Below are 70394 nucleotides of genomic sequence, written 5' to 3'. Positions count from 1 at the left end.
GGATCCTCAAGGCTACTTACTTCAGCTAACTAGTATCTATCCCTCTTCCGGGTGCAGAGATATCTAGTTTCAGGAGTTGGAGAAAGAACAACTGAACTGTCCAGAAAAACAAGTAGAAGGAAAGAAATAAGAAAGACAGAGGGAAAGACGAAATAGAAAACACGTGCACAACAGAAAGAGTGATAGAACGTAAACCCATGACTATTGCAACGTCTAATATCCAGCAGAGCCAGGGATGGCAGTGTATGCCATCCATCCCAGGACCTCTTGGAAGGCTGAAACATGAGATTTGTGAGTTCAAGGACAGCCTGGGCTACACAGGAAGGCCCTTTCTCAAAAAACCAAAAGTTTTTCTCACAACCCAGCCATCTTAGTTAGGGGGCCATTCTTATACCTAAAGCAGAGAGATGGCGGCCTCAAAGAAAGCCAACTCTCTCTGGAGATGATCACCTCTACGCCCCAAGTTATGAAAAGTGGAAAGCAACAAGCAGCTTTGAAGATGATCACAGAGGGCAGGGCACAAGGGTCCGTCCCCACCAACTGCCCAGCTCTGAGAAGGTTGAAACAGAATACCACAAGAGATCGGCCAAAGCTATTGCCCATCAACACAGCATTGAATTGGGCACAGTGTGCCAAGAATACTATAGTGCGTGCGCATGGCTGCCATTGATCTGGAGGCTTCTGATATTAGAAGCGTGCCAGCACAGACTGAAGAAAAGTAAAGCAGGAGAAATTTTTCTTTAGTAAAACTTGCCAGAGTTTGTTTAAATAAATAAATAAGGAAAGAGAGAGGAAAAAGAAAGCTTGAGGTATATGATAATGACGTTTTGTTAAAGCCTGTACACATACTCCCACAAACCTCTATGTGACGCTGGGTCCGGTGACTGACTACGCTCTGTGTACACTCAGGGAACAGAGACTGCTAATCTCACAGGAACTCCTTCGGAAGAGACAAAACTATTCCCAGCCTCCTCATGTGTAAGTCCAGCACAACCTTAAAAGCAAAAAGACCCCTCTCCCCACTGCTGATAAGGACAGTTTGGAAAGGAGAAGGCAGGGGCCAATTTAGCCTTATGAGCCTGCATAGAGGAATTATACACAAAATAAAAACAAACAGAACGTGGCATCAAGTGATAAAAAAAAAAAAAGAACAGCATTCTGTGATCAAGGTGGGTTTGTCCCAGACCTAGAAAGATAGCTTAGCATTAGAAAAATCTATTTGTAAACTTCAGCATGATGTTCAGTAAAAGAACCATCCTGTGATCAGTCCAATAGATGCAGGGGGAAAAAAAGACAAAAGTTAAAAATCGGCTCTTCTTTTTCTGTTTTCTTTTGGCTTTTGATTTTTGAGACAGGCTGTCACCACGCAGTCCCACTGGCCTTGAACCCATGATCCTCCTGCTTCAACATACTAATTGCTGCACCTCCATACCCAGCTCAACCCTTACTACTAATTTCAAATAAAACAAACTCAGAGCCAACGAAACCTCATCACTTAATAAACGCCGTCCATCAAGCATTCGCATTAACAGTCTCAGTTAGTGCAATGTTGAGATTTTTGTCAAAACTGGGAAGGAGGCAGGATTCCGCCTGCCACCAGTTCTAGCCACACGGTGATGGAAGACAAGAGAAAGAAATAAGGAAGAGTGACTGGGGAAAACATCTTGTTCCAGACAGACAAACTGCCTGTGCGAAAAGCCCAGAAGAATCAGGCGGAGGCTACAATAAGGCGAGAGAACTCAGATCTCTTGATGGCTGGCTGCTCCCAGGCTGTCCTGACAGCCCGTGTGTCCCCTGAGACCATTCTCTCAAGGTAGATCAGTCGCCCCCTCCCCTGTAGATGGCTGACCCAACAGGGATAATACGAGGACCCTTTGTTTACTCCCATGGACAAACATCCTGCCAGACCAGGTCTGCCCCAGTGATGAGGGGTGGCTATGGGATCTGGCCTCAGGGCCAGCCCTTGGGTGTCTGTCCTCACTCTGCTGAGACTGAAGTGAACAAAGCAAGCCTCACAATGTGTCTGTCTCAGTCCTGGCAGATTCTTGTCACAGCAGTGGGAAAGGACACTGATCCTACGGATAGACCTGGCCACGGAGGGCTTGGGCTTTGATATCCAGTCTGTCTGTGGCAGTTCTATGCTTAGCTGTGTGGCCTATAGATAGGCTCCTCAGACCAGATGGGAGACCCAAGCCCACTTATCACGTGAGCTGGGATCAGGATGCTGGGCCTGGGGCATCGGCCCACCTCAGCCGGGCTCCCGCCGATTGTGTTTGTTTCCCAAACATGTATGTCCTTCTCGACCTCTCTCCATGGGTGGTTAACAAGCTTTTCATCCCTGTCAGATCCAATCGGCCCTTGTTACTTCACTGAGCAGCTAAATCAACAAGGAAGCCATGTGGATTCGGTCGCCAGGGATCTAGACATGAGAGCAGAGAGAGTGGCAGAGGCAAAGGCAGCCAGCCCCTCAGAGTGAGGAGCAGAAAGGAAGTGAGTCACAGAGCCCTGGAGATACCCAAGAAGGTGAGGACAAAGGAGAGGCCAAGGATACAGACAGGAAGAGCAAAAAAGAGCCACTGTTTTCTTAAGAGGGAGTGTCCACACAGACAGTTCACCTTCCATGGTCCAGGTGGCAGAGCTGAGTGCCAGCTAGGCACTTGACCTGATTTCTAAGAGTGTTCTCTAGGTTATACCAGAAAAAAAGATGGGGGATGGGCAGTGGGAGAGGGGGGCATTGTTCTGCTTTCCTCTGCCACCAGGGGACAGAAAAGAGCTCCATACCGACCCTACAGCAGGAGCCTGAACTCTAAGACTTCTAAGAATTCCTCTCTTGGACTTCCTATTTTTCTCACTAGCTGGTCCAATAAGGATTAGCAAGGCACACACAGTAGCGTAGAAAGAGACAGAAGGGGCTGCCAGGAGCCAGGGCAGCTAAAGTACTTGGAGTCAGAGGTGTTCTTTCTCAAGAGGAGAAGCCTTTCAGACCTGGGTGACAGCAGGGAGGCATGGAGGCTATCTGAATGGAAGCCACATGGGTCAGGCCGTGGACTGTTCTTCTGGCCGCTGGGCATTATCTCTGCGTGACGTTTACCTGTGTATCCTTTCTCAGGGGTGTGCCCAGGACGGTGTCCTCAGTACCCTAGTCCCTCCCCACCCTTCTCTTCTAAAGGCCCACCACAAACTCATCCACAACCTGGAACCCTCAGGAGCCTGAGTCTGCATGTTGTATGATTTGGCAAGTGTGAAGGAATGGTTGGGAAGGGCCCAGAGGGAAAGCAAAAAGGAGAGAGAGAGGACAGCGCTGGGATGAGAAGGCTGAGAGCTGGGGGAGAAGTCTGGTAGACAGAGGCTGGAAGGAAACTTAACAAGGCACATCCCCATCCCTGGGCGCCTGTCGGGAGGTGACCTCCCACCCGTGAACAGCTGGAGTGGAGAGAGACAAGGAAGAGGCACGCGTGCAGGATCGGGTATTCTGTAAAGGCTTGTTATGGAGGCAAGGGAGAGGCTGAAGGCCCAAGAGCCTCAGCAAAGAGCAGCAAAGTCCGAGGAGGCTCTTGGGCTCTGCAGAGCATCACTCTGCCTGTCCAGCTCTTGGTTTCTTAATCCAAGAAGTCGGGGTTTTGAGTACAAAGAACATGGCAAACACAGCTTCCTGGAGCACGGTTGGGAAGGACTGAGAGGTTGGCCAGCCATTCCAGCTGCACAGAAAAGTGGCTCCCGGAAGGGCTTTTCCAGAGACCTCGAAGGCCTCAGCAGGACGGAGCAGAGGTTATCCCTGGGTGGAAGTAGCCTTGACCAGGTTCCTGGCTCTGGAACCACCTGGCCTCTGGCGCTTCCTACAAGTGTGTCTCCTTCTCCCAGGCAGTGAGCTCTTGCTTGGCAGGAGAGGAAGAACAGTTTTGAGCAGGGGAGCCGTCCCGAGGTGGACGCTGCTGTGGCTGGGGCAGACTCGGGTCCGGTGTGATGAGTATTTGAAGGCGCTGTGGAGAAGAGCAGCAGGGGGTAAATAAATGAAGGGGTGAGCGGGTGAGCGGGTGAGCGGGTGAGCAGGTGAGCGGGAGGACGCCCTCTGTGGTTGTGTCCCCAGAAACAAGGCCGGGCGCTCATGGCTGAATGCAGAACGGTTCTGAGATGAAGGTGGGAAATGAGAAGTAATTAAGAGTGCAAACTCAGCCCGGCGTGGTAGCACACACCTGTAATCCCTGCACTAGGGAAGGCAGAGGTAGGCGGATCTCTGTGAGTTCCTGGCCAGCCTGGTCTACTGAGTGAATCCAGGACAGCCAAGGCTACACAGAGAAACACTGTCTCCAAAATTCATACTCTCTTTTTTTTTTTTTTTTTTTTTGAGACAGAGTATGAATTCCCGGTTTTCCGGTTCTAACTAGAACAATCTCAGGTAACTCACCTAACTCTTCTATCCCATCAGTCCCCTCACTTTCCTAATCCATGAAATAGGGGTAACAACACACCTAATGGGACAGTTCCTTGGCCCAGGACAGGTGATAAGTGCCATGACTGTCCTCACTACCCTTCTAATGACCATTGTTATATGCCCCCTTAAGTATTTTCCAGTTATCCCCCATCTCTGACCTTGCTGATATGTATTCGTATAGCAAGAATTCAAAAAGCCCATTCAGTTAAAGCACTGTAGACACTTCTCTATTACTACTGAAGAGTCTGACTTTGACAGACAAAATTAGTATCTTTATGGGCCATTGGCAGTGACTTCCTCCAGGAAGACATACCCCAAACTACACAGGAGCCACCGGCTGGGCCCCAGCTGGGGCTATGATAAGCAAAGAAACTAGGAGCCAGGGTGCGCTTGGCAGTTTTCCCAAGCCAGGATCTATATGTGTTCTTTAGCCCTTCTGCATCTGACCCCATTTGAACCTTGTTTTTCCCTTAACCATTAAGCAGCGTGTGGCTAGCTGGCCTTCGAGGTCAGCCTGAGGTCAGATTCTATGAACTTGGGACTCCGGAGGCCTGATCTTCAAAGGTCTCAAAGACCTCCATGTAGTCTCAGGGCTTTCTTCTATAGGGAGCTGACATGGGCCCCTCGCCTAAGCCTCTGTCAGGGGCCTCCTTCACTGGGTCACCTCCATGGCCACCTACCTTCTTGAAGGAACCCTGGGTCTTCAGGAGGGTGATGATGATGAAGAGTGGGACACAGCCCATGGAGGAGAAAGCCAAGAGCCATCCAATGGAGTATCCCCAAGAAGGGTACGTATAGACATTGTTGTATTGGAGAGGTGTGTACTTGCTCAAGGAGAAGATGAAGGTGGCCTAAAAGGGAGAGGCGTGGGATGATACAAGAGCCACCCAGAGTTCCTCCCTGGCTATACCAACAGCTAAGGGCCGAGGATCACCCACCCACTCTGACAGGCATCTGAGGTAGGACAGTGCTGCTGATCCGTCAGTCACAGCGACTGAGGCAGATGACGAGCATGGGGTTTAAGGAGCTCAAGACAGACAGGAAGAGGTCTGTCAGGGGAAAGTAAGGCTGTGGAGGAGGGAGAGCTGAGGCAGAAGGGAGACTAAATGAAGACAAGTGGATGAGAGGCCCAGGAGAGAAGGGAGAGAGAGGGACCAGCACCTCTGCTCAGGCAGGAAAGAGCCCCCAGGTACCAAGTCCTCCTCAGACAAGGGGGAGAAGGGGTGGTGAGAAGGTGCATACCAGGCAAAGGCCAGGGGTCAGGAAGAGCCAGGAGATCTTCACCAAGGGCCACGGCCGGTAGCCAATCATGTCCTCTACGTTGTCATAGAAACGGTCCGCCCCTGGGCCAGGATAGAAATGGTAACACCTTAAGGAGATGCAGACTGGACGTGACGGTGGCGGTGGAGGTGGCGGCGGCAGAAGCTGCTGCCCACCAGCTGTTGGAGCAACCTCTGCTGTCCTGTCTAAGGATGAATAGAGCCGTGCTCCTGATTCTAGACCCGTGACTTCCTCACACTGGGCACTGTCGGGTCGGTTTGCGCCTAGTGAAGACGCTCACTGGCTTTGCTTATGTCAGCTTTCACCCTGGCCCTCGTTTCAGGCAGGACCAGGATCTCCTTGGATGTGACAGTCTATTCACCGGTGGCCACGTCTAGGGGCCTCCTCTAACCCCAGCTCACTGCCTTCCCACTGATCACTGGCATATGAATGCCAAGCTTTAACGGGCCACAGCTTTGACTTCTGAAGACCAAAGTTCCAAGCCCAACGTTGCCAGGAGGTGTGTCCAGCCCCTGGACTGAGTTTATTGGTGCCTTTGAGAACAAAAGTTGCAGGAGAATCAGGCAGATATCTAACACTTAAGGTGGGAGGAGGAACAGGCTCCAATGACAGGAAAGGACACCATAGGAAGGCCAGGGTTGTGAAGTGAGTACCTTCCTGGCTTCCTCTGAGACCCTAATATGAGGTGTCTACTCATTCTCTCTGTTCCAGGCCTGGTGACATTAGCATGTTGTCCCCAACCTGTTGCCAAGCAGCCCACAGACCAGAATCAGAGATGGCTTTTCCATTTAGTGATTGTGCAAGAGCTTAGGCAAAAAATAAATAAATAAATAAATAAAGGCCGAGATGCAGGTCTTGAAATGGCATGTGACCTGCCCAGGGCAGTGCCTGGAACCTCAGCTATCACCAAGCATTACAATGGCTTAGACACTGAGCACTGGGATTGCTACTGCTGTGGGGCCCAAGCCATCCCTGGAAGTCAGGACAGGACAGAATCCTCCTCCCTGCAAGAAAGCAGTGCCTAATGTGTTCAGTGTTCCACAGTGTTCCAAGCCTATATACCTGGCTTGGCTGTTGGAAAAGCAAGGAGGAAGCTGAGGGTGGGTGTTGGGAGGAGGTGTCAAGCCAAATGGCCCTAAAGGTCCCCTCTGACTGGGATTCCACCGATAAAGAAAGCCTGTTTTGTCCTCCCCTTAACTCTCAGAGAGACACCGGGCCTCCAAGCATGTCTGACACTCCTAGCAAAAGCAATCAGTCCAGACAAACAGACCAAGACTTCCATCCTGGATGGATCCTGCCCTCCTCAGCCCTGGGGCATCTTGTTCCTGCTCTGCAGCCCCCTGCCCCACTTACCATACACCCAGCCGATGCAGACCACCTCGAACAAGGAGAGGAAGAGCAGGCATATGCCGCTAGAGGCATAGTAGTCAAAGAGCTGGAAGATATACATCCCGCCCTGTGGAGAAGGAGGAAGCTAAGGCCTGGGCAAGGCCAGCACCTGCCCCTATAGGGAGGTGTGCTGCCCTGCCCTGCCCTGCCCTGCCCTGCTCAGGAGAAACCTGTTACAGGAGTCGGCTCGGCCTAGTTCTGCCATCAGGAACTACCGTCAGCCTCGGGACAATCATTTCTGATACCCCAAGGCGCTGGGGGTAAGGGACCAGTGGTAGTGTGTTATAGCTCAGTATCCCCTCTTGGTGGAACTAGCACCCCTCACTCCATTTTTTTTGGGGGGGCGCAAGGTTATGGCAGTCCTCTCCCATGTTGTAAGCCTAAGGAAGGGTCTCAGCCTGAGCACCTGTCAGACTCAAGAGAAAGCCTGCTTGGCGGAATGGGGAAAGGTACCAGGAGCAGAAACAGCCTTGCCTGATACCATGTAGGGAGATCTGCCTAGGGGCCAAGCGACCTGAGGAAAGGGAGGTGGGGCTCATGCCCAACGGTGCTACAGGTAGAGTCATGCCAAAACAGCGGCAGACTCTGCTGTCACCCGGCCCCATTCAGACTCCCTTGGTGTTTAGGGCATTTGTGCGTGGCTCCCATCACCCAGCACTTAGATTCCAGTGAGTGGGACCTTCAGCCTCACTCCTGGACAGAAAGAAGGAAGGAAAGGTTCTGAAGGGTCAGCAGCCCCCCCCCCCCCACTGTCCTCTCACCTCAGTGACCAGAAGAAGCCCCATCAAGTAGCAAACAATAGCCACAGCCAGGATCAGCAGCTCCCTGCGGCCTCTCTTCCGGAGCTGCTGAGGGAACATGTCCATAGAGGCGGTCACCAGGCACTCCATACAGACGAACTGTGAGCCAAGAGATAGCTGTGAGGCCAAGGCACAGGCCTTGCCCGGCTCTGCCCCCCGCCCCACAACCCTGCCATGCATCACTCTATTTGTCTACGCTGACGTGGGGGAAGGGGCAATGAGGAGCCAACCCTGTCCTGGGCTACAACTTCATATCCCAGGAATCCCATTCGGGAGGGTTGGGAGGGGGAGGGACTGGACCACGAGTCTGGTGATGAGTACGCGTCTATGGAGCAGACTGGCAGCCCTTTCACAGCTGGGGCTCTGGAGGCCTGGGAGCACCCATCAGAACACCAGGGGAAAGACCCAAACCACAGTGAGGGAGGCCTCTGGGGCGTGGTGGGGAGAAGGCGTGTGAGGAGAAGTGCAGAGGCGGAAAGAGGGACCCCCAGACAAGGGTGCCATACCTGGCTATCCAGCCCTAGAAAGAGGAGCATGATGAAGAAAAGGCAGGACCACAGCTGGGACAGAGGCATCATTGTCACGGCTTTGGGGAAGGCTATGAAGGCCAGCCCGGGACCTGCCAAGCACACAATACAGCTATGTGAACTCCAGACCACTCACTACCTGAAGAGAGGCCCTCTCCCTAGCACAACATGCACCCAGGAGTGTGTGGGGACAACTGTGTGCACCTTGGCTTGCCTGTGAGTGCCCATGAGTGCCCATGAGTGTCTGTGTGCCGTTAGCATCTATGTGTGTCCATGGGCGTCTGTGTCTGTAAACACAAGCGTCTGTGGTCACCTGTGAAAGCCCGTGTGCCGCTCTGAGCGCCTGTCTCCGAGTGTTTGTGTCTGTGAATATCTGTAGGGCCTGCGAGATTCTATGCACGTCTGTTAGCGTCGGCATACACCTGCTAGTGTTTGTATAAGCCTTGAGTTTATGCGAGGATCACTGTATCTGTGAGCATCTATGAGGGTGGATTCCTGTGATTTCTATGTGCTTCTGTGCTCATTTATGAATGTCTGAGTGTGTGAGTGTGTGTGTGTGTGTGTGTGTGTGTGTGTGTGTGTGTGAATTTATACATATGATTTTTTGTGAATGACTAATCACATCTGTGTGCTTGTGCCTGTGAGCACCTGTGTGTGGACTTCTGTGATCTTCTATGTGTGTCTCCGTGTGTCTGTATCTGTGAACGTCTGTGAGTCCTGAGCATTTTTGAGTACCCACATGAGAATATGTTTGTGAGCAGATTTGTGTGCCTGTAAGCATCTGGTGTAACTGTGGGCCTCTATGTAAGCATGTGGGTGGGCAGGGCTGTTTAAAGAAAACAAGTAATTCCATTCTGTGTGTGTTCTTCCTTGGGACTAACCTTCAGGTAAGCTTACACACACACACACACACACACACACACACACACACACGCACACATACAGATTCTAATCTGATTCTCTCTCTCTTTTCCTCTCTTCCTATCTCCCTCCCTCCCTTCCTCTTCTGCTTTCTTCCCTTCTCCTTGCTTATCTTCTCTCACGGTTCTAAAAGCTTTGTTGATGCACAACCCCTCAAGCTAAAAAGGCCTTTTGTCCTGGTTTTGTGATTCCCCCTTCTCATCAGGAGGGCTCTGTCCTCCAACTTTCCCTCCTGGCCTCTCAAGCAGCCCGTGGAGAGTGTCTCCTACCTGACTCAGCCACTTCAGAAATGGGTATCCCCTGTTCTTGAGACATGAAGCCCAGGATGGAGAAGACGACAAACCCAGCCACGAAGCTGGTAGCACTGTTCAGGAAGCAGAGGGCGATGGAGTCCCTGGGGGAATAAATAAAGTCAGACAGAGATGGGGAAGAGAAGATAAAGGAGAAGAGAAAAGGCAGTCCAAGAAGGACAGACCAAAAGATAGAAGGGAAAGGAGAAAAAAGAGGAATGGAAAAACACAGAAGAAAAAAAAAGCAAGAAAAAAAAAAAAAAACAAGAGCGATATGGCACAGGTAAAGCAAACACCAGATGTCAGGGCAAGAGGAGGGGACCAGGAAAGGGGGAAAGAAACTGGGCCTCAGAAAGGTGTCCACACAGGCCCTGCTTAGCTCCCACAGAGGCAGGGTTGCCCTCCCCTGACACACCAGCGGCTCTCACCTATAGCAGTTGTTGTGGTACTTGTTGTAGCTGCCCAGGGCCGTCAGGCAGCCCTGGCAGATGGCAAAGGAGAAGAAGATCTGGGTGCCCGCATCCATCCACACCTACGTGAGGCCCAAGAAAGTGGTAGAGGCAGCCAGGGCCTAGAGCTCTGGCTAACAGAATGCAGCCCCTCACTAGAGCACAGCCCACCTCTTCATGTCCCACACAGACCACGCCTGCAGCCTCCTCTCCACATCCACCTTCTCACAGGCAGGACCCGTTTTCAGTTTGGCTCTGTGCATACTCAGAAAGCAGCAAATGCATGTGGGACTGCCCAGGCGTCCTCTACAGGCCCAGGCTGTCCCTGGACCTGATAAACTGAATTGTCTCTGGCATTCGTTCAGCCAGTGTGTCTGCATGGCACCTTTCGAACTGTGACCTGGGGCACAGGCTACCTCATAAAAATATAAAGAAATCCACCAAGACTTGGTGGAAGCAAAAAAAAAAAAGGGGGGGGAGGGGGCTTGGACAAGTCCTAGAGGAGGAAATGTAAATGGCCAATACATTCATGAGGAAATGCCCAGGGAAAAAAGCCAGGCGTGGTGATAAACATCTGTAAGCCCAGGGCCGATCCCGGGAGCACCCTAGCCAGGCAGCCGCTCCTGCCCAAGTCCCAGGCCAGCGAGAGACACACTGGGAACGGAGGGGTGGGGATGGGGAGTTAACCAACCCTCAGATGAAAAATATTCAGAAGAAAAAACCAATTGTACCTGTCCTAACAAGGACCAACCTTTTTTCTTAGCCCTGTCCCCTGTATGGACACGACAGAACAGCTGTTTAAATGCAGCTGACATGGTGGCATCACGAGCCATCTAGGGATGATTTAATGGATGTGATAGGATGGGCCCGGGTCAGACAAAACACTGAACCGTTCCTAACGAGAGACCCGAGAATCTGCGGGTGTGGTGTCGTGGATAACCGCCCTCAGATACTGACAGATCATGTATATTTGAAAGCAGACATCACCTCAGTGCCCGAGGCTGGGGTTCAGGGTTCAGCAGGGGAGGGACATGGCCCACTTTCTCCACCCTTCTAACCCCAGCGTCAGGCAGTAAGACGCTGTTAAGATGCCCTCCGGATATTTTTGTTGAATAAATTATGTTTGGAGGGGATATTCTACAGACGCTGAGATGGCATTTAAAGATAAACTTAATGGCACAGGGAAAGGCTTATAACACAATTTAAGTCAAAGGATCCATTTCTCTAAATAAAATTAGCTCAACTGTGTTAACACATCCACACCGCCTTGTAGGGGGGGGGGCGGGCGGAGGAAGTAGACGAAAAACGCTAATAGTGGTGGTGGGATTTCAAGCGACGCCCGTCCATTTTCTCCCAAATTCCTTCTATGATATCTAGTTCTTCTCTGGTACACATCTATTTCTCTCAAACCCAAGGAAAAGCAACAGGAGACTTTAAGAGTGCAGCAGAGTCTGGTGAGGACACATATCAGTTAAGGGGGGGGTCCCCTCGTGGTGCCCACCTGGGGGTCCTTGAGGCGGAGCAAGTCTGGCTTCAGGTAGAAGACGATGCCCTGGTAGGCTCCAGGCAGGGTGACACCCCGGATCAAGAGAATAACCAACATGAGGTAGGGGAAAGTGGCTGTGAAGTAAACAACCTGGGGGGAAAGCAGACCAAAGTCACTCCTGGCCTGGGTACACAGAGGCGGGAGGGGGGGCAGGGCACATCACTCCACATCCATCCCGGTTGCTCAGACCTCCCCGATTCATCCACACAGCCGATGGCGAGTGCATGAAACTTTCCACACCTCCCTTTACACATTCCAGCGGATCTTACTCCCCAGCAGAGTGTTGATACACATCGGCAGGGAGGAGAGGAGGGGAGCGCAAGTGGGGAAGACAGGGAAGACTGGGAGAAGCTCTCAGCCTACAACGTGAGAGGACTTTTAAGTACAGAACCTGGACCCCACCCACCACCCTGGGTACCCTCCCTGGAGCCCCTGAGTGTGGGCTCCTCTCCAGGAAGAAGGTGGCCAATTTCGCCTGGCAATCTGTGGGTGATCCAGATTGTACTTTTCCAGGCCCAGGTTGGGGCGGCAGCAGTGGCCAGAGCATCATAGAGACTCAAAAGGGACTCCATGCTGCCCTGTCAAGGTTGTATCTGCCTGGGCCATCATTCTTATCTTTCCTGTTGTTGCCCTTTTTTGACCACAACCCAGGGAAGGAGTATCACCATTTAGTTGTGAAACGTCTCCCGGGCAGGTTCACATGCTAAAAATCTTGGTTCCCAGCTAGTGGTGCTACACTAGGAAGTTGTGGGGCTTTTGGACAAGAACCTTAGCTGTGAGATGGACATTGTTACAACCCCAGCCCTGCTTCCCACCCGCACTCTCTGCCTCCTGTCAAGCACATTTCCTGGCAATGACCAGCAGCCTCAAGTTCCTGTCCTGATCCATCCTCCCTCAAACCCCACTCTGAAATCAATACGTCCTCCCTGAAGGAGCTCATTGCAGGCCCAAGGCCAATCCGAACACTCGTCACCTGCCAGTCTTGTCTTTGAAAAGCAGGAGGCATCATTCCTCCAAGTCAAGGGGACTGGAAATGATGCTCAGGTCTGAAATCTCACCCCATAACAAGCCCACTGCTGCCCATTCTTGGCTTAAACTCCTCCACTGATTGGCACTTACCCCCAAAGGCGGTTCTGTTTGCTAATACGCATGGGAACTCTTCATGTGTCATTTACATGCAACAGGTATGTCATAAGAACAAGAGACAGATACACACACGCAAAGGAGAGTAGGAGACACCACCACCCTATATTGCTGACAGCTTGGAAACCGATGAGCTTCAAAAGGGGGATCCTTACAGGTTTGTTTCGCTCTAAATATTACTTAGATAAACAGGTCTTGTGAAATCTTCTTAGGAAAATGTCTCCCCTTGTATCGAGCTCAATCCCCGTGTTCCTGCAACCTCACCTGTTCTTACAAAAATAGATCTTTCTTTCTGCTCTCCTGAGGGGCCCTTTCAGCTATCCCTGAGGACTCTGAGACTGTAGGTACTCACAAGGAGCTGGGACACCTCACCTTGCCCGTGGACTTGACCCCCTTCCAGATGCAGAAGTAGCAGATAATCCAGGCGAGCAGAAGGCACAAGGCCAGCTCCCAGCGCAGGGACCCCAGGTCATGGATGCCGGACGTAATGCCCAAAACCCGTCTCCTAAGGGATTGGGAAAAATAAGTAACCAGTTGAGAGACCAAAGGGGACAGTCTGCCTCCATCACCAAGTCTCCTGATTCAGACCTGACCCAACAGGTAACACTCTCCAAGGCCATCCCTCCCCTGTCCCTATCACCAGCAACCTCTCCACAGCCATACCAAGTTCCCACCTGTGGTCTGAGTACCCCTGGCTGTTAGAAGGCCAAACCACCGTAATGCCACAGGCATCTGTGTCTTTCTAACTCATCTAGGTTTCTCTGTTGTACGGAGAGATAAAGAGCAAGTGATGGAGAATGGACACACACACACACGCAGAGAGAGGTCAGAGATGGCACAGGATCAAAGGGAGGGAATGGAAGTATGTTATTATCAGAAAATGAGGGTGGACATGCGTTTGCCTAGGAGAGAGGCCAGACCACCCAGAATGGGCAGGTGAGAGGGCAGGGATAGACAGGTGAGTGTGTGCAGGGAGAATCGGTGTGAGGACACAGGCAGACCACGAGGAAGAGCAGGCAGTGCACATGGCCTTCCGGGGTGGAGGCGTACATCATCCATCGTTCAGGAGAGGGAGTGATGAGCACATTTACCAGTCAGTGTCAAGCTACCGACTGGCTACCAGAGAACACACAGATGCCAGAATATAATAAAAGTGGTCTCCCTGACCGTGTGGACAAAGAGGTCTGCGGATGTGTGCGTGCAGCCAGAGTATGCAGACAGCAACAAAGGGCAGCCATGAGAACAAGTGGATAGAGGCGAAAAAGTGCAAGTTTGTACAGACATGTGAAGGCTTGGGGTACGTATGAAAGCATAGGTAGGTAATCAAGGCTGACTGTGAAGGTTCCCTTATTCCTAAAGGATACGGGTCTAGGGGGCAGAGGACCGGTGATGCTAAACAGCATGTGCAGAGCCTGAAGCATGCACCACCAATGTTCAAGTTTGCACAGTGCAGATATCCAGGCTTCCTGTGCTTAGGGCCCCTGGTATATGGCAACCAGGCCCAGGACCTACTCCCAGAATTCCATGACAGGTGAGGTGACATTCTCCGAGTGGCTCACTGCTCTGGCTGCTGAGTGGTTCAGATAGTCCACGCAGTGCTCTGTCGGGGACAAGGATGGGGAAGTATATCGGTCAGGGACCCGATGAGGGAGGATGCTCTTGCACTTACCGCTGGCCCGTTACCCAGAGCTCCCCACTATTTCTAGGCCCAGGAGTTTCCTCAGGAGCCAGGATATGGGCGGGCGGGGGGGGGGGGGGGGGGGGCGGCCCCCCCCCTCCCCCCCCCCCCTCCCCCCCCCCCCCCTCCCTTACAGCCTGTGTCCACTGCACCTGTCTGGCCACTCCTATGAATGTGCCAAAACCCTCCAGAGCAATATGGAGCACAGACAAGCCCAGCCCACAAGGGCAGCTCCCTTCAATAGGCTGCCTGGCCTTCCCGTGTTCCACTCAAAGAGCCTAGACCCTGTGCTGAACTTTCCCCGTTCAGTTATCAAGATGGGCTCTAACCTCCCCCTGTTATTCTATATTTGCTGTACTTTTTTTTTTCTCCCTACCCATCAAGGGCAAGTCTGGCTTTGCTGATTCATCTTCTTCTACCGCGGCCAAGCCAAGCCCTTACTCAGTGTTTGACCCGTGAGAGGCGCCCAGAAACGCTTGCTAAATGGAGGCATGCTGCAGTTGTATGACAGCCTCACTGGTTCCCCCAGTGGCTAGTCCGTCTGGCTGCACAGAAGGGCCAGCCTGTAGCACTGAAAGCACAGCCCACGCGCCTCAGCTATAAGGCAAGGTCTGTGATGCTGTCACCAGCCGCCACGGGCCAACCTCACCGGCAAGGCCCCATGGTAGGACTGACACACAGATACCTGTGTTCCAGGAGTTGGTGCAAGTTGTCCAGGGAAGCTCCCAGGTGAAGGAGCTGAAGAGGTAGAAGAGAGCCCAGGCAAGGATGATGATGTAGTAGATGTTCAAGTAAGACTCAATGACCACAGATGCCATGCCAATGCCTGCAGGAGCAAAGCGAGAGTCAAAAAGGTCAGCATAAGCCAAGACACATTTCACACAGCGCCTGTGCCCCTACACCAAACTTCGTATCACCCTCTTAAGGGAAGTTGGATAGATTCATTGTCTTACATATCCTCCCATGGCAGTGGGAACATTTCCTTCTTTCCCTCTGCCTTCCCTCTGTCTCTGTCACTGTCCCCATCTCTCTCTCTCTCTCTCTCTCTCTCTCTCTCTCTCTCTCTCTCCCTGCCTGCCCTTTCTATTTTTCTATTGCCATCATATATCACCTGTAAAATGAGAAGCGACAAAGCAGGAAGGAGCAAGGCAGGATTGGCAAGAGCGTGGACAGCTGCTGAGGCTGTGTCAAGAACGCGGTCTCCTCAGTGGAAATGAGTTCTCATGGTGACCTTAGCTGCAGTGCTTAGCTGGGCCGTGGCCCCAGTGGGGGTCTCCTAGATACTACCAGAGGCCAGCTACAGCCCCAAGAGGTGTAGCTTGCAACTAGCCTTGCCTTTTCCCAGTCTTTAGTTAGGCAGCTAGCCTTCTCGGGAGCCAGGACACAGTTCTCCCAATTTGGTCCCTTTCTGGACAAACAAGCCAGCTAGCCTGGTCCCTAGTGATCCTTCAGGTACTAACATGAAGAACCTTTTCTGCATCTGAGGTGTAAGAGATGTCTCAGAGACAAGGGGGCTCTTGGGCCCTCCACCGTAGCCCTGGGAACTAGGTAAGCCACTAAGGGAGGCTGGTAAAAAGGCAGCCTGGCTGCTTGTGTCCACACCACAGATTGACCAGAGAAGGATAAGCTGTAACTAATGAAGGCAAGAAGAAAAGGCCTCGGGTGTTTAAACTCGTGGCGAATGACCTCACTCTCTGTCTGTAGAATGAGGTCAGTGTAATGAGAGTAACGAGAGGCTCACATGAACACTGACACAGCCAGGTTCCAAAGGTGCTGGCTATCACGCCACCAGCATTCTCGTGCTGATGAAGTCTCCTGAAGCCTGTTTGAGTCATGACATGGAGTCAGAAACATACTTTCCCTGGGGCCTGCCTGCATCTCCCAATATCCACACTTAATTTTTGGTATCTACAATTCTATACCGTTTTTCTCGACACACCCTTCTCCCTGGCTATCTAAACTTTGGGCCTCAAGAGGCTGATTTCACACAACACAGGAGAGGAGAGCCTGGCAAGTGAAGCTGGGAACAGGAAAACAAGAGCAGGGACAACAAACAGAGGCAGGCAGGATGGTGGGTCCGAGGGGAGAAAGGGGGAAGGATGACGCTCACCTTGGAGGAGGGGACAGATCTTCCTCCAAGCAGTAACACTCCCCTGGCTGCTATACTGGCCCAGTGCCACCTCCAGGAAGAACACCGGGATGCCACAGCTGAAGAAGAAGATGAAGTAGGGGACGAAGAAAGCACCTGGGAGGAAAAGAACGGCGGAGTCTGAGCCGCTTGCCGCTTCCAGACCTTGAACCCCTAGCCTCCCCCGACCCCTGCAGTCTCATCTCTCCTACATCCAAGACCCTCAGTGTCTCTGTCTAGCCGCATGCCGTCAGGGGTGCCCAGCAGAAGATCCTGACACAAGCCCCAAATAAGTCAGGCAAAGCCTTGGGGAAAAAAATAAAATAAAAAAGAAAGAAATGAATCCTGAGATGGAAGCTCCAGCAAATGAACTATTTACTGTGTTTTACAAATCAAATCACGTATTAGTTTTGAAAGAAAGACATGTGTTCTGTGTAATTTGATACGCTTATTAAGCTATCAAGATGGGAACATTTTAGAAACAAACAAAGCCAACTTGGGAGCCTTCTTTTCTCACCAGGAGTTTTCCGAGGGCTTTCCTCAAACCCTAGGGGCAGTCTGCTCCGCCTGCCCTGAAGCCCTACAGCGACCTGAGAGCTGCTGACTACTGTCTGGACCCCGAGGGCCCTCACGGAGAGAGGATTCTTCATTTGTTTGTTTGTTTTCTGGTTTTGCTTTTGTGTTTTGTTTGTGTTTGGTTTGTTTTTTTTTTGCAACTTAGCACTTCTATATCAGACCCTCTTCTAAGCTTCACCAGCACCGACCCTCACAAGTCAACCTCCCGCGAGAGAGATAGGTTCTCATCCCCTTCACAGATAAGAAAACCCAAGCCCAGGTGGCAAACACAAGAACTCAGGTACGCCTGAGGAAACGAGCACAGCACATCGGTGACCCTGAGGCTTCACTCCCGACCATGATGCCTCTGAAGTCCTCACTCCCGCCGACGAGAACCAGGGAGCACAAAAGGAATGAAAGCACAGAGCAGTGTATATCCTTTCCAAAGCTTGCCTGCCTGCATGCCTGCATGTCTGTTGCATGCTTGCATGTCTGTTGCATGCCTACTTCATACCTGCCTGCCTGTCTCCCTCCCTCCCTCCTTCCCTACATCTTTCCCTCCTCTTCTTCTTCCCTGTTTTCCTTCCCATCTTTTGTTGGCGAGATGGCACTAGGCTGACAACCCAGAGCCTCACACACAGCGACCAAATGCTCTACCGTGGAACTGTACCCCAGCTCTTCTTTCAGAATCTGCCTGGTTCTGTTTCGTTAGACAAGGTCTCACCATGTCATCCTTCTGGCCTTGATGCTCCTGACTCAGGGACCCAAGTACTGGAATTACAGGCCCTCTCTCTAAATTTCTTGTAAGCACACACATTTCTTCTTTATGAAAATTAGAATGTTTTATATGTCATTTGGCCACCACTTCTAAATCCATATCACAAACCTCTATTCTTGACAGCATTTCAGCACCCATAGAATTTTCTAGTGCAGGAAACGGTATTTTCTTATTATTTTTCTCACTGGACTTTTAGTTTTGTGTTTAGTGAAAACCACCCACATCCTAACGCACTTTTTGATTTTTGCTCCTTTAGGCGTAACTGCTGAGATCTTCCTCTTTTCTCGGTGTGTATGTGCATGCTGAAAATATGCAATGTAAGTACATACATTTTTCATAAGTTTAGAATCCCATAGCACTAAAGTGTTCTACCTCCAGAGAGCTTTTTCATCTTCCCAAACGGAAACTTTGTATGCATCAAACATGAGCTCTGCCTCTTCAGCCCCTGCCAATGACAGTCTACTTCCTGTCTCTCTGAATTTTCCTATTCTGGCCACCTCACATGGAATACGTGAATGGAACCATAACATTTATCCTTATATATTTGTTTCATTGATCACATCTTCAAATTCACCCATGCTGCAGCATGCATCATAATTCCCTTTTAAAGGATAACTAATAGGGCTGGAGAGAGATGGCTCAGCTGTTAAAAGACCAAGGACCATGCATGGAGAGGACCTAGACCCCACGTTCAATGGAAGTCCATTGGCTGCTCAGTTCCCCAGTGGGTTCCCTAGTAAGGGGTACAGGGGCTGTCTCTGATGTGAACTCAATGGCTGTCTGTTTGATCACCTCCCCTGGAGGGTGGAGGGGGTGCAGCCTTGCCAGGCCACATAGGAAGATGATGCAGCCAGCCTTGATGAGACCTGACAGGCTAGGGTCAGATAGAAGGGGAGGAGGACCTCCACTACCTGGAGACTAGGGAAAGGGCATAGGGGGAGAGGAGCGAGGGTGGGTGGGACTGAGAGGAGAAAAGGGAGGGGGCTGCAACGGGGATACAAAGTGAATAAACTGTGATAAATAAATAAATATATAAATAAAATTAAATTTAAAAGTGAATAAATTGTAATAAATAAAATTTTAAAAAGAAAAGAAATACAAAGATTTGCTCTCACAGAGGACCTGGGTTCAGTTTTCGGTACCCACATGCCAGATCACAATTATCCATAAATCCATTTCTAGGACTCACTCCAACACCCTCCTCTGACCTCCATGTGTACCAGGCTGTGTGAGCAGTACACATACATACATGCAGGCGAAACAGTCACATATAAAACGAAATAAATTTCAAAGAAAAATTCTAAATAAAACAAGGCCAATCAGTGGCCCCTGAGTACAGTTTCCACACTTTGAAGGAGGTCCTTCAAGGAAGTCCATGGGAGCATATGGCCTACAAGGCCCTTTCCACCAGCTGCAGGCATACATTTCCTGTGCCCTGGAATGCGGGCTTTTGCCCCCACAGAAGATGCAGAGCCCTGGAGACCCAGAGACAGGCTTTCCTCGGGCCATTTGGGGCTAGATGGAGGCTGGCTCTGGGTATAGTGCAGGAAGCCCTTGGCGCATGGCTCTCTACTGAGATACCAGCACTGCAAATGTCCTCTCCTCAAATGGGCTTATTAATCCTAGCCCGGGAACACTGCCTGGCCACAGTCTCATGGTGTGTAACCAGCTGTGCAGATAAGCAGCCTGACAGTGTCCACGGGGACCTTAGCCAATGGATTTCAGCTTGAGGTTCCTTTAGACTCTCCCTCCCTCTGCTGGTATCTACCTTAGGCAAAGGCCTGGTTTTCACTGAACCAGAGTCCTGCCTCATCTGGGGGTGAGGCATTTCTTAAGGACAGCGATGTTAAGTGGCTCCACTCTCTCTCTCGCAACCAGAGATGACCTTATCCTAACACGTTATTATTTTTCTACTTTTTTGAAAGGTAATCTCCTCTGCAGAGTTATGCTCATTAACCAATGATCAATGAATCTGTTTACATATTTTAATAAAAGATAAACTTCCTGTGATCTGGAGGAAGTGAGCCTTGTTAACACAAGGAGTTGGGACAATTCTAGCCTAAAGCAAAACAATGATATTTAGATTCATCTGTGACATCATGTTCCATATAAATCTTTTGCCAGCTGGTCTTATTATTTTTCTAGAGCCCCCAGAAGATCTCTATGGTGGGAGCCTGGGCCTCATTGTGGCCCTCGTGTTAAAGATGAGAGAAAGAAGGGTTGAAGTGAAAGTCCAGCTGCCCAGTTATAGGCAGCCCCGGGGTTAGTTTGGGAGAGAATCATTTGGATGCCAGAGCCCACAGTGCTCAAGCCTCTCATATAAAACATCACATGCCTAGATACAGGAACCCCCAGCTCATCTTAGGATGTCAGACTGTACTGTCAAAGGAACAATGTGGAAAGGCTGCATAATTTTACTACAGATGCAACTTTAAAAAAAAAAAGAAAAACATTTTTGATCCACAAGAGGTTTGCCTCCATCAATGCCAAACCTGGGTCAAGGGGCTGGACACACCTACTAGATATTTATCAGGTTCAGTACAAATAGGGTTTAGAAACCTTTTCTAAACAATGATTATCTCTAAGTGTGTTTTCAGTTCCTGGAACAGTTCTGATATGTATTAGAACAAGCCATTGCTGCAAGAAGAGCTACCTTCCAGACCCAAGAATGAATCTCATCGGTCACAAAGGATCCCCTTTCACCTTCTTCATGTCTGCTTAGATGTCACCCAAGAGTCCCTCTCCCTTTTTCCTGTTTTTCTCTTTGTGGCTCAACTCATCACCATGACAGGCCACGTGTGTTTCTCGCCTGTGATGTGCAGCCTTCATCAGAATGCAGCACGCAGGCCAAGTTCTGGCTTGCATCTAGAACAGAGCCTTGGCTCCTGACAGCACGCAGTCATGAGAGCTGAATGAACGGATCGATGAATGAATCCCATTAGCCGTGATAGCCCTCAGGGAGTAATGCAGAAGCTTAAGAAGCCAGGCCTCATGCTTCTGCTTCTGTGTCTGGCTTAAACCTCACACGGCCCTGGATGTTATGTCACCCCCAGCTCATAAGGAAGGGCCCTGAGGCTGGAGGTGGAGGTGAGACCCAACAGGAGCTTTCCAGATTCATGGCTAGCCCCCTTCCACTTGACCACACTCCCAGGGGAGATCCCCACCACACCACCTGAACGTGAACTCACCACCTCCATTCTTATAGCAGAGATAGGGAAACCTCCAGACGTTGCCTAGCCCAATGATCTCCCCAGCCACTGACAGCACAAACTCCATCTTGTTGGTCCATTGGCCTCGATCCTTCATCTGGTCCTTGCCTTTCTGGTCCATCATCTCTCCCTCCTCAGGGACCCAAGAGACCACTGGATACCCATCTTCATGGACTGCAACTTTTCTGTCCATACTGGATAAGGAGGCCCTGTAAGGTAAGGCAGGACCGTAAGGTAAGGCAGGACCGTGAGATGCAGAAACCTGATAAGGGGAGAATACACATACGCACTCTCTCTCTCTCTCTCTCTCTCTCTCTCTCTCTCACACACACACACACACACACACACACATACCCAGCCTGCATACCCATCTCCCTTCACCCTGATCTTTCTAGCCCAGTCCTTTCTGTTGGCATATTACCTTTCTTCCCAAGCTCTTGATGACATTTCTGCCTCAAGTGACACTCCACTCTCAGAGTTATGAGGCTGAGCCAACAGGAAGCAGATCTTAGCTTGCCAAGTCTTCAGCAGACAAAGCAGGGTTTTAGGGATCAGAGACTTGCTCAACACCACCCAGGGGCAGAGCTGTGACTAAAACCCCATCACTGAGGAACTTAGAGCTAAAATTCCCTTTGATCTTTATAGCCGGCCACCATGCGAGCTGGCCCTTCTGTCCAGATCTTCAGTGTGCTGTGAATAACAGCGACCTGGCCTCTGGCCTCCAGACCAGAAGGGCTCAAAGGCTGCCAGGGGTGCCAAGGTTAAAGGGCAGGTGTGGCCGAAGTGGCTCACGGGGCTTTCCTGAGCAGTTGTGATCAATAGAGGCCTGGTAAACATGGGAGCTGGCTCACTGTGGGGTCTGATTGGGAGAGAGCTGGAAGGTGGGGCCTCTAAGAAGGGCCAGCGGAGGACAGGCTTGGCATCCAGTCCAGCCGTAGGCCTTCAAGGGAAGCTGTTTCTTTGTATGTCTGTCCTGAGAAAGGTAGGGGATCTTGGGGCCAGCAGGGGGCACTTGGATGGTGGTTATGTCAAGATGACCTCAAGATCAGGCTGAGCGCGTGGCTGGAGCTTCTCTCTGTGGCTTACAAGGACAGCCTGGCCGGAGCTGCCCTTTGTGGCTGTCGCCATTCCCTTCCCCCGCCATCTAAACTGTCCAGCACTGCTGAAGCCTCCACGGGACACTGTCCATTCTGTTTTCTGTTCCTCTTGTCTATTTGTCAATTTCCAGGAGGTAAACTGCATCTAGAACCCACGCCTGCTTCCTCCTTCCTCTTTGCCTCCATACAGCTGGTCATCCTGAGGCCACTATTGGCCTTCCTCCCAGGGAGATGCCAAGAAGGAGGTGACTATACTGTCAGGAAAGCACTGTCCACTGACCCTCACCTCCTGGGATATCCAGGGAGTCAAAGTGACCAGGCCTGCTAGGCAATCTCTACTCCTCCGGGTGCTCTGGGAAAACACAGGGAGTCTTTTTATGAAGGAAGACTCTGTGTTTATTTGTTAGTCCTTTTAACCCAGGCAACAGCCCAAGCCCAAGTCCGTTAGAAAGGCGTGGGCAGAAACCAGTTAGGGTTGTGGAAAATTTTGAAGGTGACTTGGCGGGTGCAGGCTATCCCAGGAATGAGAAAGCATGGCAGGGTGAGGTTCTGGTATTGGGATATGCTCAGAGTTTCTAACTCTGTGAAAGCTCTGTGCAGGAAAGGGAGAAGGAGAGCTGGTGCAAACTCAGGGCTCCGGCCTCTCAGGCACAAGGAAGAAGGATGAGGCAGGGAGGGAGGGGCTCCAGGCTGCGTTACTGGAGCCCACCCACCGGAGCTCAGTCCCTCCCAGGGCAGCAGTCAGTGAAGCCTGAACCCAGACTGAAACAGTTAGCACCTTGCAGAGTGACGCGTGAATCATTTCCAAATGATAAATGATGAACAAATAAAGGGCTAATGAATGAGCTGCAAACGCTGCCACAAGACAGGAAATCAAGTTCACCCAGACTTGCTAATTACAACAATGAGAGATCAACGTCTGAATCAACACGCGATTAAAGACATAAAGTTCTTAATATCCACTATCAAATCTCATCCTAACGGTCTCTGAAGTTACCAGTACTATTGAACCTGCATTACAGAGGAGGAAGTGAGGCTCCAGGTTGAAGAACACCTGACACGCAGCACGTGCTCAGTTAAATAGATCTTTAAGGGCCAAACCAATTCACCAAGATAACGAGTAGCTGTTTTGTGATTTAGGCAAATGCACCTTCCCTCTGAGCCCTAAATCTCCCAGCGGAGAGAATGACCCCTTCTCTCTCAATAGGGGTATGGACAGAGTGAGCGAGTAGAGGTGAAGAGGTGTGTAAAAGACCATAACAGGTTGCCTTTGCTTGCTAAGCCATGGGATAGCTGGGCTCACAGCGAGCCCCACATGCAAGGAACCCCAAGGAACCTGGCAGATGGCAAGCCTTGCTCTCTCCCAACCACTGGCAGCTGGTGTAAGATGAAGACCATCTCAAGAGCTGGAGGGGAAGACCTGGCGGGAAAAGGAGTACATGAAGGAATGAATGAAGGGGAAAATAGAAAACAGCAGTGTCAGGGGAGCAAACCCAGAACCAGTCCAGTCCTGAGACTGAGGCTTATCAAGGATGAGAAAGAAGAAAAGAACCTGAGATGATGGACAGCCATGGGCATGAACTTCTTATAAATAAAAGATTGGGCCTGGAGAAATGGCTCGGCCCTTAAGAGCACTGGCTGACCTTCCAGAGGACCCAGGTTCAACTCCCAGCACCAACAGGGTGACTCATAACTGTAACCTCGGCCCCAGGGGATTCCTCTCCCGGCCTCCTCATGTCCCAGGCATGAAGTGTACAGATATGCATGCAGGCAAAACATCCATACACAGAAAATAAACAAATAAAGAAATTATTTAAGGGATTCTTGAGAAAAGCATGTATCACAGGTAAGAATGGAAAACTAGAACAGCAAAATGAAAGCAAAGGCACGCAAAAGGAGGGATGGCCCGGGGCCAGGATGAGCAGAGCGAAAGAGGGCTGAAACCACAGCACTGGATGTTCAAGTTAGGCTCAGGGGTGAAATGTCCAGGAGGACAATAACCATAAAAGCAAGCTGCCCAAGGCCCTCTTTCCTTTCTTTAATTTTAGGGCCAGTATAGTAGCACATGCCTGAGATCTCCAGAACTAGGGACAGAGGCAGGATGGTTGAGGTCCCCGGGCCAGCCCAGCTGCATGGCCAGAGCCTGCCTCACAAAAACAAAAACAACAACAAACCCAAAGGGCAGCTCCACCCCCGAGGTGCCCTCCCACCTCTAGTCTCTTTGCTAGGAACAATTCAGCGACAGCACAGACAGCTTGTTCCCCTTCGCAAGCTCTGTTACCTCTGCAGCCATTGATCTCCTCCACAGGCTGTCCACCTGCTTTGCCAGGCTGGGGCAGTCTGGGGGCAGGGGAGGGACTTCACCATACTTGGGTGCCCTTGAGCATATCCTGGGTTCTGTCTTCAAAGGACCAGAAAGTACAGCCTTAGCTCTCCTCTCAGGAGCTGGGCAGGTTAGATGGAAGCCCACCCTGGGTTCTAGGGAGGCACCTCCAGAAATCTGCCCTCCCCTGCCCCCCACACACCACTAGGGTTCCACTCAGACACCTTCACCCCCTTCCCGGCACAGAAGAGACCCAGCCCCACTTCAGCCCGTACCGACATACCAGCACCCACCCCTGAGCACCCTGGTGCCATTCCGTCACGTCCCCTTGCACACACATACCTGTGTGCATGGCCCCAAAGCCTGGCTCCTGTAGCCCTTCACACCTGGTAGGCAGCTGGGCTCCACTGTGGCAGCCCACATCTTCCCCAGCTCCCCCTCTCCCTCAGGCCCAGACCCAACCCAGCTGGAGCTCCCCCCCCCCTTCTGAGAGGCGCTCAGGCTGCCTGCAGCTGGCCCTGGCTGCCTGGGAAGCAGGCGCCCCCAACCTGTGACTGTTAGTTCCAAATCCATCCACTCTCCCTTCCTGCCTCTGGGAACAGACCGCCCTCCCCTGGCAGGCAGACGGCCCGCCTCTTGCCTCTCGGGGCCAGTTCCCCATCTGTGGACTTTCCTACTACTCAGGCTCGTCCCTGAGCAGTTCCGTTCGTGTGGACAGCGAGGGTGACGGTGGAGCATGCCTAAACATCACACTCTCTGCGGCCTCAGTGGACCACAGTTCCCTGCTTCCTGCCCAGACACAAAGTCCTGCCAGGTCTGGCCTCTGGTCTGAGTCCTCAGCTCTCCAGACTCAGGGGTACAGGCGGTGTGAGAATCAGACTGAGGGATCCTGCGCATGCTCCTTACTTACCTGGTCGCTCAGCTCAGCTAGAGCGCTTGCTCCTGAGTGAGTAAGTGTCTCCAGACCTGGAAGAGGAATTCTCACCTTCAGTTCTCTGCTCCTCCCTACCACAGCCCCAGAGAGAGGGAGGGGGAAGAGTGGAGAGGCAAAAGACCACAAGTAACAAGAAAGACTGAAGACTCTATAAACCCTCTGGCCAGCCAGCCTCCTAACCTGTCTCTCTGCCCCCTCCAGGGCCCCCTCTCCTGACTAGTGTCTTCCCAATAGGCACTAGCAGAACAAGCCCCACAACCACGAAGAGCCTTGCTGACCTGCTGCCTCAGGCAGCCCTACCTCCCTAACCTCTCTCCTCCTGCTGCTGACCCCTCATCCTTACCCTCACCTCCACCCCCAAAACTGTCTCCTTCTTAGGCAAGGTACAACCCCTCTTACCAGAGCAGTGGGATGGGAGCCACCAACTGGACACTGGGGACCTTGGGAGGGGAGCCGGCCTCAGTGACGAGGGCATGGGAGGAGGGTGAATCACACACTGGAGTTTTCCACCAAGTACCTGCCCTCTGCAGCTCCCCAGCAGAGCTCTAGACCTTCGCAGCCACTGCCTTCTCCTTGGGATTTTTCCTAGAGAAGGCTCCAGAGCCTGCATATCCCAGGAAGGGAAATGCAAATAGGATCCAGGGCACAGCTCAGCCACCCTGAATTTCCTCACCTCTCTTACCATGGTCTCTCAGCCGAGGAAGCTTCTGAGCCTCAGTCTCCCACTCTGGAAAGGTGGATAACGGATGCTTTCAGGGTTCCTGTGAGGGTTTAAGGCAACTTGGCCAGGCTAGGAAATCACAGGTACTTAAGGAGAGTTGCCAGTATTTGCTGCAGGCTCTAGTAGGGGTTCTAGGACCCAGACACCCTGATTCTGCCCATCACAGAGCCACACACCGAAGGCTCCTCTGGAACAGCCTGGCAGCCGTCAAGTGTGAACACACGTGGGGAATGTGTATGCCCTCGGCAACGATGGGAGGATTTTCCAAAACAGTGTTCTCCGAGCGCGTGTTCACAGCATGGATGCGAAAAGGCCGGTGGCCTCTGGGAAGGTGAGAGGTGGAGTGCGAGCAGGGGAAGTTGCGGGGAGCAAGGGAAATCTCCCTTCATGTGGACTTCCCCTTTATCTGCTCCAACTTCCTAGCAGTGGAGGGTGTGAAGTGACCCTGGCAGTCTGTAATTTTCCACCGGCACCCTCCTCCTCATCCTTCAGGTCCCCCTTGGCCTCTGTTCCCCATCAAGAAAAAACACAGTGGGTCCAGCCCTCAACCCCTTTACCTCGATGAAACCAGAAGTGAGGTCTAGAGAAAAAAATGTCGTGACCTGCCACACGACATGCCCAGCTGGCATGGTGCTACCTGCCCTGCTGGGTCTGCTCTGTCCTTGCATGTTGAGCCCACCATAGGACCCCTCTAGTTCAGCAGGTCTCAACCTGTGGGCTGTGACCCCTTTGGGAGTCACATCTCAGATGTCCTGCCTATCAGATATTTACAGTGGGATTCATGACAGTAGCAAAATTACTTCCCAAAATTACAGTTGGGAAGTAGCAATGAAATCATTTTATGGCTGGGGCTCACCACAACAACACGTGGAGCTGTTTTAAAGGGTCATGGCGTCAAGAAGGTTGGGGACTTGTGCTTTTGCACAAGAGACACCGGAGTCTATGAAAAACAAATTAACCAGCCTACCTCTCTCCCCGTTCTGCTCAGCGAGTCTGATTTTAGCTAATCCTTCCCTGTCTTAGCGGGGCTATCTCAGACCTCTGTCTCCCTCTCTTAACATTGGTCCGCCTTCATCAAGCTCACCCCAACTTCCACACTCCCCGATCCCTCCCCCCCCCCGTTATTAAGACCAATCGAAACTCAAGAAGCCAGAGATCATGTCTTTGCAAGCATCTGCAAAGTGTTGTCCCAAGCTGAGATGAACTAAAAATACAATCTCACTCCAGGAAGCACAATTAGCAGTCATCATATTCTGGCCCCACGCAGACTCGTAGGTAACCCGGCGTGGAGCCCATTTTCTGAGCTCCTAGCTCAGGCTGGGTAGACTACTTCTTGCCTCCCTCAGGAGCCTTGAGATGTGGCTAGGAAAAGACTCTTTTCCTGAGGAGAATGCTGGGCTGAAGAGAAGTGAAACAGTTCACCTTGTGATCGCGCGCACACACACAGTAAATGAAGATGCTGGGACCAGAACCTGTGCCTGTCGGTTCTACCATCATATGCTCCTTTCCCAGATCATGGGGGGAGTCCCAATTCATGATCCTCTGCTGCTGTTATTAGCATTTAACACAGTGATGTCTCAGAGCAGACCCTGGCCTGTACTGGATAGAGGAGTGGACGGGCAGAGGGAGAAAGGAAGGGAGAGAGGGAGGCGATGAATACAGCTGCGGGAGAAAATGGTTGTACGCATCCTTTTGCCAGCACAACTTGCTGCTCTCTCGAAACCATGGACTGAACAGGACATGAGGGGCCCCAGCCCCGCTTTTCCTGGACAATACTCCAGTGCTGAGCAGGGCCATTGGGCCACAGGCCCTTCTTCCTGAGGCTAGGGGGTGGTTTGCTGTGCTGGATTCTTCCTGGGTTTTTCTGCTCTGAGGAGAGCCACCGTGAGGGTGCAGCCACAGTAAGTGGAAGTGTTTAGCAAGAGTACTTCCTGAGTGCCTGCTTCTGCTGGAGTCTGGTGATGTACCGTTAGGACATTTTAGAGGAGAAAACTGAGCATCAGACGGTGAGTTTGCCTAGGTTATTGAATGTGAGAGTTAATATCCAAAGAAGGCTGTAAGCTTCCACAGAGAAGGCTGTCTGGGTGGCCTGTGCATGCACATCATCTAAGGACAGCCCGGCTGTGTGACATGACAGAGTCTGAGCCTTGGATGGTTGAGGTCTCCAGGCAGCCTAGCGGGGTCAGGGCTGGGTAAGTGTCTCCCTGTGCCAGGGGCATCTTCGTGGATGCCAATAGTTCCTATGTTCCTGCCTTCTGCACTGAAATCACCTCCCCTAATGTTCACCTGCCTTCTCTAACTGTGTGGCCTCCGGTTCCTGCTCTGCTTTCTTCTTCAGAAAACTGCAGGATCCAGCCTCTGACCTTCCAGGTAGGGACACAGTTCTCTTCCATCCTTCACCTCACCTCTGCCCCTACCTCGGCCAAAGGCAAACCCAAGTACTGTGGCTCCCAACTCTGACCATTGTCATAGCATGGTCACTCATATCTATAATCTCAACACATGGAAAGTTGGGGCAGGAGAATCTCTGTGAGTTCAAGGCCACCCTGAACTATACAGGGGGTTCAAGGACAACCTGAGCTGAGACCTGAGGTCTCTGAAAATGAAACAGCGCTGGCCAACCCTTGACCACTGACCACATTTCTCACATCCCTACCTGTCTGCCAGTGCTTATCTATCACGCCCATCCCCCAAAACTGAACAAAAAGAACACTGGGCCCCTGGCGTCACTGAGCCCTGTAATGGACCTGGGTGGGTAGGGTACATGGTGTTATCCATCATAAAAATGAGTTTCTACCAAGATGGTCCATGAGATAGATACAAGTCAGAGAGGCACAAACACGTGGTTTTCACACCGTATATGCCACCTTTGTGGCCCTCGTGAGTGGCTCTCACATCCCCATCGCCGAACTACCTCACTTCCTTAGCAGGTTTGTAAAACTTTGATCAAACAAGTGGACAGAGACAGCCTACGCTCTGAATGGCCTACCCAGGTTCCAGCCACCCTCAGTGACGCACTTTGCTCGTTCATGACACAGGCCAGACATGGCGGCACACACTTTTGATCCCGGAACTAGGGAGACAGAGGCTGCTCCACATGACAGGCCCCAGGCCAGCCAAGGCTCCCTGGGAAGACCCTGACAAAAAACATAAAGGCAATGGATGGGATTCTGGTTCTGCCCGTATGTGCGATAAGAACAGCATAAGACTGTAGCCGTGGGTGTTCTAGGAACATGTTCAGGTAGATGGAGATATAAGGTGTGGACTCCTAGGTGTGGGGATATTACATGTGCAGGACCATGACCGAGCCTGTATCCAAATAGTCAGTCACCGAGGAGAGAGAGTCAAGGGCCCCCACACTGCCCTCGATTCCTACAGACTCTTCCAACACAGGACAGCACTTGAAAGATCTTAATAGATTTCCCTTGAAACTGACACATCAAAAGCTGAGAAACCAAGGGCAGGGCAGGGGTTGCGCAGCTCAGAGAGTCACAGGACACTTAGTCAGGCAGCAGCAGAGGACACCGGTGAGTCTGAGGGGAGGCAGATGAGGAGAAGGGCACGTCTCCCCATCCCCTCAGAGGCTGGTTGCTAAAGCACGCCTGGGGCCTTGCTTTAACCTCCAGGCAACGTCCTAGGGCTTTGCCTGCCTCCTGCCTGATTCTCTTGAAACGTAGCTGTAAGGCTAAAGGTCAGGCCCGATACTCAGGGCTGAGGACACGACAATGCCTCCCCCTTGTGGTCATATCTGGAAGTCACAGTACCCTGTGTCTTGAACCTCTTGGCAGCTGAGAATGAAATTGTGTGAAGGAAGTGGGTCCCTCTGCCGGCGGAGTCTGGGCAAGGCCTCCTCTGTAAGCCTCCCCCTATCCCTGGGGCTGACAAGCAAGGCAGGCAGAGACAAGACAGAGGGTAATGTGAGCAGGGAGGGCAGGGGGAGCTGTAATCAGCCTGTCTTCTTCCTTCTTGTAGCCAGGGTCTGGTCCCCTTTGTCCTTCCCTCCACCTCCCTTTTTTAATTCCCCGATGGGGACTGGGGAGAGAAGGGTGATGGGAAGTAGGATAGGGCCAATACAGGACCACGAGTGACACTCTCAGGAAGAATGGTGAGATGGGCCAGATTTCTTTAATCCAAATGTGTGACGGTGGATGTCGGCCTGGCCCTTCATCTGCCCTCCCTCCCCCACCACGGCAATCATGCCTACTTCGTGATTCATAAGAACCCAGAAAGAAAGTCAGGAGAAGTTCAACTTCACACTGAAGAGGGGTCAAGGCACGAACAGAGGACAGAAACCAGGCATATTGACAAGGGGTTGTGGGAGGAAGTTGGATTTAATGGCATGGAGGGAAGAGGGCCCAGCGACCAACCAGGCTTTCACCTCCCCAGCCCTCCCTGGGCCTCCCACACCTCCCGGAAAGGGTGTTACTGGAGCGGGCCTGTCACAATGTTCGGACCACTCTGGAATCGGGGAGTCAAAATAGGAGGTACCGAGCTCAGAAGGTGGACTCCAAATACCCCTTCTTGTCTTAACTGCCCCAGCACAGAGGGGAGCTTCTGCTGCCCTCTGCTCCTACGGCTGTCCCTACAGCCGGGCTCACGGGCACATCAAAGGCCCTGGACTCTAGCAGTTAGACTCCAGTTCTGTGAGAGTAAGAAGTGATGTCATAGGCGTAGCAGGAGCAGTGGGTTCTGGCTGTTTCCTCTGGGGAAGGTCTTCAGCTGGGCACACGAGCTGGCGGAGCCTCTGAAAGGACGGTAGAGACGGCTGTCATGGCAGAGGAGGGGTGCCTGCCAGTGTTCCTCATCACCAGCGTCTTTCTGCCTTCTCCACTATAACCTGCTCCCAGCTACCAACCCCACAGTCACTGCTTGGGTCTCGTAGTTACCCTGTGTCCCCTCTGAAGGCTCCCAGGTACTCTTTCTCTGGATCCCTGGTACCCACACCAGCTCCCATGGAAAGTAACACCCACCTGCCATCCAAGGCCTACTCATCCAGTGAGGTTCCTATCTCTTGTGGCTTTCCCCCCTACCTCTCTGAGTGGGCCCTTGAGAGTCCTAAGCTTGTAGATGCTCCAGGCAGGAATGCAGATCATGGAGGACAGAGCCAAGAGCCACCCCAGGGCGTCCCCCCACCACGGGTAAGTGTACTTCTTATTGTAGGTCAGTGGTGTGTATTTGATCAGGGAGAACAGGAAGGTCGCCTGGGATAAGAAAGGAGAGAAAGAGGTCGGTGCTGGTGTGCCGTCGGCACCCCCGTGACACCCCCCACCCACAGCTGCCTGGTTGGACTTATGCTCCCAGCAGGCTATGCTGCTTATCTAGGTCAGCCAGTCTCCAAACTCCACCCACATTCTGCTCAAAATCTACTCCTGGGTAGTCATCACCAGTGTACGCCCCCACCCCTGCCGTCACTGCAGGGCTCCTGGGTCCGTCCCTCTTCTCCCGTTAGGACATAATTGTTACCATCTCCTGCACTAAGAGGGCTCCAGTCTCCCCCTGGCCCTCGGCACCCAGATCATACCAGGTACCCAGTAGGAGCTTCAGGAATTGCAGAGTCCCAGCTCTCTGAAACAGCCTGGCTTGTGCGGTTTACCTCTCCAGCCTGTTTTGTCTGTAAAGTGAGCTACATGCGTAAGGAGAACACTTCTCCTGTGAGACGCTGAGGCCGGGCACTTGTGTGTCAAGGGCTCTGCAGGCCGGCTGCTGCACCCACAAGTGTGATTCTGAGCATGCTCACATTGTGTGCCAGCCCTGTCTAGGATATCATCCTCACACTGCCCTGATGCTAGCTCATCGGACAGCCCTGAGCCTCTACTAATCCCTCCGTGAAAGGGAAAGGAGGGGTTTATCTTCCTATTTTATCCAGTGAGAGGATGAGTGAAAATCCAAGGTGATGTCCAAGGCCTGAGGAGCTACGCGCCTACACTCCACTGCAACCACAATCCCCCTCCACCCTGCACCCTGCTTTTACCCCGTGAGAGTTCCATTACCATACACACAGCTGGCGTGAAAAAGAGCCAACAATACTTGATAAGAGGCCATGGCTTGTACCCGATCATATCCTCGATGTTGTCATAGAAGCGGCTGGCTCCTGTTAGGGAGAAGGAAAAGGGGACAAAAGACAGATTTCAGGCTGTGAGAAGTCAGGCTGGGGCCAAACAGACTAGGCTGGGCATGGACAAACAGACAAGTGACATAGCTGCCTTTTGGAACCATGGCTGGGAGAACGGCTAGGAGTCACCGGCGGACACAATGGCATGGAAAGGCAACACTGAAGCTGTTTAAGCATTTGGGACCCTTCTGGTGCATGAGGTACAGATGTGACAGGAAAAGTGCGAGTGAGAGGCGGGTGTCTCTCTTCTGTCTGAGAGTGCTGGCGTGGAAGACGCTCTGAGCCCAGGGCAGAAGGCACTCACCATAAACCCAAGCCACACAGAGGGACTCAAAGATGGCCACGAAGAGAAGGCACATGCCACTGGCTGCATAGTAGTCGAAGAGCTGAAACACGTACATACCGCCCTGTGTGGGGGGAGGGGAGCAGAAGGACGGACCCCTAAGACCCCCGTGACACGCAGCCTCACAGCAGGGTGGAGGTGGTGAGGCTCACAGACAGTAATGGGAGACAAGGGAGTTTTAAGCTCTGAGGCCCTGACCAGCCATAGGCGATAGCTGTTTTTTTATCATTGTTTTGGGATGGAAGATGATGAACATGGGAGAGCAGTTATTTTTTTGTCCCTGAGACTATTCAGGGTTAGACCCCAAAGCTGCAGACAGTGTATACAGTCTTTTAAGGAAGGGTCAGGATAGACATCAGTTTCTCAAGCTGATGGGCCCTGCCACCTGTCTTCTCCAGTGTGACACTGACAAAGGCCACCCCTCCCCAAGGTACTGCTTTCCCTTTGAGGTTATCTCTGGGAGAGCGTGGGACCCCACCAGAGAGCTCACTTTTCCCACTCTAAGATTTCCCATCCATTCTTTCCATATGTTCTCTGTAACCCTGAAGCTAATTACCCTCCTGCCGTTCATTCTTTGGTGGCTAAAGAGGGAGTCCGGGTGCCCCCAAGACCTTAGGCCTCTCCTGTGGCCCTCCCCAGCAGGTGTCATTGTCTGTTTGCCTCTTAATCTGGTCCCCACCCAGCCCCCAGACTCTCACCTCTGTGAGCATGACCAGCCCGATGAAGAAGGAGATGATGGACACTATAAGGATGAGGATCTCCCTCCGGTTCTTCTTACGGAACACCCGCGGATACATGTCCACCAGCGCCGTCACCAGGCTTTCTACGCACACAAACTGGATGAGAGGGTAAGAGAAAGTGGGGAAAAGACAGCGCCCTCGACAAGCCCTGTCAGGCAGTCCTGCTTCCTTCCAGCCAGCAGCCTCCGTCTCCAGCCCCCTTGTATGTGGTGGGTATGGACTGGCCCCACCCTGGAATCTCCTCCGGGTCCCTGCCAAGGCCTCCACCTCTGACATTCACCCAGTATCGAAATATTTAGGGTCTCCGGAGGAATGAGCTCGGCCCGCCCTCCGCAACCATCCGTTCCTCAGACTTGGAGTAGCCACCAGATACCTGGCTATCTAGTCCCAGGAGAACGACCATGAAGAAGAAACAGCAGGCCCACAGTGGCGAGAAGGGCAGCATCACCACAGCTCGAGGGTAGGCGATGAATGCCAGGCCGGGGCCTACAGCAGCAGCGGAGAAACATAACCCAGGGCCTGAGCCAACTCCAGGCCTCTGCAACCCCACAGCCTCCCAAGATGGGGCCACAGAATTACAGAGCTGAAAGAAAGTTATCATCACCAGCGCACCCCCGACACAAGCCATCCAAACTTAGTTCTTCATTCCCAGTACCCAAGACACCACCCGCTGTATCACCAGCAAGAAGAGAACCCAGAGACCCCAGCAATGAAGAAACTTGGGTTTAACAAGAGCTCTGGACACTGAAATCTACCGTCTCCAACCAAGGGTCTCAAGCTAAGGACGAAACCCAGGAGCTCACAAGCCAAACAAACCCACGAATCTGGCCTGAAGGAGAAGTAAGAAAAGATGGGAGGGACCCGCTGAAAACTATAGCAGGAAAGGGCAGCTGCTTGACTGTGCTGACAGTTATAGTAAAGAAAAGACTTCCAGGGATGTGGTATGGACCTCCAATTCACTGCGGCTGCCCAGAAGTCTTTTCTCCTCCCACCGTGAGAGAACCAGAGCCACTCTTAGAACCCACTGACACATATGCTGTCAATTAACCTCTCCTCAGCTGATCCAAATGGCAAGAACAAGTTCACCTGCCAACGCCTAATTAAGCCATTGGAGGCGTCCTCTGAAAAACAAAGGGTACCCTGAGACCTTGGACCCAGTTCCCATGTTAGAACAGAGCTGGATAGTGTTGGTGTCAGCTTCACATGGTTTACACCACATGCTCTAAGGGCCAGGCGCTCCCCACATAGCATGCACCATAGACTGCTTCAACGTCCTTTATCGAAAACACTTGGGAGAGTCTTATTCATGAGTGTTTATACAGACCCACACAGTTAGGGTTCCCGACTCTAAAAATCCGAAATGCTCCAAAATTGGGAGCTTTTCCAGCACCACCTCTGGGTCCCGGCTGCCTGTCCCCTGAGCACTCACCTGATTCGGCAACCTCAGATATGGGCACACCCTGCTCCTGAGACATGAAGCCCAGGATGGAGAAGATGGCAAACCCGGCCACGAAGCTGGTGCCGCTGTTGAGGATGCAAAGGGCGATGCAGTCCCTGTGGGGCGTAGGCGGGAGATGGAGGAGTCGAGCTAGATCGGAGAAGAACTGCCAGAGACCTAGGCTTCCTGTCCAGGAGCTAACAGGAACCCCGGGGAGCACCACCTCTCCCAAAGCTGCAGAGGCCAAGGGTCAGACTCCCTGGCAGGATCTAAACTGTCCGAAGTGCGCCCTTCCTCCTTCCCCCGTGACCCCCCAACTAGCTCGTATGTGGAATAAACCATGGTGGTCCTGAAAGAATGATGCTGTGTGGAAGGAAGATGCCAAACATTCCAAACACCCCATCACCTCTGCCCTGACATACTGCTACCGGACTTCTGGGCACGCCGTCCCTCTGCTATGAGCCCATGTGGTTTGGACAAGGATAATCAAAAACAACAGATAATTCTTAGACATCTCGATCTGGTCTTGAAGTGCACAGTAGAATTTGGGGGCTATATTTCAGATAATGTTAAAACTGGCTCAAACTCTTGAGTGTGGACCAGGTAGGCAAGAGAGAAGGGATCATAAAATGAAGAGGGGTGTCTGGGAGGGAGGCCGAGGCAGTGAAGTGAGAATGTCGCAGGACACATCATTTGCCGGGGTAGAGGGCACAACATCTGTAATTACTTCCCAGCCTTGCCAGCTTAGCTCTCCTGTACTGATGAGCCTCTTAATCAGCCAGGGAAGGGAAGGTAGCTCATGTGGCCTTCCAGCCAATCACAGCTACCCTTTGAACCATGCTCCTCTGCCCAGCCCATCATTACTTTTCCATGGCCCTGGGGCTCTAAGTTGGAATGCAGATGGACCAGGTGTGTGAGCTAGTGTGGTCCAGCCTGATCTAGCTTGGCCAGAGTCAGGAGAGTCACCTGTAGCAGTTGTTGTGGTACTGGTTGTAGCTGCCCAGGGCCGTGAGGCAGCCCAGACAGATGGCAAAGGAGAAGAAGATCTGGGTGCCCGCATCCATCCACACCTACACAATGGAAAAGAGGAAGCTGAACCGTACGTAAGGCCACCTGAGTCTCCATGGGAGGACACAGGCAAGCTCCAGGTCCTGGCTGGCAGTGGTGGCAAAGCTGCCACTCACTTAGTGGCTCACCACCTTGGGCCCCTGTATAGAGTTTTCATACGGATGCCACAGGATGGAACAGAGTCGGGCATTCGAAGAAAACTTCACGGAGGCATGGGGGAGAGATGGAGAGGATGCTCTAATCTAGAACTGGGTGTCAAGTATTCGGTCATGGCCCTTGACTCTGCCTGTTTCCTCCTCTCGGGTCTCATGGCAGTGTGACCAGTGGTGAAGGCACTTCTAGAAATGTGGGTCCGTACTACCAAAGCCACTTCAAGCCTGGAGCCTTGCTCCACGGCACTCTGTGTCTTAAAAGCAGGGAGAATAGTCTTCCACTCACGGGAGTCCAGGGGGTGAAGGGAAGAGCAAAGGCTCCCCCATCCTAACCTCGGTGTGGCTGTCACTGTTATCTCAGCTGGCCGACCCAGCCTTACATGTTGTGGTTTAGATCTAACAGCTAGAATAATAGCCCAACTAGAAAAAACATCAAGCTCAGGGTTAAGGCACTCTTCAGGGTTGTGGGAGGGTGCTCCGGAGGCTGCAGCCCTCTTCCCTCCCAGCATTTCCTTCCACAGATAACAAGTCCAGTGCCCAACTCTGGCCTCACACAAAGCTCTCCAGTCTCTTCCTGCCCCTCCCTATTTCCTAAACAATAACCACCACCCTCAGTCTCCCTGCTCTGCCTTCACCCCACTTCTACCCTCTCAATATACTCAGTCCTACTCAAGTGCTCATCTTTCTTTACATGGTAAGGGTCTAGGAGACCCAAGGCAGCTGACTACCTCAGAATCACTCAGATCCTCAGTCAACTTCCACGGCTGAGACTCCCAATCTCAAAGGCTGGAGAAGAACCCAGAACTCATACCTTTTCCAGAGCCCCCTGACGATGCTAAGAGTCAGCTACAGAATGCTGTCATATAGTCCTTGAGAAAGGGCATCAGAAGCAGGAAGTTATCCCACCTCTTATTATAATTCTGTCTCTACAGGCATGGAGACCAAACAGAGAGATGACAGAGAAAAGGGGAAGAGTGTCTGCAGCCTTCTGTCCCCTCTGCTCACTGAGAACCTCACTCCAGGGCAAACCCAGCAGCAGTGAGAAACATAGCAGGATGGGGAAGGGCTGGAGCTCACCAGACAACACGGGAGGTAGAAGGCACCAGCTAACCATGAGGGGACGCTGCAGTGGGGAAAAGTGGGGGATTGAGTCTTTATGAGCAGCTGGACAAGCAGGGGTCAGGAATAGGGAGACCACAAGGACAGGTGAGGGTGTTTTGGAAATTCAGAGTGATGCCACCCACATGTGGCTGTTCCTTCAAGATGTTCCAGATCCTCTGCTCCCCAAAAAATGGTCCCAGTTACCTCATGGAAGCACAGTGGCCTCTCATATTGTTCTGTCCTAGTCTTGCCTAACTGCATAGGATCTGGGCCACTGAAAAAGCAGGACACTGGAGCAAGAAACACTGAGCATGGTCAGAGAAGGTACCCTGGGCCAGAGGTGAGAGGGCTGAGTTAATGGGACAGCTGTTTAGATGCCAGCTGCTTTCTCCCAAATAGACCATTCAGGCCACGGCTGTACAGGCCGCAAGCCTCGCTGGCCTTGGACTTCTGCCCCATGCCTCACAGTGCATTGGCCTTGCTTTACAAGAGCACCCCTGTGACGCCCACAGAGACACTGTGACGGCCCTTAGGCAGCGGCGGCTCCATCCTGCGACCGTGCACATTTGTGAGCTTGGATTTGGGAAGAAATCTTCAGAGGAACCATGACTTGGCTGTTTGCCTCACCTAGCGGGGGTTGGGGACAGGGGAGCAGAATGGGCCACGTCAGGAGAGAGGTTAATGAGAACAGAGAAGCTGCCACAGGAGGGCGAGAGTTCAGAGCTCAAGGGTCAGCTGTGGCCTTTGACGAAAGCCCTCTGACTGCGAGCTTGGCAGGCCACGCTCTGTGCAGCTGCAGCCCATCAAGCCTGCTGGGGTAGGGGAATGGAACAGGATAGGGTTGGGGTTGGGGCGGGGAGACTTCAGGAACACTCAGAGCAAGCTGTTCTGTTCCCCACCACAGGCAACCCAGTCCCTGATCATTCCAGGCACCCTGGGTTTCAGAACAAAACTTTAATGTGTCACCCACTGGGCCCGATGATTGACCCAGAAAAAAAAAGAAGTATGAAAAACACTTGATGGAGTGTGGGTAAAAAGAGTTCATTGGGGAGAAAAAGGAAGAGAGCTCAGCAGATCCAGGAACGATGTCTTCATCCTCCATGTTTGTGGTTAAATGCCTGCTGTTCTGAGAAGGGCATGGCTGACAATGGAACAACCATAGTCAAGCAGATCTGGGCTCCAGCCCCTCCTCTGTTCATTCCTGGCTGCTGGATGTGTCCTCTCTGAACCATCCTGTTCTCATCAGAAAAGTCAGCACAGCAACAGATAATGTGTTTGTGAAATGCCTAAATAAATGTTAATTCCCTAGAGTAATAATAATAATAATAATAAGTAGCTCTTAGAACTCAGATACTTCATAGGCTTTCAGATGGTGGTACATGTCTTGTGGGCTACATGAGTCACGAGCCCCTCCGTGTGTGTGCGTGCACGTGGGTGTGTGTGTGTGTGTGTGTGTGTGTGTGTGCGTGTGTGTGTTCTGGAAATATCAGCGATGAAGCAGACTCTCAATAAGTACTCACCACCAAACCTACCCCTCTCATAGACTAGCTTCTGCTTCTCGACAAGTCTCTCCAACTTTTTAAGCTTTCATATCTCCATCTATAACATGAGGTGAACACCTGACTCGGGATGCCTTTGGTGATTTAAAACAATCCCGCTGTGTCAGGCCTGGCAGGAGATAAGCACCTCGCACATTTGAGCAGCTTTTGCTTCGGCCCTCAGTAGACAGCACCAAAATAAAGAACTAGTTTTGCTCTGTGGCTACAACACCCCACTTCATAAGAATTTCGACATGTGGGGGTCAAAAGTTTCCACAGGGCCCTTTGGACAATCTACCCAGACTCCCTGGCCTTATCCATCAGCCAAAGTTCAGTAGAACAAGAGGTTGGGATGAGGGAGAGACACAGGCCTGGGCAAAGCAGGTGCTGTGTTCCTAACAGTCAGTTCTCAGCATGAGCCCCGGAGCCTGGGAAAGGCAGGAACCTGGCCAGCACACAGCAAGCCTGGCAGAGAGAAGGAAATGAGAGAGGAGCCCAGCAGTCTCCCCTGGCTCTCTGCCTCTGCTCTTGGCGGGAGAGATGCCTTTGGTCTTTGTGTTACCTAGTGGGGAATCTGTACCTTTCTCAAGTGCCAGGCAAACACCAGTTGGAATTATCACGCTCCCCAAAGAGTGCCAACTACATTCAATTAGGGCCTTAGCGGGGTGTTCCACCCTACAGGCAAGGCTCAGCTTACCTACCTTCAACATGGGGCTGCCCTTGAAACTGCTTCCTGCCACAGCCACAAAGCCTATGGAAGAGCCTACAGCCTACAGCTGCCTGAGGATTGAACGATGGCAATTCAGATGATGGCAACTCACTAATGGCCTCACTAATAGCTGGAGCTGAAGGCCCACGCTCAAGTCTTCTGGAAACTATACCAAACACTACAGCTAGAATGTGCCTGGCACAGAGTGCAGCTTGACACAGTTTTCAGTGATCGGCTTGCACGAGGAGCCAGGCTGAACTATGGTGAGCAGACAGGGACCTTGCCTTCCAGAAGAGCTCAGAAAGCTTGTAGGATCTGTCGCGGCTCTGTTGCTCCAGAACCTCAACGGGTCCCTTCTGCAAGGTGGATCCAAGCCTGACTTTACCCAGCCTGCCTGGCCTGCCTACTGTCCTCTATCCATCACAACCTTTTGGTTCCAGGGAAAGACAAGGGCCTTCCAAATCATGGAACAGAAATACACCATTTAAATACTGTGTGTGCCCCGGGGCTACAGTCTACCTATCTGCACAATAGGCCTATCTGCCTATCTGCTCACTTTGCAAAGTGAGCTCCGGAGTCCCGGAAGCTCCTATGGTGTGGTACCCTGTGAGGCATTTTAATAGCCCAAAGGGGAACTGTCACTTCGAGCCGAGGGAGCCCTATGCCCACCCCTTGCTATCTTCCAGCAACTCCACAGATAGGGCTGTGCCTTGCTATTTTTTAACCACTTGGAAGGCCATCCAACAGTCTTCTAAGTGTTGGGAGCCACATGCCCTCAAGTCCCCTGGGGGTCCTTGAGCTGATGCAGAGAGTCCCCCCAAAACCAAGAGGAGCATTACTGGCTGATAACACATTCTCCCCTCTGAGTCAAAGAAGCAAAAGCAGAAGCGTGTAACACTGGGTAGCAGTCTCCACACTCCTGCTGCTTGACTGGCTTTCAACACGCCTGCCAAGGGAACACTTGCCAGAAGCAGGGGCTTTACAATCAGGGTGCTTGGTCCTCCCTCACTGCAAAGTGACACAACCCTCCTCCGGCACTCCAGCCTGGACACAGCGAAGCTGTAGGCAGTGGAGTGAGGATGAGCGTGCGGACAGCAAAGGGAGGCCTGAAGGAAGAGAGACAACTGACAAGAAACTTAACACCAGCCCAGCTGCTCTGGGAGGAGCAGGAAGCAGAGGCTGGAGGGTCGGGTCACTGGGCCAGAGTGAGGGCACCACAGGGCAAAGGAGGTGGCAGGCTGAGGGGAAGAGACAAAGAAGGAGGCTAAGAAGGAAGCATGGGATTTGAGGACGAGGAGAGGAAAGGGGCACAGCCTGCCAGCAAAGGGGCTTAGTGGTATTTGCAGTCCCCAGGGATTATTGCCAGGGTCCCAAGTTCCCAGGCAGATGCAGACCAAGAAAGAACAGTGGCAGGCACTGTGGCAGGCACTGTATGACCACAAGCAATTGCGGGCACAGTCGCTGCAGAAGGGAACACTCCTACTTCCACCACAACGACCACCACCACAGACACATTAGGGACTACCCAGGAGCTTGGGATACGCCATACAGCTCAAGCACCCAGAAGCCACATGGCGGCCTTGTAGAGGCTTCTCACCTGGGGGTCCCACAGGCGTGTCATGTTGGGGTACAGGTAAAACTGAATTCCTTGGGCTGCCCCAGGCAGCGTCACTCCTCGAATCAACAGGACCGCCAGCATGAGGTAGGGGAAGGTAGCTGTGAAATATACCACCTGCCGAGGCAGAGGAGAAAGGAGGGAGTGAGGACGAAGGTGAGGTGCCAGCCTCCAGGATTCCCCAGCAGGGGAACCTCGTCTGTCACAGGAGTTTTCCACCCTGCAGAAAAGGCCGAGGGAATTCCCCTTCTGCTCCTGCCTCAGCTTTGCAGCTGTTTAGCTCCGTCTCTCCAAGCCTTGGACCAAAACTCACCTCTCCTTCCTTCCAGCTCCCCCATCCATGCTATTCAGTACTTGTGGAGTGGCTGGATGGACCTAAGCTTTTGCCCACACAAGTGCTTAGAACTACAACCCCGGGGTCTAGTATGCAAATGTCTGTGTCATGTGATCCCTTCATCCCTGGGCAGTCAGATTAGGAAAGAAGATTTATGAGAGGCCTCCAGGGCAGGAGTCCAGCGGAGCTCAGGATGTTCACAAGTACACATCACACACACACACACACACACACACACACACACACACACACACCACTTCCGACTCTCTAGGGCAATCCACACACACTGTGGATCCCAAACTAGAGCAACTCTGGTGCTGCCCCTCCTCCTTCTCTCCTCCCACTAATCTCCCAGGATGGAGCCCACGAGAGGCACAGAAACCAAGGAAGAAAGCCACATAAACTACTGTGTCATGCCCCCCTTCCTTGACCAGGCTAAACCAAGGGCAGCAGCCCCTGTGAAAGGCAGGCTGTCCTGGGATGGGAGGGACAGGAGTTCCGCAGCGCACACCTTGCCCGTGGACTTGACCCCCTTCCAGATGCAGAAGTAGCAGATAATCCAGGCGAGCAGGAGGCACAGGACCAGTTCCCAGCGCAGGGACCCCAGGTGCTGGATGCCATCAGAGAGCTTCAGGACCCGCCTCCTACGAGAGAAGATGTACCTCGTCCTCTTTCTCAGGTTTCTTTCCTTCCTTCCTCCCCTCCCTTTTCTGTTGTTTGTTTGTTTGTTTGTTTGTTTGTTTGTTTGTTTGTGGAGTTTTTTCCTGCGTAGGGGATAGGACCAGGAACACAAATATGCTAGGCAACCAACAACCCCAATACTGAGGTATGTATGGGCAACAGAGCGACACCACCAGGCTTCCATCTGAAGGCTCGTCTGCTCCTCGCGCTGACACCTGAGCTGCTCTCCTTTGCACAGACATGGTGGTAGAGTTAACCTGTGGCCCACATGCACTGTGCCCCATTCGGTTTGTTCAGAGTGTTGGCTAAGCATGGGGGAGGGTTGCAGACATAAACTTTCTCATCTCTCTGAGGATGCTCAGTGTCAGGGATCAAGCGTTGGGGAAATGGCATTTGGGGATAGGGTCGGGATGGCGTGCAGCACCTTTAGCCAGAGGGGAGGGTGGTCGGGAGCACAGGCGCTCTCTATGTACACGGACACTCTCTACCATGAGAAAGCTCATCACAAAGTTCATCTGAGAACAGTCCTGCATTAACCACTATAGAACTAAGTCATCTAGGTGCTGCCCAGGGAAACCCAGAGCCCAGGCCCTTCTTTAGAATACGGAGCCACACATCCAAAAGGGAGAAGGGCCTCACTTACTCCCAGAACTCGATGACTGGGGACGTGGCATTCTCAGAAGTCACATTGAGTGAGTCGTTGGTCTTCTGGAACTCCACACAGTTTTCTACCCATAAACCCCAAAAGAAGGAAGAATGAGAAAGAGAAAGTTCATCAGTCAACACTGGGCATGACCAAAGAGAACAGGATCAAAGTTAACGTGCTGCTGGGAGTCCCTGGGCTAGCATCCTGGGAGCCACACATCTTCTCCCACGTAGGAGCCCTCCGCCAGCCCACCCCACCCCTCACACACTCCCACTGTGGACCGTCCACTGTTTGTCTGCAGATTCTCACTAGTGTTCGGTCCGACGGCACTCAGAAAACGGCTCTGGGTGCCAGGTGCTTCACAATATAAGCTATCCCCGGGGAGCTGTCCCATGCGGAGCTGCAGCCTTGGAGAAATGGTAAGAACACCTTCTAGGAAAGTCACAGGGACGTGGCCAAGAACACAGGCACAGTGGCGAGGTCAGAGAGCGCCAGCTTGAATGCTGACTGTCTGGGTATTGACTGTGCAGCCTTGGGCGAGCGACAGTTTGACCCCCCCCAGTATCACTTCCCCGATCTCTAGAACATAGATATTAACGTGAGTGACTGATGAAAAGATAAATGTGGAGCAATAAATGGGGGCTCTTTGTTACCTGCACATCACTTGGGAATTTTACATAATGCTGACACTCGTTTGAATACCTTGTCAGCAATCTGATATTGGAGAACATAAAGACTTTGGGGGCCAGCAAGACAGCTGAGTGAGTAAGCGTGCTTGCCACCACGCCTAACAAAATATACCACTGCTTTCTATATCCCTGTCTACTTTGCTCACAGTGTGTGTGCTGGCTGGTTTTGTGTCAATTTCCCCAAAAGCTAAGAAGGAGCCTCGATTGAGAAAGAGCCTCTGTAAGATTGGGTTGTAAGTTCCCCTAGAGCATTTTCTTAACTAGTGTTTGATGGCAGAGGGTCCGGCCCATTGGGGTGGTGCCATCCTGGCCTAGAACCCTGGTCCCAGGTCCTATAACAAAGCAGGTTAAGAAAATCATGAGGGGAAAGCCAGTCGGCAGCACCCCGCCATGGCCTCTGTATCTGCTCCTGCCTCCAGATTCCCATCCTGTTTGGATGGAGCACCCTTCCGGCCTCGCTGCCTTTCCGGCTAATAGGACAGCCATATCAATGAGCAACAAGAGGGGAAGGGGTCAGTGCAAGGCCACCAATACATTTGAGAGGAGCCTGTTGGAATCTTGAGGTGTTGGGGAGCATACTTCTGAGATCTGACTTTTCATTTGACAAAGATGGCGGAAGGCAGGCGGCACCAGAGATGGGCAAGGGCTTTCCTGAGAAGGGAGGGGAAAACACTAGGCTACTGACTGCCATGGTGCGCTAGGAGGGACAGGCAGAGGCCAGATCCTGAAGGCATAATAAAAGCTAATCTGAGCCTGCCAAGTCAGGGATTCAAACTCCAGTTCAGAGCCAAGTGACCCCTCTATACGAGAACGCATTTATCATTACCATTTATTATACAGCCTCGTGGACAGGCACTAAAAGATACTCGGACAGTAACCGTGACACGTAGCAATGAGAAGCAAAGCGGAACAGCAGCCAGCACGGTCCTCATCTGTGATGGCCAGCAGGGCCACCACTTAGCCCATCCAGTGCTTAAAGTGAAAATCCCGCCGTTCTGCCCCGAAGACACCCTGGCCATGTGTCAGGAGCTCGGTAGCCACAAGGACTGCACAGAGAGCACAGCCAGCCTCGTAGGCCGAGCTGTTGAGAAGTCCCATCCTGGGTGGCTTTGCTGTTATGGCGGCACCCAGATTCATCAGATTCGATAGTTCCATTGCTCTAGGCTGCTCATGTGGCTTTGCAAACACGGCAGTTAATTGCCATCATAAATTTCACAGATAACAGGCAAAACAGCTCTTTGCCAAGTTGAGCCCAGAGAAATTACAAGTTTGGAAAACTTAAGATCCTGTCAGACGTGAAAAACAAATAAGTTGACACATCAAGCAGGCCATATTTCAGGCAGAAATGAGTCAGTGACTGAACACAGAAGTCAGTTCTATTTGCCGAGTACGCAGATAGAACATGTCAGGTTTTTTTAAAGTCCGTGATGTTTTGCTTGTGAGGCTGGGGACATCTCACATTGGAGGAGAGTGTCAGAGGAGGAAGCCAGGGCCTTGTTCACACACCAGACATGTGTTCTATCACTGAGCTCCACCTCAGCCCTTTACTCTTTTTCTCAATATCCGTTCAATCACCATCTTTTTGGCTGAACCGGAGATTAGATGCCTGGGCTACAGTGTCAGCCTCGCTCCTGGCTAACGCAGCAAGGCGGGAGAAGGAAGTGGCTTCTCAGCACTGATCTTACCTGTATTCCACTCGTGGCTGCAGCTTCCCCAGGGGAGGTCGGTGGTGAAGCTGCTGAAGAGGTAGAAGAGGGCCCAGGCCAGGACAACGATGTAGTAGACGTTGAGGAGACTGACAATCATCTGTGAGGCATAGCCGATGCCTGGGGAGGGGACTGAAGCTTTGGGCCAGGACCGTGCAAAAATTCTCACACACCACCCATGCCTGTGCAGGAAGGGCCCATAGCAAGAAGTGGTAGGCCTAGCCTCCTGGCCAAAAGAGTAGAGTTTCTAAGCTCCGATGGTCTCCTTAGGTTGGTGCAGTACTTTTTCTCTTGTCTTCTGCTGATAAGCCTGAACTTTGATGTTTACCAGGTTCTGAGTTATCTTTTTAAAACATAAGACCAGAGGTAGGCATAGTAGCACATGCACTCAAGAGGCAGGTTACCACAAGTTCAAGGGATGGTCCGTCTCAAAAATAAGTGAAACCGACTCTACCGTGACAATAGCTTATTTCTCCAGAGCTCATGTAATATGTTTCTGAAACAAATATATAAGAACAGGGCTGAGGATATGGCCCAGTTCGTAAAATGTTTGCCCTGACAGCACGGGGGCCTGAATTTGATCCCCAGACCCCAAGCTTAAAAAGAAAAAAGGCGGATGTGGTGGCGTGTGCTTCTGATCCCACATCTGGGGAGGCACAGACAGGCAAATCTTCAGGGCTCCCAGGCCAGCCAGACTGGCCTATTTGGAAAGTTCTAGGCCAGAGAGAGAGAAAGAAAAAGAAAAAGAAAAAAAAGAGCAGCAGTACCTGGAGAAGAGCACCTGAGGTTGCCCTCTGGCCTACATATACAAACATGCACACACCACACATACCACACCACACACGTAGGCACGCAAACACAGAACCACAAGAGCGGAGACAGGCAATTCACACAGAAGAAAATACAAATTCTGAGTGAAGGTCTTTAAACTATCCGTCACCTCAGATAGCTATCGGGGTGTGAGTCAACACAGTAAGATGCAGCTCTGTAGCCACCGCTTCGGTGATCGTTTTTAAGACAGGGTCTGTGTGGTCAAGGGGGCCCTCAAACTTGCTATGTAGCCCAGGATGGCCTTACACTCTCAGTCTCCTGCTTCAGCATCCTGAGTGCTAGCCTTGCAGAAGTTTGACCCACACAGGGCTTCTTGGTGAAGTTTTGTTCGCTTTTGGTTGGTCGGTTGGTTGGTTGGTTGGTTGGTTGGTTGGTTGGTTGGTTGGTTGGTTGGTTGGTTGGTTGGTTGGTTGATTTTACAAGTGTTACTCAGAGGTCTCTATACTTGTTTAGACATTAGAATGTTCTACAGGACTAGGGTTATAGTTCAGCAGTAAATCATGTATAAGGCTCTGGGTTCAATTTTGATCTCCACAGGAAATGGGGGTAAATGGCCTGTTTGTTTTAAAACAAAGAGAATTTAAAAAAAAAAGTTTAAAGAGACAGTTGCTGCTAGTGTGTTGAGACACTGTCAGTCAGGTAACACTTCCTTAGGACAATCTAACAAACCAGCTCAAGAATCAACAACTTGGTGTCCGTTTGATCTAGTGAACCCGCTCCGGGAGTTTGTCCCCAAGCAAATCATTTCAAAGCAGGAGGGAGCTATCTATATAAACAGAGGTGCTAGCAGAATGTGAAAGCTTTATAAATAATTGAAAATGAGCACAGTGCCTCATGCAGAGAACTTCTAAATTATGATGTACTCACTTGATGGAAGTTTACAAACCATCAAACGATCACAGAGCAGAAAATGGAAAACAAAACAGACTGAAAACTAGACCCTAAATCATGTATATTGCATAGCAATGCATTATAAGCGCCACAGGAAGGAGAATAAATAATGAAATAAAGCCCCCTTCCAACTAGAAGCAACCCAAATATTGCCTGATGAGTAAAAGACCAAGCAGACGTATATCAGTGTCATGGAATACTACCCACCAAGGAGAAGACATGAATTATTAATACACAAAGCAGCCTGGATGGATTACTGGATGCAGAGGAAATCACACCAAGTGAGAAATCCAATCACGAAAACTCTTCTTACTGACATTCTCAGAAAGACAGAAATAGAAAAGAAAATAGGGTTTGCCGGAATGGAGGCTGGGAAAATGAGTGTGGCCTCTCGATGGAGCTCAGAGGTGCTGCCACGATGGGGCTCCTGGTGGTGGTGGGGATGGCCAAACAAATCCACACCTGGTGGAGTTAGAACCACACATGCGTAACGGGAGGTTGCGAAAAGTCACGGAAATATGAGTAAATTCTGTGGATGATACCAGTGTCAATGTCTGGGTTCCTGCAGTCCTGTACCAGCCATTGCTGGGGAAAACTGGATGAATGTACATGGGACTTCCCTGTACTCTCTTACAACTCTCTGTGAATCTGTAATTATTCCAAAATTAAAACATTATCTATAAAGGTTAAAAAATATGAAATAAAGCAGTCAAAATTTTTAAGTTATATCAGGGTGGCAGAATACTTGATGAAATGTTCTTCTCGTTTAAAATTATCTTTTACTAGAATCTTCTCAAAAGAAATCTACAGGTTAAATGCAATTCCCATCAAAATTCCAGCACAATTCTTTACAGAACTTGAGAAAACAATTCTCAACTTCATACGGAAAAACAAAAAAATCCAGGATGGCTAAAAGAATCTTGTAAAATAAAAGAACTTCTGGAGGTATCACCAGTCCTGATTTCAAGCTGTACTACAGAGCAATGGTAATACAAAAAACAAACAAACAAACAAACAAACAAACAAAAAAAACACATGGTATTGGCATAAAAACAGACAGGTTGATCAATGGAATCAAAGACCCAGAAATAAACCCACACAGCTATGGACACTTGATTTTTGACAAAGAAGCCAAAATGATACAATGGAACAAATAAAGCATCTTCAACAAATGGTGCTGGTCTAACTGGATGTCTGAATGTAGAAGAATGGAAATATATCCATATCTATCACCCTCTACAAAATTTAAATTCAAATGGATCGAAGATCTTAACATGAAACTGGATTCACTAAATCTGATAGAAGAAAAAGTGGAGAATAGCCTTGAACGCACTGGCACAGGAGACAACTTCCTGAATAGAACACCAAGAGCTCAGGCACTGAAATCATCCGTTAATAAACGGGACCTCACAAAACTGAAAAGCTTCTGTCCAGGCAAAAGACTCTGTCAGTAGGACAGAATGGCAGCCTACAGAATGGGAAAAGATCTTCAGCAACCCTACATCTGACAGAGAGTTAATATCCAAAATACATAAACAACTCAAGAAACTAGACAGCAATAGACCAAATAATCCAATTAAAAAATGAGGTACAAGCTAAACTGAGAATTCTCAACAGAGGAACCTCTAATGGCTGAAAGGTACTTAAAGAAATGTTCACCACCTGTAGTCATCAGAGAAATGCAAATCAAAATGACTCTAAGATTCCATCTTACACCTATCAGAATGGCTAAGATCAAAAACTCAAGTGATGGGGCTGGAGAGATGGCTCAGTGGTTAAGAACACTGTCTGCTCTTCCAAAGAACCCAGGTTCAATTCCCAGCACCCACATAACAGATCACAACTGTGTGTAGCAGCAGTTCCAAGGAATCTGACACCTTCATACTAATGCACATAAAATTAAATAATTTTTTTTTAAACTCAAGTGATAACACATACTGGTAAGGATGTGGAGCAAGGGACACATTCTTCCATTGCTGGTGGGAATGCAAACTTGTGCAACCACTTGGAAATCAACTTGGTGGTTTCTTAGAAAATTAGGAATAATTCTACCTCAAGACCCAGCTATAGCACTCCTGGGCACATAGCCAAAAGATGCTCTACCATACCACAAGGACACCTGCCCAACTGTGTTCAGAGCAGCTTTATTTATAACAGCCAGAAACTGGAAACAACCCAGAAGTTCCTCAGCTGAAGAATGGATAGAGAAACTGTGATACATTTACACAATGAAATACTACTCAGCTATTAAAAACAATGACATGATGAAATTTGCAGGCAAATGGATGGAACTAGAAAAGATCTTCCTGAGTGAAGGAACCCAGACCCAGAAATACAAACATGATATGTCATCACTTATAAGGAAATATTAGTCATAAAATACAAAACGGCCATACTACAATCCACAGACTGAAAGAAGCTAAGCAACAAGTAGTGCCCAAGGGAGGATGCTTCTCAGTGAGATTTAAGCCATCTGAGTGGCTTCACCCAGCAGCTTCTGAAAACAGATGCAGAGACCCACAGCCAAACATTAGATGGAGCTCAGAGAATCTTATGGAAGAGGATGAGGAAGGATTAAAAGAGACAGAGAGGTCAAGGACACCGCAAGAAAAACATGCAGAATCAACTAACCTAGGCCCACAGGGGCCCACAGAGACTGAACTACCAACCAGAGAGCATGTATGTGAGGGACCTAGGCACCCTACACATATGTAACAGATGTAAGTCTTGGTCCTCATGTGGGACCTCTAACAGCAAAAGCAGGCACTGTTGCTGACTCTGACTCTGTTGTCAGCCTTTTGATCCCTTTCTCCTAACTGGGCTGCCTTGTCTAGCCTCAATAGAAGAAGATGTGCCTAGTCCTACTACAATTTGATATGCCAAGGTGGGTCGATATCCTTTCCCTGAGGAGAAAGGGAGAGGGCACGGGAAAAGGGGAGAGGAGAGGGAGGGACTGGGAAAGAGGAGGGAGGGGAAACACCGATCAGGATGTAAAGTAATTAATAAATTAACTAATGAAGCAAAAAATTCTCTTTGAAGGAGCTGGAGAGATGGCTCAGCACTTATGAACACTGACTGCTCTTCCAGAGGACCCAGGTTCAATTCCCATCACCCATGTGGCCACTCACAACTGCCTGTAACTCCAGTTCCAGGAATCCAACACTCTCACACAAACATACATGAAGGCAAAACACCAATGCACATAAAAAAATTTTTTTTAAAGATGATTTTTAAAAATAAAATTCCTTTTAAATGTTTTTAATTGATTAAATATATCCTGATAAAACTAAATTAGTATATATTTAAAACACATATAGCAAAATAGCATTGCACTCCAACCATTTAATTCCAAGCCTTTGCCTCACTCATCCATTTCTCCTCACTCTACTTGATGGGCAAGTCACTACCTCAGTCTGCAGCTCACAGATGAAACAGAGAGTACTATGGAGACTCGAGGTCCTATTTAGCCTCTAAACTGTGGCTCACCGCTTGGTTCCCCTAAATAAGGCTTATAAGCACTAGTTCGCGATCCTGGAATTGGACACAGAGTTCGTTACTCACCCTCAAAGATGGGACAGATCTTCCTCCAGGCTGTGATGCCTCCCTGGTTGGTGTACTGGCCAAGTGCTGTCTCCAAGAAGAAGACAGGAATGCCACAGGTAAAAAGGAAGATGAGATAGGGGATAAAGAAAGCACCTGTGGGTAGAAAATTGGATGCCCGTTACCTGGCAATCTTCTCTTCATGGTCCACATCCATCTCCCCTTAGTACTCCCCACACTGCTGGTCAGAATCTTAGCGGCAGGGAGCATCCAAGCTGCAGGTGACATTGTGTACTTATCTGTTAGCACAGCAGGGACCAAGAGGCATCGAATTATCTGGAGCTGTGTGGTCCCATGCTCTTTGTCTTCACTGTGCAGCCTGAATCAGTGCCTGCAAGGTTTACTCCCCACCGAACATCAATTACGGCCTAAGTGACGCATCCCTTGTCGAAATAGCAGGAAGACCACTGAATGATAAGTACTAGGAAATCTCAACCGAGACTCTAATTCACAGTAAAGAGTAACCAGAAGAGGGAGGCCCACACAGAGCTTCCCACCTGAACCAGGAGAGAGGCGATGACCTGAGGTAAGAGGAAGAACCATTCAGATGAGACTGAGTGCTCTCAGGGTGCTGTGGCCATAGACTGGAAAGAACTAGTTCAAAAGATTAAAAATAACAATGCTCATACAGTGCCTGATCCCACTCGCCATACCAAGGGTTGAGACTCTCCCGAAACGGGATAGTCGCTGGGATAGTCGCTGGGAAATAGCCAGCCCTACACCAGAGACCAGAGCACCTAACAAAAGAAATATGAAGAAATCTAAATCAAGGCACATCATAATCACATTACTTTTAGGATAGTTACATAAACTATGCTAAGAATTGGGGTGGGGGATCTTAAAAGTAGCCAGAGGAGGATATGACACGTAAGTACAGAAGAGCAAAGATAAGAATAACATCAAATTAATTCGTGGACACAATGCAAGCAAGCCAGATGGCAGCAGATGTCCCATAGTATAAGGAGAAAAGGCCGTCAACCTGGAATTCTACACGCAGAAGAAAGATTGCTCAAAAATTAAAATAAAATAAAAGCTTCTTGAGTCGTGAAAAGAATGAATCCATCATCAGCAAGACACGCAGTACACGAAAAGTTAAGGAAGCCCTTCAGGCAGAGGGAAAGGATGATGCCACATAGCAAAATATGTCCACAAAGGAACATAGAACTCCAGAAAGAGTAACGGTATTGGCTAACATAAGAATTGCCTTCTCAACAGGCAGCGGTAGTGCATGCCTTTAATCTCAGCACTTGAGAGGCAGAGGCAAATGGATCTCTATGAGTCTGAGGCCATGCTGGTCTACAGAACCAATTCCAGGGCTACACAGAGAAACCCTGTCTCAAAATACAAAAAAAAAAAAAGAGGAGGAAGAAGAGGAGGAGAAAACTAATTGCTTTCTCCTTATTAAACTCTTAAAAACCACAATTGGGCTAGAGGTCATGGTATGTCTTTAGTTCCAACATTCAGGAGGCAAAGGCAGGTAGATCATTGAGGTCAAGGTCAACCTGTTCTACATAGTGAGTTCCAGGCTATCTATCAAGACCCTATCTCCTCACCCCCCCTTCCAAAAGAAAAGAATAAAAATATACAATTGACTTAACTCCCTTCCAAATATTTATTTTTCTATCTACATAGATTAGTACTTCTCTCATTCCTTATCAGATGCAGAAGTTTCTTTTTGCATTTGGCGTGGTTAATGCAGAGACTCAAAAGTGGTCAAAGCAATGAGAATAAGTGACTATTGAGGGTCCATCCCTGCATGGGACATTTAAACCAACCTCTACACCACCTAAGGTTAAAGAGACGTCATGGGAAGGGTGGAAAGAATGTAAGAGTGGGGTGAGGAGGAGTGCTTGAAGAACAATGTCTTCTGGTCGTGACACAGTCATTGAATTCATGAACTCACTGCAGCTGTAATTAACACCCCAAGACCTGTACAAGATGGGTACTGTCGCTATGCCATCATACACAGGCAAGGACTTCATGAGGCCCCACCTCTCCTGAAGGTCGACCAGCAGTCACTGTTTGCAGGGAGTGAGTGTTACTTTTCTCCAACGCTGTAGCCACTGGTAAGTTACCCACGGTCCAACAGTTAACCCCTTGATCGTGTTCCCGAGGACACTCACAAATGAACTCAGTGAGTCAAATGCAAAAAAGAAGATGTTGGAGTAGGAGTGGGCCTTGCTGGAAAAGAAGGGTTTCAGTGAGAGAGGGAGGGAAACGAGAGAGGGTAGTGAGGGAGGTGGAAATTTACCAAGGTTTATGTGTGCATGAAACTGTCAAATAATAATAATTTTAAATGCAATAGACTTATTAGAAATTACAATGACGCTGGGCATGATGGTGCACGCCTTTAATCCCAACGTTCCAGAGGCAAAGGTAGGTGGGTCTCTGTGAGTTCAAGGCCAGCCTGGTACATAGAGCGATTCCAGGACAACCAAAGCTACACAGAAAACCCTCTCAAAAAAAAAAAAATTGCAATGTAAAGAAAGTTTCTAACAAATGGAAAAATAAAATGTATAGCAAAAATACAGTGTTCAGGAGGAAAAATATAGGATTATAAGACTCCTATTTAAAGTAGCATAATATCCTTTGAAAATAAAATTTCATGAATTAAAGACATAGACTACAAAGTCCAAACCAACACAACAAATGTTATGATTAGTAAGCCAGCAAAGGAACAATACAGTGGAATAATAAAAAAAATTAATTACTACAACACAAGGCATAAGAAGAAAAGAGAGGGTTGGAGAGATGGCTCAGTGGTTAAGCGCACTATCTGCTCTTCCAAAGGACCCGGGTTCAATTCCCAGCACCCACATGGTAGCTCACAACTGTCTGTAATGCCAATTCCATGGGATCTGACACCTTCACACTAATGTACATAAAAATTTTAAAAAATTAAAAAAAGAAGAAGAAAGGAGAAACAATGAACTAATAGGACACATGTAAAACAAGGAGTAAAAAGTTAGATTTAACCTACCTTACAGTTAGCTATGTTAAATGTAAATGTGCTAAACATAATGATTAAAAGACTCAGGCTTTTAGGTTAGATTTTTATAAAAACTAGTAAGACTAAAGTATATGTTGCCTAAATGAAATGCACTTGAGGTTTTAAAATATGAAGAGATAATAAGTATAAAATGGAAAAAGATATTTCAGGTTAGCACTTACTGAAAGAAATTTGGAATGCTTCTCTTGCTTGGTTTGGTTCGATTAGGTTTGGTTTGGTTTGGTTTGGTTTGGTTTGTGACAGGGTCTCAGTATGTAGCCCAGGCTGCCCCAAAATTCACAATCTTCCTACCTCTAAGTCTTAGAATTACAATGCTATGATTACAGGCAGGTATCGCCATGAGTGCTTATTTATTGATATTAATTAATTTTTAATGGATATCAACCTCTAAAAAGTCAGAGAAAAACTTTCAAAAGAATATCTATCTTAATGTCACACAAATTAGATTTTAGAGCAAAGACTACTTTTACGGGTAAATAAAGATAATTTCACAATAATAAAAAGGTTAATTCATCAAGAGCACATAATATCTTAATTTTATATTCACTCAAAACAACAGAGCATTAAGATACATGAGGCAAAACCAATAAGCCTGCAAAGAAAAATATGTAGATTCCTAGTTAAAGCTAAAACGTTTAATATTCTCTAAACCATTTAAAGAACAAGTAGATTGAAAATCAGTAAGAATGCAAAATATTTGAAAACCTTATAGGTCAGCTCCACTTACATAGCATTTGTAGGGCATCCCAATGACAAAGGAAGAGTATGCATTATTTCCTGACATAGATAGAATATCTACCAAGATGGGCCATGGACTTACTTATCCACAAAGCAAATCTTAATAAGAAAAAAAATAATCATTTAGACAAACGTATTCCCTGACTAAATTAGAAAACAATAAAAGACATTAGAAAACACTTACATATTTATTTTTTAATTATGTAACACTTCTTAATAATCTATAGATCAAACAGGTAATCAAAAGAAAAATTAGAAATGAAAAGTAGAATGACATGAAATGCAACATAGCCAAATGTGTGGATTTTGTTAAAGCAGTACTTGGAGTTTTCTAGTACCGAGCGTCTACTATCCTAACAAGAGAACAGCGTTCAAATCAATAACCTCAGGTTCTTTCTTAATAAATGAGAAATAAGAGTCAGTGAAGCCCAAACTAAATCACAGTAGAAAACCAAAAAAATCATGAAAGAAAAATCAACAAAGACAAAAGCTGGCTTCTTGAGACAGCCAAATCAATAGATTTCCAGACGGCAGAAATTACCAATACGAGGTCTGGGACACTGGCTCAGCGGGTAAAAGTACTAATTGCACAAGCCTGTGGACCCAAGTTCAATACCCGGAGCCCACACTTTAAAGAGCTGCACACAACAGTGACCTGTGCAATCCCAGCATTCTACGGGGAGTTTGGAGGCAGGGACAGAAGGAGCACCCAGGAGCTCTCAGGCCAAGCAGCCTCGAGTACGCAGGGCTGCAGCAAAACCACAGGACAGCAAGCATGTCCTCTGACACGCACACGCACACGATAGCATGCGTCCACCGGTAGGGGTGGACGTACAGGTAGCACACATGCAAATACACACTACGGAAATAAACAGGTACGGCTTCTGAAAATTACCAGTATGACAAATGGGAGGCACACCATCAGCACAAATTCTACAAATATTAAAAAAAAAAAAAAAAAAGATGGTAAGAAAATACACAAACAACTGTATCCTGATAAACACAGTGGCAAAGAGAAAAAGGGCAAATTCCTCAACAAGCACAAACTCCTCCAGCTTACTCAAGAAGAAACCGTCTAAGCTGCCCTTAACCACTAACAAAATGGGTCTTTTTTTAATTATTACTAAAAACCTTTCCCATGAAACAACCCCTAGATCTGTTGGCTTCCCTGGTAAATTCTCTGAGCACCTAAGGAAGAAATCATACCTGTCCTGCATAAACTCCTGTTGTGAGGGGAGTGGGAGGTTTGAGACAGGGTTGCGCTGTGTAGCCCTGGCTGTCCTGGAACTCGCTCTGTAGACCAGGTTGGCCTAGAACTGCCCGCCTCTGCCTCCTGAGTCCTGGGATCAAAGGCGTGCGCCACCACTGCCTGGCTGAAACGTCTCACACAAATTGGAAAAGGAGGAAACTGTCAAACTCACTCTATGAAGCCCGCATCCTGTGATAACAAAATCAGACAAAATACCAAAGGAAAGCAAAATGTAAGGTCTTTTTAAGTTGTTTTTTAACTTGTGTTTTTGAACATGAGTATGTGCACATGTGTGTGGGAGCCAGAAGACAGCCTCGGGTGTTAGCCCTCACACATGCACTTCTTTTTCTTTGACACAGTCTCCCACTGGCCTGGAACTCGACAAATAGGTTAGAGTGATCCAGGGATTCATCTCTTTCTGCCTCCCTGGTGCTGAGATCACCAGCATCAACTACCATGCTCACCTACACACACACACACACACACACACACACACACACACATTTACTCAAACTCAGGTCCTCATGCTTGCAAAACCAGCACTCTACCATCTGAGCTATCTCCTGGGGTTCCTAAAGGAGCCTTCAGAACAAGGAATTAACTACAGAGAAGAATTAACTACAGATGGCTGAATCTCAAAACAATTATTCTGAGTAAAAGAAGCCAGAAAGGGGGGTGGGGGGAAGGTACATAGCTCACCATTCCCTTTATATAAAATTTTTAAAATTTTAATTTTAAATTCACTGTGAGAGAAGAGAGCTTCATGATTGCACAGGGACATGGTGTTGGCCACCAAGGAAAGAAAAACAGATTACTGAGGGTCAAGAGAAAGTTTTTGAGAGTGATTGATATGTTCATTAGTTTGACAGTGGCAGTAGTTTTGTGGATACTTGAGTGTCAAGAGGCTGCAATTTCTACATCTTAAATACAGCAATTAGTTGAAAGTTAACAGGAACAGATCTTAGTTTGAGTCACACTACAGTCCAGGCACTAAACTAAAGGAATACTCAATTGCCCTGAGGGCCAAGGAATAAAAATTGTGAACAGTTCAGCCTACAAGATCTAAGGCTTAATGGGGAAACTGAGAGAAGACAGAACCCAGTAGCTGATGTGAGTGGTTTATAAGCATTTCAGAAAGCTGACAATACAGTCCAAGCCCCCCATGCTGCCTGCTCTTTCCCAACAGACCAAGCCAATGTTTAACTGCGGGCCCGTGCTCAGCTCTGCCCCTGAGCACATGAGCAAAGTCCACACTCACCAGCAGAAGCTTGGAAGGAGCCAGCAATCGGATGCTGAGCAAGAGACCGGGGCACAGCCCAGGGCGTCCTGAGAGGCATTCCCCCTTCAGTCCTCCCATCGCCACCATTAAAAGATGGAGCCAGGGCCCGGCATAGAGATGCATGCTTTTAATATCAGCACCTGGGAGGCCTAGGAAGGACGATAAGAAGCATGAGGCCAACCTGGGCTACAGATCGAGGGCCTGTAGAAACAGGAAGAGACATTGGAGAAGAAGCTACCCATGCCCTCATTTCACCCACCAAAGTCTCCCCCAGGATTCTAAAATGTGCTGCCCACTTCCCATGAGTTGAGAGAGAGACTATAAAAAGAGCCGTGCTTCTGGTCACCTGTAATGTCCCAGCTACTTTTTAAAGACACAGGGAACCATGTTTTGCATCAGCAACAGAGGTCAGAGTGTACATGGAAAGGTATACACTATAGTGAATGCCAGCCTGACCAAAGCGGGCATCGAGATGGCCATGTGCTTCCAAACTAACTATTTCTGAAGGGGAACTGCTTCTCACAAAAGGCCTGAGCTACACAAAGCAATCCTGAGCTAGATGTGTCGCCCTACCTGCTCTCAAGCTATGTTACAGAGTTCCAGGAACGAGGACGTTTTGTGTCACTGGGACCGGTTATAATTGTGTGTGGCTACAGCCACCTGTGTTTTGACAAAAAAAAAAAAAAAAAAAAAAAAAAAAAAAAAAAAAATTGCCAAAAACACACACTGCAGAAAAGACAGTTCTTTTCCACAACTGATGAGGCTAGACCCCTGTATCTTGCCCTGTACAGATCTCAACTCCAAATGGACCGAAGGCCTAAGTGTAAGACCTAAAACTGGGAAACTGTTAGAGGAAAAAAGCAGGGGACACAATTAGAGATGTGGTCATAGGCAAGAACCCCAGGAACGAAGCCAGCAATTGACAATGAACGTTCAGGAAATTAAAGAGCAACTGTACAGCAGAGAAAACAGTTAACTGGGTGAAGAAACAGGATGGGACAAGAGTGTTTGCTAGCAGTATATCTGACTGAAGATTAATATTAGAAAATACAAAGAACTACACAACAAAAAAATCAAACAAGCTGATCAATAAGTGATAATGAAGTGAACAGACAGTTCTCAGAAGAGGAATCACAAACAATAAACATACAAAAAAATGTTCAGCTTCACTAAGCCATCAAAGAAATGCTGGGTGATGGTAACGCACACTTTTTAATCCCAGCACTTGGGAGGCAGAGGCAGGTGGATCTCTGTGAGCTCGAGGCCAGCCTGGAAAAAGTCTAGGACAGCCAGGGCTACAGAGAGATATCCTGTCAAAAAAAAAAAAAAAAAAAAAGAAAGAAAGAAAGAAATGCAAATCAAAACAGCGGAGTTCCATCTCACCCCGGTCAGAACAGATAGTCAACAAGGAAAAGGAAACAAATGGCAACAGACGCTGCTGAGGGCGAGGACAAAGGGAACCTTACTCACTGCTGGTGGGAATTGAAACTAGGTCAGTCACAGTGGAAACCAGGATGGAATTCCCTCAAAAAGCTGACGACAGACCTTTCGCTTGACTCAGCTGCGCTTCTCCTGAGTACTCACCAAAGGACTCCAACGGAGCCCATCCCAGAAACCCTCCTTGCACATAACTGCAGCACTGCTCACCACAGATGAACTTCAGAAGAAACACAGGTGCCCAACAACAGAGAAATGGACTCTTTTTAAATGTCACACACACACACACACACACACACACACACACACACGATGGAAATTTTTTTTTTCCAGCTGTACACAAGAACAAAGTTATGTGGTTTGCAGAAAAACAATGCAATTGGAGATCATCACGTTAAGTGAATTAAGCCAGGCTCAGAAGAACATCTATTGTAAGCTTTCTCTCGTTTGTCTTAGATCTTCTACACAGGCACATAAAATTGTGTGTGTGTGTGTATGTGTGTGTGTGTGTGTGTGTGTGTGTGTAGTGATATGAAAATAGAAGCAAAACGCTCTAGATGAATGAAAGAGACTAATGAGAGCAAAGGGATTACAGGGGAACACGTCTTAGTGTAGCATGTACTGTGTGGAATGGGCACATGCAATGGCATTGTCACAAACATAATGATCAAGAAGGGGCAGGGGACTTGTTTCTTAGTTCGCTTGCTTCTTTTGCAGCTACAAACAGCAGCCTGGCTAGCGGTTTCACCTCGCCCTCTTTACGCTGGTCTCACTGGGCTGCCTGGAGCCGCTATTCTCTGCTTCTCCCATCATCTCCAGCATGCCATCCCCAAGGGGTCCGTCTGTGGTATACCATCCTGTGGCCTTACAGGAAGACTGCAGCCCTGGGCGCTCTGCTGGAGAGACCCCACATGCCAGCTCAGGGCTGGGGCACCCAGGATTTGAGTGTGAAGACCGAGGACTAGAACGACATTGGCGAATGGCAAGGAGAATGTCCTCAGCTGTGTGGGCGCAAAACTCCGGGTTTCCGGCAACCCAGCCTTAAAAATGAAATGAAAGGGATGGACAGGTTTTATCTGAGCTGAGATCGGCCAGCAGGTAATTGAAATTCTCCCAGCCCAACTGGATGGCATTACGTCTTCTGCCCCCACTACCTGTCCCGACATGCCTCTTGGAATGACCACAACCTCTTTATTCTCTTGGCTGAGTCCTGTGCTGGACAGGCCTTGGGGGAAGGCCATCTTTATTTTCTCTCCAGGGAGCTGAGGATGTAGGGCTGGAAAAAATGGAAAAAAAAAAACAAAAAAAACAAAAAAAAAAAACAAAAAAAAAACAGCTCAGGGAGCGGTGCCATGGCTGCTGGACGTGTGGGCCTGCTCCTCCTCCAAGCGCTGGCATGGCTTACTTCCACCCAGGAAGAACACCAAAAGAAGAGATGCGCTTCTTCGTTTGAGTCTTTTGGCAATATGTCTGTGTTTATGGTTTCCAAGTCTCTGTCCATCTCCCTCGTTTTCTTACACCCGCTCCCATCAGGCTTTGGTCTAGCACCCGCTGCCATCACCCCTGACCTCTCTGCTGTGGGCCAGCAGTCATGTCCACCCACTACCCTCCCAGCCCGTCTGCAGCACCTGCTCCGTTCGCTCCCCCGAATCTTCAGCTGCCTCTCTAGACTGCCACGTCCTCTCGGTTTTCAGCCTGTCTCTTCGTGTTTTCTTCGTGTCTCCTTTGCAGGTTCTTTCTCTCTTCTCACATACTCTGTAGACTGGTGATTTCTCTCTCTCTCTCTCTCTCTCTCTCTTTCTCTCTCTCTCTCTCTCTCCTCTCCTTCAGTCCCTCTTCCTTTGTCTCCCTGTCCCTCTCTGTGAGTTGTGCATGTGCACGCGTGCGTGTGAGCATACACCTGTGTCTTTTTCTCTTTTCTCTTGAGACAGAAAGCTTCACTCTGTGGCCCAGGCTGGCCTTGAACTCACAGTCCTCCTGCCTCAGCCTCCAGAGATTACAGAGATAAACTGCCGTGCTAGGATTCCTCTTTTCCTATACCAGATCTTTCACACACACTCCAAACTCACAGAGTGTACTCCTGCAATGACAAATCCTCTGGAATGAGAAAAGGGTACCTCAGGTCTGCGCTCCCTCAACTCGACCACTTATTTTCCTCTTAAACTCCACAGCCTTTCATGTCTCAGGAGGAGCAGCCCTTTTCAGGTTAAAAGCCTCGGGCTGCTTAGACCGAGAGTTAGCAACAGGAACTATGTCAAGGGCTCAGATTCCACACATCTCAAATGAGGCTGAGGTATGTTGGATGTTGAGAAATCCATTCTGCTGGCAGCCAGGGTCCAGAGAGTTGGAGAGGCCTTCTCTGAAGGCCCAGGTCCTGAATCACTTTAGTCACATATTTGGGTAAAGTCAATAGCTATGAGAGAAGAGGCTGCTCTTCGTTACCTCGCTGCCGCTGTGTCAAAATTCCCTGACAAAAGCCACAAGTAAGGAAGCGTTTATTCTGGTGCATAGTTCAAGGTATAGCCCATCATGGGGAGGAAGCTAAGCCAGGGGAGCTTAAAGCGGCCGGCCACATTGTCTCTAAGGTCAGGAAGAAGAAAGCAATAAACGTCCATATGCAACGCACTTTCTCGCCAGGCGTGGCAGCACACGCCTGTAATCCCAGCACTTGAGACAGAGGCTGGCAGATCTCTGTGAGTTCGAGGCCAGGCTGGCCTATAAAGCTATTCCGGGGGTACGGAGAAAAACCTTGTCTCAAAAAAGAAAAAAAGAAAAGAAAAGAAAACCTCAACATGTTTTCCCTGTTTTATATAGCTGGGGGCCTGATCCCAGAGGGCGGTGTTATCCCCTCCTTTATAATGGATGGTCTCACCTCAGTTAAACTAGTCAAGATAGTCTCCCACAAGCCTGCTCAGAAGCTAATCCAGTCTAAAATTTCTATTATATTTATTTTATTTGTGGGTAAGTGTCCGTGTTAGGGTGCTTTGGCGCCGCAGTGGACACGTGGAGGTCAGAAGAATTGAACTCAGGTCATTGGGTTGGCAGCCGGTGCCTTTCTCTCATCTTTCCCTGTAATCCCAAACACACATGTAGGAGGCTTGCTTCCTACATGACTCCAGAACCTATAACACTGACAGTCAACCCAAACCATCACAGGAACCAGGGATTAATGCAGAATCTTTAGCTTTATAGCTGGTCTATCCCGTGAGCCGTTCCAAACACCACAGCCAGGGAGAGCGTCCTAAGGATGAGATCCTGCCACTCCTGCTCAAACCCTGCCCTGATTCTTTATGACACCAGAAGAAAAAGCTAGCGTTCTACAGCAGCCAGCAAGGCCCTACCTGATCTACACCCTTGGTGTGTAGCTCCAAATCTAAACGTGCCCGCCTCCGGGGAGAAAAGAAGATCACAAGACTTGGAAAAGTTCAAGACGTTTGCTAGATTCGTGAGGCTCCAGGCCGAGGCGGTAAAACGGCAAACAGACGCTGAGAAAGGACTGTCTGCAAGCTGTGCAGGGAGGTCCGGCCACACAGCCTTGCCCGTGCTGAGGGCGGTGTTTTAGGGATACAGCTGCCTGAGTCACCCCTACTCCTGTAAATAAGCGAGCCAGGCTCAAGTGGAGCCCTGTCCCGGGACTGTTGCATCTTCTGGCTCTTCATCCTGCCCTGGGCTTCTAGCCCTCCTTCCTGCTCGTCCAAACAGCCAGGTGGGCTCCTGCTTAGGACGATTTAAGGTCTGTCTGCTCTCCCTGCACCATTTCTACCTCTGTGACCACATGATCACTCCTGGCAAGCCTTCACTCAAATGTTCTCAGGGAAGCCCACCGTGACCCCCACTCCTCCTTTTAAAACGGCCATAAACCGACACCCACACTCCTAATCCCCTTTACGGGTTCTTCTTGTTCTTCTCCACAGTATTTGGTAACTTCTGATATGCTATGTAACCTCTTTGTTGAAGCACTGCTTCGTTATCTGTTTCCTTCTCTGGAGTGTAAGAGCCAAGAGGGCAGGGTATGGGCCTGGTGTGTTTACAAACGCCTTCTGAGCATGTACAACAGATTGCGGGATGCCCAGGATTTGTTGCTGAATAACACTAGTGACAGATTGGTGACTCTAGGCAACCTTCGCGGTGATGCTGGCATTGGTTAACAGGTCCCAGCTAACAGCAAGGGTTTTGTTTAGGGGACTGAGATAAGCACCTCTCCTAAGCATGTCCCTGAGGCCTCTCCTTACTCCTGAGTCCTGATGGCCTTCATTACAGCACTGTCTCAACCACCCTGACCTTTAACTGGAGTCATCAACTGTTCACCCATTTCTTTGCCTATCTTATCTCAGCTCCTCTCTGATGTGGAAGTTACTCTGAGTTAGATCTGCCAAGCATGAGACATGAAACCAAAGCAGACATTGCTAAACTTTGAGGAGATGCCTCACACTTCACATCGTCGCCACGAAAAGGTATTACTGATGTAACTGCGTCCCTTACCCTCTCCCTCTCCCTCCCCACCCCAAGCGCAGGAGTGACTGTGTGGAGCTGTGGACTTAAGGAGTGGAGAAGCAGGTTTGTTAGAGCAGATTACTAAGCATGGTACGCCCCTAAAGCACCCAGCATCCTTCCCAGAACCTTCAGAATACCCCTGTCATCTCTAGAAGCCCAAGTCCCATTCAGAGAGCAATGAACTTAAATACAATCACTAAGGCAAGAGAAAAGGGGTCAAATGGGCCCAGATGTTCTCTGTTTTCTGTAACCTTCTTCCCTGAATTAGCAGAGAAGAGTCCACTTGGCATGAGGCGTGAGGCATCCGTTTACCCATTGGATAAAAGGAGATGTAAGAAGCAATCACTCCAGTCTATGGCTCTGTGGGAGCTTGCTTTCTGTAGAATGAACTACTGAGAACACGGCAAAGAAAGAAAACTGAGGGCTCTGGGTGCCTCAATCAGTCTTTGGCAAAGGAGCCTCATTAATTCACCCGGTAGCCCTGGATGACTCATGCCCTTCAGAGCAAACCTGGGCATTGGCCTCTAGTTCCAAAGTCCATAGGAGCACCCAACCCCCACCCGCACCCCAACCCCCACTCCCACGCTGCTGTTATTCATCAGCAAGTGGGGGGGTGGCACACGAAGCCCTCTGCTATAGAAAAGGCTGAAACTGTGGGTGGTGACACAGGCCTCACCTCAGGACCCCTAAAAATATCTCAACGGTCACATGAAGTCAGAGGCTCCATCCAGGGGCAAGAAGTCTCAGCAGCCATAGCAGGTGTCCACATGAGAAATCGAGGGCCATGCAGTCCTGGGGCAGAGCTCAGACCCCCAAGCTGCAGGCAACGGAAGCTGCATGAGTCTGACATCCCCAGCTGCTCTGCCTCCACTCCCCTTTACCGCCACTTCTTCACACACATACCCCAACCCCAGAGGCTTTGGGCTAAGCTTGGAAATCGCCGCCTCAACCCTTACCCAATTCCAGAGAGGCTTGGGGAAATCTCACCCCCTAATCTTTCTACCACATGAGAAACTAAGCTGGTTACTAGGTTCCGAGTCCTGGGGTGCAGCTTCAGTCTCTCACTTCTGTCTGTGCCCTGGGCCAGTGGCATCCCTCCATTTAAGGCTCTAAAGGGAAGGTGTTCAGGCCCTGACTCCTCAACCAACATACAAGTATCCAGGGCTGGATAAGACGTGGGAAGACCTCCCTCTTTCTCTCACAGTGCAGACTGAGCAAAGTCCTGAGATTTCAGGCCACTAGCCAGAATTCCTAGGGAGAAAGGACATATTACCTCATTCCCATTACCCGGGAGGAAAAATACAAGTTAACTTCCAACCTGAGTCAGTCTCCAGTGTCTTCAAACCCAAGGACAAGACACTGAGTGCGGGGCACCTCTCTTTTGGTCCCTTACAATCCACTCCCACCTCCACCCTGGGCGGCATGCCTCCTCTCTTCAAAACCTTTTGGACTGTGTGCCTCATACCTTCAAAACCATTTTGGGACAGAGACTTGAGCTTGACAGATTTGGAGGCCTCTGCTCCCCTGCGGGTAGGTAGGTGTGTTGGTGTGTCCTCCCCTCAGCATCGTCCCCGGTGACCTACCCCCCTGCTCCGCATTCCTCCAGCTCAGGATGTAGCCTCACCACAAAAACAGACCCATGGCCTCCAATCCCTGGAAGCCTTAGCCATCAACAGAACAGGATGGTTTCCTAGCCCACAGGTCAACTCCAAGCCCTTTAGTATCTGGGGACTCTGTCCAAGGCTTCCCTCAAGGGTGTGGAAAGTCCTGAAATGTGGATCAGTGCAATTACCACTGAGGGTTGGGAGGGGGAACAAGAATCTAGTACGTGTGTGTGTGTACACACACACACACACACACACACACACACACACACACATACAAGCATACAGAGAGAGAGAGAGAGAAAGAGAGGAAAAAAATTCAAGGAAAAGACATGAGAGTCAAAGATCATGATACTAGCGAGAGTTGGGAAACAGGTGGTATTGGGAATGTCATGGTACCAGCTGAAATGGGGGGGGGAGGGGGGTGGCCCAAGGCCAAAGCTGAAGAATCTCAAGATCCTGGAAGAGGTTGGAAACAGCAGCAGCATCGGCGCAGTTACTATTTATTAAGCACTTTGTGGACAGTATTGTCAGTCCTTACAACAACCTTGAAAAGCAAGTATTGCCATCTCGATTGACAGGAGCAGCCACTGAGACTCTGGGGGCTTCGGGAACTTGACCGAGATCACACAGAGTAAGAAGAGCCAGAATCCACGGCCTGACCCATCTGGGTCTGAGCCTGGGCTCATGCTTCTAAGAGAGAAAGCCCTAGGACACTCACATGATTTATCTAGGTCTCAGTCTCCTGCAAAGTGTCCTCAGTGACCTGTCAGGGTCCTTCAACTCCAGCATTCTACGAGTTTATAGGACTTCCCAGAGGGACAGTAAACGTAGCGGACAGACGCATTCTCCTTCCTGGGGTGCCTGGGGTGGCACTGTGGCTCTCACCTCCCCCATTCTTGTAGCAGAGATAGGGAAACCTCCAGACGTTGCCTAAGCCAATGATCTCTCCTGCCACTGACAGCACAAACTCCATCTTGTTGTTCCAGTGCTCCCGCTCCAAGGTACCATCTTCCTCCACCTTCTCCATGACTGGACACACTGGTTTTGTCTCTCCATTACTGGTTGTTCCTGAGACCCTGTTATCCATCCCACCTGGAAAACAAGTGGAGTGCTCTGTCACTGGTAGGAATCCCACAGAGAAAGCCTCCTCCCTTCAGAAATCTCCCAAGGGAATAAATTCCCTGGAAAAGGGTGAGTTCTCTAGCCTCTAACCTGTTGCTCCTTAGCGCCCCTCACTGACAGAGCCTGGGAGCAGATTCTGGGACTGTCCCCTTCACATTTAAAAAGAACGCATCAACATCGACAGGTAGAGTTTTGCTTCCATGAATTCTCTGAATGCTCATGATCTGTGGCTTTCTGCGCTTTCCCTTTCTCACAACCAGCTCTGCCACATTAAAACGCAATTCAATCTCGTTATAGGCTGGGACCGCCAAGAGGATGACAGTTGACATATATTCTCAAAGCCACTGATGTCCCTTGCAGAAATTACCCTAAAGAACTAACTGTGACCGTGGGGAAAGAGCTGATAGTAAGGACATTGATTGCTCATAACAGCAACAAAAAAAAAAAAGAAAGAATACACATGGTACTAACGGAAGATGGTTTATTATGTTATGGTAGCTATATTAGGAGCTTATTTACAACAAAGCCAAGTGCACACCTTTAATCCCAGCACTCAGGAGGCAGAGGCAGATCTCTGTGAGTTCGAGGCCAGCCTGGTCTACAAAGAGAGTTCCAGGTCAGCCAGGGTTACACAGAAAAAAAAAAAAAAAAAAAAACCTGTCTCAAAACAAAACAAAACAGAACAAAAAAACTATTACAGACAGACATATATTGAAACAAAAGGGTGTTCATGCTACAGCAAGTGGGATTAGTTTATACAAAATGGTTAGGCTTGACAGACACTTACAGAATATTTACATGCATTGAAACACTGGGACCTACACTTCTTTCTTAGTGACAGCATCATAGGAATGTATTCCTTATCTGTCTCTTTGCCATTTTGATCAAAGGAATGTCTTCTGGGGGTTGTTGAATGGGACCAGTAACTGAGCTGGGTGAACTCAGCTGTCCAGGATTCGTTCCTCCCTCCTCTGTTTCTTGCTCTTCCTCCCTGCTCCCTCCATCATTGTCCCCCTCTCCCTTCCCCCGTCTCCCTTCCCCCTCTTCCCTTCTTCCCTCTGTCCCTTGCTGCCTTCCTCACTTTGGTGATAACAGCATCAGAATCCATCACAACAGAGATGACGACACGAAGAGGAAGCCCTGGCTCTCAACTTCTGGCTTTCAGAAACGCCCCATTCTAGACTGATACTGGCAATAAATGTCATGAGCTACTCTGGACCATGCATTTACACAGATTCATCTGACTCCCACACCAACCCTGCTGTTGCTGAGGAGATGACTACGGAAAATATCTCCAGCCGCTGCTCACTAGGTCAAGCCACTGTTGCCGTCTAGGCAGTAAATTGTGTGGAGCCTTGAAGCCACTCTGAACTCCTCCAGGTATGTCAATTCATCTACGCTGGCTGCCTCGGTTTATCGGCATATTTAACGTTACTGTTTCTAACGACACCCTTCTTGTTTTATTCAGTGGCCCCTTTTGTTTTGTTTTTTTTGTGGTTATTTTGTGGTTGTTGTTTGTTTTGAGACAAGGTCTAAGGCCCAATTTGCCCATGGACTCCGTATATAAGATGAACTCAAGGCGATTCCCCTGCCTCAGCTTCCTGAATGGTCAGATTATGTATGGGAGGCACCGTGACTGATTTAGAGTGGCTCCTTTTTAGAGAAGTAAGGCGGTGGGCTTTCTCTGAACCCCAAAACAAGTCCAGGTTAATGGAACCCCTCAAGACCACAGGCTTTCCTGAGGTCTGCCTCCAACCCTAGGGGCCAGAAATGGCAGGGCGTGGAAAGCACCTCTGATTATTTGACAAGCTGGGGAGTGGGGTCCAAAATTAGCTGAGGGCGAGAAGGAGAAACTCCAGCAATGGGGGGGGGGGGGATTTCTAGGCCGATTGAACTGGTCTTCTTGGCCTCGTACTGATCCTGTCCTCCCTTCCTAACCACCTCAGAGATGTCATCCACTGAGGTAAAGCCATCCCAGTTGGCCTCTTCCCCCTCCCAGCAATCAAGCAGTCGCTTTCTCCCTCAGCTCCATGCTTCTCAGGGGCAGTTGAAAGAGGAGCACGGGCTGTGGATTCAGGCAAGCCGGGTTCAGACAGTAGCCATTCCTACCTAACACCCTTGCCTGGCTCGGGGTTAATGAATAACCCAGTCTTAGTTTGCTCATCTGTGAAAGTGGGGATGATGGCATAGACTCAGCGGTGAGGCTTGAGCGGGAGATGTGTCAGATCTCCATGACTTAAACTCAATGATTTTTTTTCCTCTCCAATTAGGATACTCTATCCCCTACTCCCGTTGCCCCTTAAGTCATGAGCCACGCCTTTCAGAAAGTCAAGAGAATAACACAAAACTGCTTCAAGCACCTGCACACCCAAAAGCCAACGGCGCTGTCCAGGGGACATCAAAAGCCTAAGTCTGTGGAGCCCACCAACCTACATTCTGAGGCCCAGAAACAGGGGGAAGAGAGAGAGAGAGAGAGAGAGAGAGAGAGAGAGAGAGGGAGAGAGAGCAGAGAATATTCCGAACCTTGGTGAAGTTTCTGCTTGAGGTCCTGTCGGAGAATTCTCAAGGGGGCCAGGGCAAGGGGCTGGCTATTTAAAGCATGGCTGGAGACCGCCCCGTGGCGCTTGTAATCCTAAACTTGACCCGGCCCACATTCCGCCTCCTGCCTTCCCCCTCCCATGTTCTCCCCTCCCCTCAGCCACCAGACAATGTGCACATGAGTGAATCTCTGGCCTGGGGACTGTGTGTACACCCTGGCAGTCCAGCCAGTTGCTTGTGATTTTACTACAGCAATGCTGTCCCCACATAGCTTGCATGCCCTTCCCTTACTGACACTCTGAGATCTCCCTAAAGGGATAAACCAGTTACCCCATCTCCCCACAACTCAGAGGCTCCTGGGGATCAATCAGTATTAGGTGCTTATTTGATGGGGTGCCATGCTGATTAATTTAAAGGAATACCATTCCTAACTGGTTGCAAAAGGCATTCTGGAAGGAACAATGATTTGGGAGAAAAAAAAAAAACATCAAGATTACTGCACTGTGAAAAGTCAATAAAACTTCCAACATGCACACACACACACACACACACACACACATACACATATGTGCATACAGAATGTTGAAAAGTTTTTAAAAAGGTTCACGAGTTAATAGTGGTTGCAGTGAGAATAGAACTGGGTTAGGAAACAGTAGTAAATGAGATTTTTCTCTTCTTTTTAAAGCTCCAGTATGGTTTGAATTCTTTGACCATGTGCTAGAACTTTTTTTTTTTTTTTTAGCTGCAATCAATGAAATGCCAAGGTTTAAAACAAAGTCGTCAGGGAGGATTTGGCAATGTGAAGCAGACAGCTAGCCATAGGGACTTTCTTTCCAGGCAGGGATGACCCAGGGAGGTGACCGGCTGTCCCTTCAGCTGTGAGATGCAAGGCTGGAGCAGAGTCTCGGGCCCACCAGCTGCTCCATGGCAGTGCAGCGGGGAAAATGCATAAGCTTTGGTGCCAGGCAGAACAGAGGCCAAGCACTGCATCTGTCGCTTTGGAGCCTGGAGTTTTGAGCAAAGCATTCAACTCCTGAGACTCTCGGTTGCCTACCTTGGGAAACTGTGTGAGACCTCAGGAGAAAGTGGAACTGATAAGGTAGCAAGCCCACCAACAATCACCGACGCTGCTATTGGTCCTTAAAGAATTATTCGCAATTCATGAGCTTCATGAAGATCACTCTTTTTCTATTTTGATTTATGTATGTGTGTATATGTCTGTGTATTTGTGTACATGCATGTGGGTGTACTCAGAGGGCAGGAGAGGGTTCAGACCCCCCGGAGCTAGACTTACAAGCAGATGTGGGTCCACTGGTAAGAGTGCTAGGACTCGAACTCTGGTCCTCTGAAAGGGCAGCTAGTGTTCCTAACCACTTAGCCATATCTCCAGCTCCTGGGGATTATTCTTACGTCTCATCAGCCCCTTTAGTCTTTCCTCTCTAACCGTACATCTGTCTCAGCTTATGGTGTAAAGAAAAAGATTAGAAGGGTTCTCAAAAGAGAGGATGCAAATTTGTGCTAAAAGCCCAAAGCAACACGGTTGATTTCCTAGCCTTGCCCGAAGCAGTACTAACCGACCTACCAAGCATTATGAATGTTGATATTTGTACTCTAAAATAACCAGGTAGCTGGAGTTCATTTGAAACTCAAATCAATTCCCTAAGAAGCTCGGGCACCACATAGCCTTCAGCAGTTCTCTGAACCCTCACAAAAGCAACAGTAGGATTGTGTTTGCAGGAAACACTTCCGGAGATCAGAGCATTCTTGGTGTCATCTTCTGTTGCTCTGACACAAGAGAGTGTTGATTCTTCAGTTTTTATATAACTGCTGCTACACTGCCTTTTTGATTGCTCTTTTATTCCTTTCCAAATGCTTGTGATTCCCAGTTCCTTTCATTTCTATGCTGTCATCTGTTTCCTCTGCTTGGCCAAGTAATGGAGCAGTTTGAGAATTCAGATGGCCTGTCCTGGAGTGTCACACCAATCACACAGGACAACCCCTGGGTATCCAGGGACAAGACCAAGGATCAGGCACTATCAGAATCGGTGTTTATGAGTTCTTACTCAACACTGAACGTGAAGCTTCCTGACACAGGATTGGATGAAGCAAAATGAGCTCATGAAAAAGCACAAGTAGTGTGGTGTCGGTGGTGACGTTTACTATTGATTTATCTTTTAGTTAAACAGTGTTTTATCCTAAACCAGCTGCATACCCAAATCCCCACACAGAGACTAGGATGTATTTAGTTAACCTAGGGCACAGTGCTGGGCAATAAATAGTTACTCCATCCTAAACCTCCAAGCCTGCATAGTTTCCTCCCATCCAGATTTCCCACATTATACTTGCTTTTAGTCATATCTTAGGTCCGGTTCATCTTTCCTTGTGGTTCTAAGTCCTCTCCTGCTGATTTCTCCTCTCCCATTTCTCCCACTCCTTTCTTTCTCCTCCCCTCTGGACCAGGATGTCCACCCTATTCTCTCCATCGCACAGCATTGGCTGGTTGTTTCATTGGCAATACAGAGAAC

At 49.6% G+C, this 70394-nt stretch overlaps 2 protein-coding genes across 6 annotated transcripts; both read right to left on the bottom strand.

The window, feature by feature from the left end:
* Window positions 1-3463: 3463 nt before the first annotated feature.
* LOC129674318 (sodium- and chloride-dependent betaine transporter) lies at window positions 3464-24969 on the bottom strand. 2 transcript variants are annotated; one of them, XM_055604243.1, is made up of 15 exons: window positions 24889-24969; window positions 21106-21335; window positions 16567-16701; window positions 15142-15282; window positions 14291-14378; window positions 13151-13283; window positions 11591-11725; window positions 10069-10172; window positions 9620-9744; window positions 8409-8521; window positions 7864-8001; window positions 7067-7169; window positions 5675-5775; window positions 5113-5283; window positions 3464-3980 (listed from the first exon to the last, which is right to left on the bottom strand). In XM_055604243.1, exons 2-15 carry the CDS (start codon window positions 21317-21319, stop codon window positions 3837-3839), a joined length of 1845 nt encoding a protein of 614 aa, XP_055460218.1. In that variant the 5' UTR covers window positions 21320-21335; window positions 24889-24969; the 3' UTR covers window positions 3464-3836. The 2 variants fall into 2 exon arrangements, with proteins under 2 accessions (XP_055460218.1, XP_055460217.1); XM_055604242.1 differs by lacking the exon at window positions 24889-24969 and adding an exon at window positions 21548-21862.
* A 5544-nt stretch (window positions 24970-30513) lies between these two features.
* Window positions 30514-67914, bottom strand: Slc6a13 (solute carrier family 6 member 13). Of its 4 annotated transcripts, none has more exons than XM_055604189.1 (15): window positions 67855-67914; window positions 65095-65301; window positions 50357-50491; window positions 45053-45193; window positions 42676-42760; window positions 41863-41995; window positions 41000-41134; window positions 35801-35904; window positions 34826-34950; window positions 33770-33882; window positions 33355-33492; window positions 32618-32720; window positions 32192-32292; window positions 31232-31402; window positions 30514-30945 (listed from the first exon to the last, which is right to left on the bottom strand). In XM_055604189.1, the coding sequence occupies exons 2-15, from the start codon at window positions 65294-65296 to the stop codon at window positions 30823-30825; spliced, it is 1809 nt and encodes a 602-aa protein (XP_055460164.1). In that variant the 5' UTR covers window positions 65297-65301; window positions 67855-67914; the 3' UTR covers window positions 30514-30822. The 4 variants fall into 4 exon arrangements, with proteins under 4 accessions (XP_055460164.1, XP_055460165.1, XP_055460167.1 ...); XM_055604190.1 differs by having other exon boundaries at window positions 32618-32699; XM_055604192.1 differs by lacking the exon at window positions 65095-65301 and having other exon boundaries at window positions 67855-67876.
* Between the last annotated feature and the right edge of the window lie 2480 nt (window positions 67915-70394).

The sequence above is a fragment of the Psammomys obesus genome, unplaced genomic scaffold (genome assembly GCF_907164565.1).
Source record: "Psammomys obesus unplaced genomic scaffold, mPsaObe1.curated_primary_1811, whole genome shotgun sequence".
Lineage (NCBI taxonomy): Eukaryota > Metazoa > Chordata > Mammalia > Rodentia > Muridae > Psammomys > Psammomys obesus.
Note: the sequence above shows the minus strand (reverse complement) of the source record. Positions and strands in the feature narration are given on the sequence as shown.

Bases quoted from the DNA above. Each gene is read 5' to 3' on its own strand.
- LOC129674318 (XM_055604242.1), bottom strand. From the start codon at position 21,573: ATGTCATCAAGAGCTTGGGAAGAAAG. The intron at 10,173-11,590 runs GTGGGCACCACG...GGCCTCACGTAG, and splicing joins TCCGCCTCAAGGACCCCCAG to GTGTGGATGGATGCGGGCAC. The intron at 7,170-7,863 runs GTGAGAGGACAG...CCTTCTCCACAG, and splicing joins GGCTTCTTCTGGTCACTGAG to GGCGGGATGTATATCTTCCA.
- Slc6a13 (XM_055604189.1), bottom strand. From the start codon at position 65,296: ATGGATAACAGGGTCTCAGGAACAACCAGTAATGGAGAGACAAAACCA. The intron at 50,492-65,094 runs GTGAGAGCCACA...TTCTACCCACAG, and splicing joins CTGCTACAAGAATGGGGGAG to GTGCTTTCTTTATCCCCTAT. The intron at 31,403-32,191 runs GTAATGGAACTC...TTCTTATCCCAG, and splicing joins TCACGCCAGCTGTGTGTATG to GCGACCTTCCTGTTCTCCCT.